At 44.9% G+C, this 72,089-nt stretch overlaps 1 protein-coding gene across 1 annotated transcript in view; it reads right to left on the bottom strand.

Annotated features, from left to right (window-relative positions):
* HOPX (HOP homeobox) overlaps positions 1-303 on the bottom strand; it is a gene marked incomplete at both ends in the record, with an annotated part of 12,305 nt that extends 12,002 nt beyond the window's left edge. Inside the window, one exon of the mRNA XM_080697063.1 lies at positions 160-303. Coding sequence (XP_080553189.1) covers positions 160-303 — 144 coding nt within the window. The remainder of the gene's footprint in view (positions 1-159) is intronic.
* Between the last annotated feature and the right edge of the window lie 71,786 nt (positions 304-72,089).

Genomic DNA, 72,089 nt, shown 5'->3' with positions numbered 1-72,089 from the left:
GCAGGTCTTGGCGCCCAACAGCCCAGAGGGGATTCCGCGCACGGGAAAGCGAAAGGGCAGCAGCGGACCCGGCTCCCGCCCAGGGCGAGGAGGAGGCGCCCGTGCCAGGTGTAGGAGAAAGTGCGGAGCAGGAAGGCCAGGCGATCTGGCCGCGCTCACCTGCGTCTCCTCCTCCGAGAGGCCGGCCTCGGCCGCGATGAGGCACAGCGTGGTGGGGTCCGGGTGCTTGTTGACCTTGTTGAAGTTGTACTCCAGGATCTCCAGCTGGTCCTCCGTGGGGCCGCTCGCGCTCTCCGCCGACATGGTCCCGGCACCGCTGCGGGGAAGGGAGAGGGCGGTGAGCGAGGCGGGATGGGCGAGGCGCCGGGCTCGGCCGTCCTCCCCAGCGCCCAGCGGGTCCTCCCGGGTCCCCGCCTGGGATGCGCGGGGCCAGGCGACGCCCCGCCCGCCGGCCCCAAGGAGGAGGCAGGCTGAGCCGAGGAGCTGGGAAACGGCGCCTTACACGCCGCCTCCGCGAGGGGGCGCTGCCCGGGCTCCCGCGCCGCCTGCTGGAGTCCGCGGGGAGGCCTCCCCGCGGCGCCCCACGGCCCCCGGGTCCACCCGCTGGACACAGTCACCTCTCCAAGTTGGGGGGTGGAGACGGCGCCTAGAAGATCTGTTCATTTTACAGAGATGGGGATAGACTATAGACAGTGATTTCGGGCGGGGGAACAGGGGACTGAGCAATGGGAGATATGTCCACCTGCTGAGGCCGGTGTGGACCGCTGGGCACCCGGCGACCTCTTCCTCCGACCCTCCACCCGCGCTCATGTGAGCGGTGGTTCCAGGACCTGCAGTCCTCTGGCCAGTATCGCCCGGTAAAGGGTCAGGAGCCGCCCTCACTGCTGCCACCTCCCGCCATGACTTCCAAGATGGAACTGCGGGACACCCGATCGAGTAGGATCAAAGTCAAGTGTCTTTTAAAACCTCGGACTTGCCGGGTGTGGTGGCTCACTCACAGTTTCAAAGCCAGCCTCAGCTACCTAGTGAGGTTCTCAGCAACTTAGTGAGACTCTGTTCCCAAATAAAATAGAAAAATAAGTCTGGGAGTGTAGTCCAAAGGTAGAAAGCCTCTGGGTTCCATCCCCAGCACAAATAAATAAATAAATAAATAGGAAATAAAACCTCAGACTTAGCAGGGTGAGGTGGTGCACACCTGTAATCCCAGTACTTGGAAGGCTGAGACCAGAGGATCATGGGTTTGAGCCTCAGGAACATAGACTCATCAACCTCCCAAGATCCTGTTTCCAAAAACCAAAAAGTAACACATTTTGTTGTTGTTGTCTGAGGATTGGAGGTATAGCTCAAAGGTAGAATGTCCCTGGCTTCAACCCCCAGTTCCACCAAATACATACATACATACGTACATACGTACATACATCCTCAGACTCCCCTGTGTGAGTAGTGCAAATTTTCAATAAAGTCAGGAAAATAGGTCTGCCTCAAACTGTTTCATTTTTACTCTGCCAGCAGATTCCAGGCAACATGAGTGGCTGCAGCATCTTTTCTTACTGGATAATCTTTGAATTGTGGCAAATAAATCAGGAGGTGAAGCCTGCCTACTTCCCCTCTCCTTAATTTAAAATGTACAGAGGTCGAGAAAGCCTGCAAGATACTCTTGACTGTGGATATATGGTGCCTACCTGTCAGAACTGACTGATGCTGACAGTAAAAGACAAGCATAAATGTGGGAATCTTAACAAACAATTGCAAAATCACCCAGCACAACCCTGCGTGGGGCTTGATGTGGTTTGCGCCTGGGGGTGAGCCGCACTCCACTGACCCGCCTGCATAATGCACCCGGTGCCCTTACAACCCTTTCTACTGTGACCTGCATCTTCCACTCCCTAAATAAATGTCTCTACCTCTCTTCTAGGTCACTTGAAGGGACTTCAGGCAGGACAAGAAGCTGTTCTGCTCTGAGTCAGGCTCAAATCACTTGCCAGGTCACTGTGAAAGGCTGTGGCTTTCGAGAACTATGCTCGTCCACCTAAAAATCTGTAGCAGCAATTCTCGTCACAGCACAGAGGAAAGACAAGGACAGGCAGGTCAGAAACACCTCCTCTCCTGTTTGCAGCCAGCACCCCCTTTCTTTGACACACTACTTCAGAGCTGGAAGGAACCTTGGAAATGACCTCCGTCTGTCTTCTGTCACAGCCTAGGGAGGACACCCGACTTCCCCAGCGCTGGCCCGTTAGTGACGGCAACCTAGAACAGGAAGCCTGAGCTTGGTTTGAGTCTGGGGCTCAGCTCGCCCCTTCGCAGCAGACCAGCCTGTCCTCAGGTGGATAGAGAAACATCAAACAGGCAACAGTGTAAATGCAGGCAGAGGCTTGGCGTTCTAGGGCGTGGACTGTCCTAGTGGGACATCAGTCGGGACCTACGCTGCCCTTTGAAACCACCCACCACTGCTTGCTTTGTCTGAGAACACAGAGAGAGACTTCTGCCTCTAATCTTAATCCTTTCCGATAGAAAGGTTCCATTTAATTCCACATAACACTGGCTCCTCCACGGAAACCTTTTGCTGCTTCTTCACAGAATCCTCAGTTTTCAGAAGTACAGATTTCTACACTGGATTTGGATTTAAGATTGTTATGTACGTACATAATTCATTTCTTTCTATGACTGCTGTTTTATAACTTAAGAACTACTAATGTTCTTCTATGCCGCCAGGTGCATTTTGTTTTATTAAATTTCTATGGCTTCCGGATACAGGACTTTGTAGACATCCTGGTTGACTTTAAAGGACTCCTTGGGTTAGTTGGCAGATGGCCATTGGCCTTGGCTGGCTGCTAAGAAGGTGTGTGTGTGTGTGTGTGTGTGTGTGTGTGTGTGTGTGTGTGTTGGATATTCAACAGCACCTACTTCTCCAAGGTACACCAAACAAATTCACTTGGCTTCTGGAAATGAGCGCAAATGATCTCCACTGTTTGATGTATTTTATTTCTCTACAAAGCCTAGTCTCTGTTATTTCAGCCCTCTGTGGTTGACAATGTTTGCTGTTGCCTTGTTTCTTTTCTCTCTTACTGTATAAATCAAACTGCTCTGGTAACCTTGGCCTTATAAAGCTTTTCCAGTAAGGAAACAGTTGAGAAGTTTCTCTGACGGTAGTCTAAACAGTTTCAAGTAGAAAGAACTAAAAATATTTTAAAGGCACTTAAACTTTAATCATAGCACAGGTTTTATTTTTGTGGTTATGCGTATCTTATGAAACATTCAAAGAGTAATTTGTCCTGTGATTGTATTTTTCTTTTGTGGTTGGGGAAAGTCAATGCATAAATGTTTCCAAGAGGTCAAGTGAAAACTGCTGACTTATTCCCAAATTAATTCCAAAGCCAAGATGTGTCAATTTGACTGCTTTACTTCTGTTCCTAATCCCGGAGGCATTATTTTGAAAGAATCTACCTGTATAAACTAGCTCACAGAAAATGTTATAAACTGGTAACCTTTGGTTACCTTTTCTGATATCTTCTTTCCCTCTTCCAGCCATTTCAACATCATTTTAATGCCAGCAATATCAAACCAAGAGACAAATGTTATCAATAGCCCATTCCCCTCCCCTTCCCCCCTGCCCCCAAACAAAGTCCTGTGGTGAGCTGGCCAACAGGGGAGAACCAAGTGGATCTTTCTTTAGGACTGTCTCCCATTTGTCTTTAGCCTGTATCTCTTTACATTCACTGTGAACTTCCCACAAGCAATGGGCTCTTGAAACATTTTGTATTTTCCCAAGTGAGAAAAATGATGTGTGGCTCCTCCCTCAACAGAAGCAATGGGTCTTCAGAAGGGAAGAAGGGGGTCTTCCTGCTCACGGCTTACTGAACTGCTTGCCAAGACATGGGGTGGTTAGGAGAGAGATCACCCAAGATATCAGTGTCTCCCAGTAACAGTGGTAGAGCGCTTGCCTAGGATGAGCATGTCCCTGGGTTTGTACCCAGCACTTGAAAAAGAAAAAAATATATATATATTGACAGAAGGTTGGGGATAGTGACCTGCCTCTTCAGGCTAATACAAAGGCTGGAGATAGAGGCACGGGGGTTGTTCTTTTAGCGATAGAAACCCAGTGGTTGGCATCCTAGGCCAAGGGCAGCGGTAGTCCAACTAGCTGGGCTTCATCACCCACGGAAATGTCCACACCCACCATACAACAAACAGACTTCATGCATCAGGATCACAGTTTAGGAACCCAGCTTGGGAGAGACACAAAAAGTCATTTTGCAATTTAATCTTTAAACACAAATATTTAGAAATTATTATGTCTTACACCTGCTTCAGTGTTGTATGTCATCTCAACATCTGAGTAGATGGCAGGTTGAGGTAGTTTTAAAGGAATGAGCTTTGAGAAGAACATATTGGAATGAACAATCAGGCATGATGAGATTCGTCTTTCATATATATGGTTAGAAAGGAGGAAATGCCTGTAAGTTATTTTAGTCAGAGAGATGCTATGTTTTCAAAAATTCAGAAATGAAATAACGCTTTCAAAAACCTTTCAGAAAAGTAAGGCCTTGCAGTGAGATCAGAGTTTTACAAAACACATCATCAGAAGAAAAACTCTTTCTATCCCATTACATACATTTCCGGTAATTGACTTAGAAGCTAAAAATTTCAGTGGAAAAGTTCCAAACCATAATAGCATTTGTGTGTGTGTGTGTGTGACTGAGGATTGAACCCAGGGGTGTTATTCCTCAAAGCCACACCCCAGCACTCTTTATTTATTTTTATTTTGAAATACGGTCTTACTAGGTTGCTGAGAGTATCACTACTTTGCTGAGGCTGTCCTTGAACCTGTGATCCTCCTGTTTCAGCCTTCCAAGTTCTGGGATTAGAAGCATGTGCCACCATGCCCAGCTAATACTTGGGTTTGATTATACCTCCTTAATAAACTTTCCAGTGAGGAAAATGCTGAAATTTAAGTCATCATTTATGCAGGTAATACAGTTAATAGAATTTAAAACTGAACATTAGACTTCCAAATACTTCATAAATACATAAGCATTATTACTGCCTTCAAAGGCAGCAAGATTCCAAATCTAAAGAGATTTGCGTCTGTGAGGTGCTGAGCATTGAATCTAGGGCCTTCACTGAGATACCCCCCAGTCCCCAATATAATATGAAGTGTGTGTGTGTGTGTGTGTGTGTGTGTGTGTGTGTGTGTGTGTGTGTATGTGTGTGTTAGTGGGTATTGAGCCCAAGGGCATTCTACTTCCCATCCCCCATGCCTATTTTATTTTTATTTATTTATTATTTATTTATTTATTTTTGCCGGTCTGGAGATGGAACCCACTGGCATTTGACCTTCAAACTACACCCCCTGCCCTATTTTTTATTCTTTATTTTGAAACAGGGTCTCACTAAGTTGCGGAGGGCTTCACTAAGTAGCTGAGGCTGTCCATGAACCGTGATCCTCTGGTCTCAGCCTCCCAAATGCTGGGATTACAAGCGTGCACCACCACACCGGCTTATTTTTATTTTGAAACAGGGTCTCACTAGGTTAATGGGTCTCATTACTCACTGAGGTTTTCTCAAATCAGCAATCCTCCTGTCTCAGCCTCTCAAGTGTTGGGATTACAAGCATGTGCCACCACACCTGGCTGAAAAAATATTTTTGAGTGTTTTGTGGAAGCCACGTGCAGTGGCTGTAATCTCAGTTACTCAGGAGGTCAAGGCAGGTGTATCAGAAGTTCAAAACCAGCCTCAGCAATTCAATGAGATCCTGACTCAAAATAATAACTAAACTGGGAACAATGACACATGGCTGTAATCCCAGTCCTTGGGAGGTTGAGGCAGAAGGATTGCAGGTTTGAGACCAGTACATGGTTTTTAGCAAGGCATTGTTTCAAAATAAAAAATAAAAAGGTTTGCGGGTATAGCTCAGGGGTAGAACACCCCTGGATTCAATCCTCAATACCACATAGACAGATTCACACACAGAATAAATGAATAATGAAGGGCTGGGTTGTGGCTCAGTGAGAGTGCTTACCTAGCATGTGTGAGGCCCTGGGTTCAGTCCCCAGTACTAAAAAAGTTTTAAATGCTATATTGATTCCATCTTTGCATATGAAAAAATGGAGAAAAATACAACCAAATGCTCATTGGTTATATATAAATTGTGTGACTATGAATGACCTAAAATTTTTCTTTATATTTTTCTGCTTTTTCAAACTTCATATAATAAACACATTACTTTGAAAAATTAAGAATATTTTCCCTTGATCAGACCAGTGGTCCACCTTGCCGTGTTTTATTATTGGTACCAAATTACATACCCAGGTAAAGTATGGGAGTTGTGTCCTAATCCAATTAGGAATGCAGAAATTTTAATATTCCACTCAAACATCATCAGTATCAAAGGGATATTGTTGCACATGCCAATGATAAAGATAAATTAAATACTAGTTTTATGAACCCCACCTGATTTAAGAATTAAAGCACTACCAAGATTCTAGAAGCTACCTGTATTTCTTTTCCAGTCCCACCCCTTTTCTATCTCCAGAGGCAACCACAATTCTAAATTTTATATTAATCATTCTTTGCTTTGTGATTAATTCTAACACATGTGTATAGATAAAAAAAAAATGGTTCTTACAAGTTTTGTTATTGAGCCGGGTGTGGTGGCGCACACTTGTAATCCCAGTACTTGTGAGGCTGAGACAGGAGGATCTGGGTTCACGGACAGCTTCAGCTACTTAGTGAGGCCCTTTGCAACTCAGTGAGACCCTCTTTCAAAATAAAGAATAAAAAATAGGGCTGGGGCATAGCTCGGAGGTAGAATGTCCCTGGGTTCCAACCCCAGTAGTACCAAAAAGAAAAAAGTTTTGTTATTGGATTATATAAAAATAGTATCGTACTTTTTTCTTTTTCTTGCCTAATTGATTTAGCTAACATTTCTAGTACTATTATTATTTTTTGTATGTGTGTGTGGTACTAGGGATTGAATTCAGTGGCATTCCACCTCTGAGCTATACTTTCAGCTCTTTATTATTTTTTTGTTTTGAAACAGGGTCTCACTAGGGCGCTGAGAGTCTTGTTATGTTGCTGAGGCTGTCCTTGAACCTGTGATCCTCCTGATTTAGACTCCCAAGTACTGGGTTTATAGATGTGCATCACCAATAGACATCCTTGTCTTCTTTCTGATCATAGAGGAAATACTTTGAGTTTTTCCCCATTCAGTATGACGTTGGTAATGGGTTCATCATTTATAGCCTTTATTATATGGAGGTAAAGTCCTTCTATACCTAACTTGTCCAGAGATTTAATCACAAAGCGGTTTTGAAATTTTAAAAATGTTTTTCCCGCATCTGTTGAGATGATCATGGTATTTTTATCCTTGACTTTGTTTAAGAGATGTAAAACATTTATTAATTTGTATATGTTGAACTATCCTTGTATCCTGGGATTGAAACCAACTTAATCATATTGCATGGTCTTTTTAATGTGCTGTTAAATTCAACTTTGAAATATTTTGTTGAGGATTAGGATTAATTTATACAATTAATATGTGTTAATGATCATAATAAAAGAGTATAATATACATAATTTTGGGGGGAGTTGCTAGCTTCAACTCAGCATTTTTCTGTGATCTACTCATATTTCTTCATGTATAAAAGTTCATGCATGCTCACTGTTGATTCCATTTTATGAACATACTACAACTGATCAAAGTCTTTTCATATCAAAGGATACTTGGGTTATTCCCAGTGTTTTGCTGTTTTTACATTGTGTCCCTGAGCATTCTTTTATCTGCAGTGCTGGGGATTGAACTCAGAGCCTCACACATACTAGGCAAGTCCTCTACCACTGAGCTACATTGCTAATCGTTTTTTATCTTATTTCAAGTCAGGGTCTTGCTAAATTATCAAGGCTGATCTTGAAACTTCAATTTTCCTGCCTCACTGAACAGTCTTGTGCAAACCTTCTGAATCCCCCCAGGAGGCGTTCTCTAGGGTAAAAACTAGGGATAGAACTGCTGGATTACCTGGCTGTGGGGCTATTTTACTTTACAACATAATATCAACTCATTTTCCAATGTTACTGAACAGAACCATCCTCTTACCAGCAGTATATAGTATTTCTTTTCTCCCACATCTACGTCAATACTTGTATCTTCAATTTTCTTAGTTTTTTAAAAAGTTGTGTGTTCTTTCCAATCCACAAATAGTATCTAGACCTTCTTGAAGCTATTTATGTTTTAGGTTTGCATGGCCACTTGGGGTTAAAAGGTTCCATATGTTTACTATTTACTGTGTAAAAATATTTCCTGTTTCAGCCCACAAGGGGATTTGAGGTATTTTTGAGAGTTAGGACTTTGTCTCCAGGCTAGCTTAGTTATTTTCATTGGTCACCAGGAACAATTACAAAAAATGTATGGAAAACTAATTACTAAAGCCTTCCATCTGTATCATGCTAAAAGTGGCACTGCTTTTGTTTCAACAGAGTCAAGGGGAGTCAGGACTTAACAAATGTGTTAGCCTATCAGTTTTCTCCAAAGTAATTATCAAAGTCTCCAATAACAAAACACTGCAATGGGTTGAAAATGACCAAATAAAGACGTGAACAGAAAATATGAAAGAAGGGCACTATTAGGCTGTGGGCTTAGAAATAGAATATACATGTGTACGCCGTGTGCTCGAATGTTTGGTCTACCTAATCCTGATCCCGGTGTGCTAAGCTCCAGCTCAAAAGCAGGTTGATATTAGTCATTTCAGGTTCTCTCACAATCCTCTCTTAGAAACCAGAATGGAATGTTTTGCATTCAAGAAAGGTTAACTTACTCATGTCAAAGGAAGACTGAGAATTCTGCCTCTTATTCTGGCTATGGCAGTAAAGGTGGTTTAGGATTTCACAAGCACCGACATTGATGTCCACATATATTCTCCTTGGGCTTTATTGACATCAGATATTTTAAGCGATCACTGCACCGCCCATGTGGTCATCTTTGAGTCTAACTTGTTCACTTTGGTGAGGAGTAGGGGGGATGCAGGTCTTTCCCAGTGTGGGCCAGGCTCTTGCTGACCCACTGCGGCCTCTCCAGCCACCTTTTCTCAACATCTGGGGTAACATCCTCACAGGCCTCCTTGCTTCTTAAAAAAACCCTCGTGTTTATTTGACCTTAGAGAATGGAGGTAACGGATCTCCTCTTTCAGGTTCTGGTTTGATTTCATTTTACAGATGAGGACATGGAAGTCCAGATAACTTGCAGAGATGGTTCAAGTTTGTCCTGCAGCTGTCTCAGCTCTTAACTTTTGACCAGAGTAATAGTAACGGGTACAGGCAGAACCACTTAGAATTCACAATGATATGCAAGCATGCTGTTCTACCTGGACCTGCTGCATTGGCTGCGGGTCCAGGGAGACTGAAATGCCTACTATGTTTGAATCAATGGCCAATTCATGGGTTGCTGTGACCATCCTATCCCAAATACTTATTATTCCTGCAAGTTTTTTTTCAAGCAAAGATTACTTTTGGATGTTTTAGCCTTGCTGTGGAATTGCATACTTCTTACTGGTTAACCCATGTCTCTTTTTGCTACACTCCAGCCCTTCTTATTTTTAATTTTAAAACAGGATCTTGCTAGGTTGTTGAGGCTATCCTGGAACCTGTCATCCTCAAGTCTCAATATTCCAAGTACTGGGATTACAGGTGTGCACCACTATGCCTAGCAAGCCATGGCTTTTTTTTTTTTTTTTTAAAAATGATACTGGGGATGGAAGCCAGGGGCATTCTACCTCTGAGCTACACCCCAGCCCTATTTTTTATTCTTTATTTTGAAACAGGGTCTCACTAAGTTGCAAAGGGCCTCACTAAGTAGCTGAGGCTGACCGGGAACCTGGATCTTCCTGTCTCAGCCTCCCAAATGCTGGGATCACAAGCGTGCGCCACCATGCCTGGCTGCAAGCCATGTCTTAAAAAACATGCGCTTCCTTTTAAAAATTTTCAGTTTTACATTTCTGATGCTTTTACATGTACCTTGCATCAGTGCTAATTCACTTGCCAATTTTCTAGGTCCTCCTCTTGCCTCAGAAGCCTCTAGGTTTTAAGAAACATAGAATTAAAGACAAAGTGAGCCGGGCATGGTGGTGCACACTTGTAATCCCAGGACTTGGGAGGCTGAGACAGGAGGCTCACAGGTTCAGGGCCAGCCTCAGCAACTTGTGAGGCCCTCTGCAACTGAGACCCTGTTTCAAAATAAAGAATAAAATAGGGCTGGGGATATAGCTCAGAAGTAGAATGCCCCTGGGTTCAATTCCCAGTTACACACACACACACACACACACACACACACACACACACACATCCCAAAGTGAAATGGGAATTAGTATAGTAAAAAGATCAAATATTTAGAAGTCCCAATTACTACCCATTTAGGTCACTTCACCATCTATTTCTCTCCGGTGACAGGTTAGGATCAGGTACACATCTGCCCAGCCCACAGCTGTTTGTAAAGTTCACATGATGCCACTTACAGGGACACGTTTCTAAACTGCAAAGCGCTTGCCTAGGGAAGGGATCATTGTCTAAACGATTGTGAGCCAAGTGTTGAGAGAGGCATCTGCTGGTTGGGAAACTGGTGCGAACAGTTTCTGTTTCTCCTTTTCTGAGTTACAAACTCTCTCTTATTTTTTTGTAAAGCACAAAGGTTGAGATTAGAACCTTCCTTAAAAAATCAAATGCTGAGTATGTTGCTTCATTATAAGTTTGCCTGAATGGAACTTCTCAGTACTGGCGAGGAGTCGGAAAGGCAGGGACGTCACATCCCGGCGTGCCTGCTCTGCACTGCACACTGGTTATGCTTTGTGGTTGGTATTTTTCACTAAAATAAGGATTTCTTTGCTCAGTACTCTCTGCTACTACTCTCTAATTTCTCTCTCTCTCTCTCTCTCTCTCTCTCTCTCTCTTTCTCTCTCTTATCTAGTATATATATATGAGGGCAGGGTTATGGGGGATTGAAACCAGGGACATTCTACCTCTGAGCTATGCTCCCAGACCTATTTTATTATTTTTATTTTGAAACAGGGTTACACCAAGTTGCTGAGGGCCTTGATAAGTTGCTGAGGCTGGCCTCAAACCTGTGATCCTCCTGTCTCAGCCTCCCAGATACTATGATTATAGGCATGTACCACCATGCGTGGCTTTTCTTATCTATTAATGAGGAGCCATTAATAGGACAGAAAGGAACGATAAGAAAGGTAATAGTGAGCAGAATCAAATATTCTGTGAATTGCCGGGCGTGGTGGTACAGGCTCATAATCCCCATGCTTGGGAAGCTGAGACAGGAGGATCGCACAGGTTTGAAGCCAGCCTTAGCTACTTATTGAGGCTTTCAGCAACTTAGCGAGACCCTGTTTCCAAGTAAAATATAAAAAAAGGTCTGGGAGTATAGCCCGGAGGTAGAAAGCCTCTGGATTCCACCCCTAGTACCACCAAAAAAAAAAAAAAAAAAAAAAAAGCAAATATTCTGTGAATTAATGGGTAGATTTTTCAAGGTCATCTTAGCTGTTGAGTATAATGACCATGTTGCAGTTGTTCTGAATGGTTCGTTCATGGGCCTATCCTCCTCACTAAATTTTATATGCTCCTGGAGGAGAGGTGTCCTCTCTTAGGAATTTAGATCTCCTCAGCACTCATTAGGAGCATCTGGCACTTAGTAGGTGCTCTTCAGGTGTCTGTTAAGCGGAACGTAATGAGTGGCACTTGACCTGACTTAGAATGTAACTTAGGAGAAGAATGCTCAGTAGTTTCGACCACAGGGACTAGCCAAAGCATATAATTGGAAAACAAAAAAACAACACAAATACTTTCGAGCTTTTGATAACTTTTCATCCTCAGTACCCCAAATAACATGGAATTGATTCCTTTTATTGAATCACATACAGAAATCTCACCCTTGTTCTTATAACAAAGCAATGGCATATTTATTGAGTAATTACTATGTGCCGGGTGCTGACCTAAGCGCCTTAGATGCATTTATTCACTGAGTTATCAGAGGAATAACAACACTTTGTCACAAGCACTCTCTTCGTTTATATACATGCAAAGAAATATAGGTGGAATCCTACATACCTTTCTTGAGGAGGTGTCTACAAGTTGCCCCAAATTGCAAACACAGAAAGTGACAGAGATTCAAACCTGGAGTCTGACTTCTGCATCTATTGCTATGCTGTAGTTCCTTTTTGTACCAAGCAGCTATGTAGACAGAACCATCCTTGTTGGGTGGTTGTGGTAAGAGGGACGGCAGGGCCGGGTGGTACCACCAGGGTTAGGAGAGAGGCGGTGCCCGGGGCGCGGCTGCTCTGGGAGCAGTACTTCCTGCCTGTGGCACGTTCTTCAACTTTGGAGACCACACGTGGCTCTGACCCAGCTCAGCGCATCGGCCAGTAATCCCAGTTAATACCACCAGCACCACCAGCTGGGCTGGCTTCCTTCCTCATGATTGATTGTCTTTCACTGTTGTAGACATAATTGAAAGATGGCATTAGTGAGTCATACAGCACACAAAGAGAAAGAGTTACAGCCTCCGACAGAATGGAATGGAAGGCTTAACTTCCACCAGATCGGCTGGAGCTTAGCGACTTGCTACTGCCTAGTTCCTAGATGTGCAGAGTTTCCTTGAATTGATTAGGGACCCTTCGGTAACTGTTACTGAAACGAGTCTCTCAGTGATCTAGACTTGCTATATCACCTTCAGAAAATAGGAAGATACTATGTGTCTTAGTACACTTTTCTGTTCCTGTGACCAAAATACCTGACGTGAACAACATAAAGGAGGAAAGGTTTATTTGGGCTCATAGTTTAAGAGGTGCAGTCCATAGCCGACCAACTCCAAGACACACTGGGGTCATGGCGTGGGCAGAGAACAGCAGCTCAACTCATGGCAGCGGGAAAGCTGAGAGTGCGACAGAAGCAACCAGGGTCAGATCCAGTTCCCAGGGCCACACGCCTGTGACCTGCTCCTGCAGCCACATCCCAGCTGCCTAAGTTACCACCCAGTAAGTCCACTCAAATCATTAATCCTCCAGTGGGTTTATCCACCAATGAGATGAGAGGCTTTGATTATTTCGCCTCTCAGTATTATTGCCTTGCCAACACATGAGCCTTTGGGGGTCATCTATGTCCAAACCACAACACTATGAAAACCTACTGGGGGGATGGATGAGGGGCTGAGAATGACTTGCAGCAGTGAACTGTCATTGGTTAACTCTGAGCATAAAGTTCTTTGCAGATACACTGAGTTTTTTTCATAACCCAATACTTGTTTTCATCTCAGATGTGAAAACATGGGAAAATGGTGAAAGACAGAAACCAGGCCTTGGGCTTCTTCTATGAACCTTCTGTGAAGGATGTGGAGTATTTAGCCTACCTTCTCAGAAATAAAGGGACAAATGAAAGGGGACAAACCCATTATTACAGTCTCCTGCAGGAGATCTCCATTTGTAAACAGACTCCTTTTTCAAAGACCCATTTCTGTGATGATTGCCAATAATTCCAAAAAATTTTCTCTAGAGAATATTATAAGTTGTAGATAGAATTCCAGGCTAACCCACAAAGGGGGGGGGGATAACTAAAACATTATATATTTGAAATCATAAAAGAAAATGATTGCTGGGTTTTGTGGCCCATGCCTATAATCCCAGTACTTGGGAGATTGAGACAGAAGGATCACAGGTTCGAGGCCAGCCTCAGCAGTTTAGTGAGAGATAGTCAGCAACTTTGGGATGACTTGCTTCAAAATAAAAATAAAAAGAGCTGGAGGTATAGGTTGGAAGTAGAGTGGCCCTGAGTTCAATTCCCAGTTTCACTAAAAAGAAAGAGAAAGAAAAAGAAAGGAAGGAAGGAAGGAAGGAAGGAAGGAAGGAAGAAAGAAAAGAAAATGATCCTGTTAAAATATCCTAGAAAATTTTAACAAGTTATTTGCTTATTTGGAAAACATATACTTAATAAAAAGCCATTTTAATTAAAACCTGGCTTAGAGAAATGAGACTGTGGTGCAGATATTGAAGGGTCTCTCAGGGAACTTTTGAGGGTCTCAGAGACAACTAGCACAACTCTGATGTATACCAAGTCTCCAGAACAGTCCCAGAAACATTGTTAGGTGCTGAATGAATACGTATTGAAGGTATGTTGACTGAATTTATTTTCACTTCAAGAAGTAAGATTTTGTCAGGTGTGGTCACGCGTACCTGTAATCCCAGTACTTGGGAGGCTGAGACAGGAGGGTCACGGGCTCAGGCCAACCTCAGTAACTTAGGCCCTCACCAAGTGGCACTGTCAAATGAGGACAGTCTAGCTGCTGGCCATAGCTCACGATGGCCGGGAGGAAGGAAAGCAGCATCTAAGGGCTTTGAGCATGTAGCTCTAGCTATATACTGAGGGTCTGCATCTCTGCGATGGGTAGATTGTATGTAGGGGACAACGCTTTAAATCCTTACTAATGGCCGGGCGTGGTGGCGCACGCTTGTAATCCCCACGCTTGGGAGGCAGAGACAGGAGGATCGTGCAGGTTCGAAGCCAGCCTCTGGCTTAAGAGACCCTGTTTCCAAATAAAAATATAAAAAATAGGTCTGAGAGTGTAGCCCAGAGGTAGAAGGGTTTTCAGGAAACCCAGTACCACCAAATAAATAAATCCTCATTAATGGATGAAAACATGAGACTGGAGTGGAGTAATGGAGAGTGCCAGGAGGAAGTCAGACCTGGGCCTCAATTTACCTCCTCTACATGACCTTGACTGTGCTATTAGCTTATTTAAACTCAGTCCTCTTGTCTGTAAATTGGGGCTCAAAACTCCCTTCCTTGACTCTTTACCCCAGTTGTGATCATGTGAGATGCTGCTCACAGAACAACTCAGAAAAGTATAAAATGGCATACACATCTGAAGAACTAACTGCCTTCCTTCCTTCCTTCCTTCCTTCCTTCCTTCCTTCCTTCCTACTGGGGATTCAGCCCAGGGGCATTCTACCTCTGATCTGCACCCTCCCCAACCCTATTTTATTTTTTATTTTGAAACAGAACTTTTTTTTTACTAAGTTGTGGAGGGCTTTACTAAGCTGCTGAGGCTGGCCACAGGCCTGTTTCAACTTCCCTCTGTATCAATCTCCTAAGTATAAGTACTAGGATTACAGGAGTGTGCCACCATGCCCGGCTTTTTTTTTTTTTTTTTTCTTTCTGGTATGGAGATGGAACCCAGAAGCATTCTACCTCTGAGTGATACCCCCTAACCCTATTTTTTATTCTTTATTTTGAAGCAGGGTCTCACTGCAAAGGGCCTCACTAAGTAGCTGAGGGTGTTTAAGACCACGATCCTCCTGTCTCAGCCTCCCAAATGCTAGGAGTACAAGCGTGTGCCACCATGCCCAGCTTCTTATTTTTTCCCCTTGGTATTGGGAATTGAAGCCAGGGATATTCTAATTTTAATTACACTCCCAGCCCTTTTTATTTTGAAATAAGATCTTGCTAAATTGCTGAAGGTCTCACAAAGTTGCCGAGGATTTTACTCTATTGCCCAGACTGACTTCAAACCTATGATCCTCCTGACTTAGCCTCCCAAGTACTGGGATTACAGGTTTGCACCACCACACCCAGCTGATTAATTCTGAATACAAAAGTCCAGGTGTTGCACCAGGTGTCCCTGTCAACATTTCTCTTCTATAATTCTGAAGAACCAAGTGGCCTGGGTTTTAGATTGCCACGTGCTTCCTCATCAACAGTGTATTGATGCCACTGACCTGTGAAGGGGCTGACGGAAGAGACCTGTTCTGAGCTCTGCCCTCGATGTGCCGAACACCCCGTGCCTAGTTCCTCCTTCAAAGGACAACTGGGGAGCCCATGAGACATTTTGAACTAATGTGCTTTTAATTTTTGGCCTGTCTGTTAAAAAGGCTATAAAAATGTCATCTAAGCTAGAAGACTTAAGAGTAAAAAGAATGTTCTTCATAAGTACACCACAGAACAGGCATACATTAGAAACATCTCTGACAAGCCCAGACACTTAGTTCCCTCTTATATAGATTGCACGTTAAAGTCCTCGCTTCAGTCTGGGATAGCAGAGATGCCCCCGGTGAACTTGGCATCTCTTCTCCTGTTACAGATAAGCAAACAGCAGGCCTGTTAGTCTCTTAGAGTACAGAATCGCATAGACTTACCACAGTGGTGAAGAGGAGGCTGTTTTTACTCTTCAGAAAGCATAACATTGCAGCTCAGTGGTTAAAGGTAAGAGGACATGTGATAGTTTCAAATTTCCTGACCTTTCATTTTGATTACAGTTTGAATCCATGTAGGGTAGAGATTTGTCTGGCAGGATGAATAATGTTTGGGCCTCTGCCTGCTGTGGGATTGTTCGTATGGTTGTGCTAATGCTTAGTAAGGGGAATATCCATTACTTCTCAAACAGAGTTCAGTCCTATGATCAAATATAAACAGAGGAACAAAAACAGTTTGTCCTAGAGATTTCTATTGGGGCCCAGCCATGCACTGAGGGCTTTTCAACCCAGGTAATACAAGAGGGGTAAAATTTGTGAAGTATTAGATAATCTAATCTTATCTTTAAAAATATCTGATGACCTAATACACTAAGAAATTAGACAGGCCTGGTGGCTCACACCTATAGTCCCAGCACCTGGGAAGCTGAGAAGGAGGATCACAGATTCAAGCCAGCCTCGGCAACCTAGTAAAGACCCTGTTTCAAAATAAAAAGGGCTGAGGATGTAGCTCAAAGGGACATCGCCCCTGGCTTCAACCCCCAATACCTACAATGCCAAAAAAAAAAGAAATTTGACAAATAGGTTTCTGCTCTGCGGGAAAATTCTTATTATTTCCTGAAGAAAATCACTAAAGCTAAAGAGAAATTTGCATGATTAGGCTTGGAAGAAAATAACAGAATAACCTTAGAATTTAGAATAACCTTCTAAATTGTTTGGGGAGAGAAAAATAGCTCAAATAAGTAAAAATGGCAGCTAATAAATATTCTCATTATGTTTCAGAAGATGTTATTCACTTTTGGTTGCCTTCTAACTTTCTAATCATGTTTTGTTTACAAGAGCATTTACTAGGTTAATTCAATCGATGGACTATGTAGTAGAGAGATGAATCTGTTACACAGAAGAGGAGTACTCAAAAATGAAAATACGGATGGAAAGAATCAGTCAGGCAGTCTAAGAAATATCTACTAAGGATAAGTCACACACAGATAATTGAGAATTAAGTAGACAAATGTCTTCTTACTCTGTCGCTAGCTGGTCACTTTAGAATATTAAAAAATTAGAATTTCTCTTTGAAAATGTTCTCATTCTTACTGCCTGCTTTTGTAAAGGGCTGTTTTTTTTTTTTTTGTTGTTGTTGTTGTTGTTTTTGGTTTTTTTTTTTTTTTTTGGTGGTACTGGGGTTCCTGGAAGCCCTTCTACCTCTGGGCTATACTCCCAGACCTATTTTCCTATTTTCATTTTTATTTAGAAACAGGGTCTCCTAAGCCAGCGCGTGCGGCTGGCTTCGAACCTGCGCGATCCTCCTGTCTCTGCCTCCCAAGCGCGGGGATTACAAGCGTGCGCCACCACGCCCGGCTGTAAAGGGCTGTTTGTAATTCGAAGGATGGAACACCATAACTTTTTTTTATTGAAAATCAATGCTGGGTTCTATAGCATTTTTGTTTAAGCCCAAAGTACATGGTAAGAAGAGTAGTTAGGGACCTGTGTGCACTGCGCACGCTGCCCGGCAGTGCGTAGGCTCCCGTGTGAGCCCTTCCTAGGGCCACTGGACTCTGCCTACCGCGAACCTGCTTAGCTTCCTCAGGTAGGGTGTGCCTTTTGAAAAGTCCAGAAAAGATTCTTTGAGAAATGGAATGATTACTTTGCACAATATATTTAATGAATTAATTTTTATGACCCAACCACCATTCTTATTTTATGACTACAGTTAAGTAACGGATAAAGTGACACATAGCTGCTAGCTTGTGAACTCCACATCATGCCAAAGTCCAACCACCCATGCGTGCCCGTTGCTAGGATAGTTCTATCAGTTACTGGGCCTGATTCTTCCCCCAATTAAACTGTGGTACTGAGGACTGAATGCAGGAGTGATCTCCATTGAGCTAGATCACCAGCCTTTGTTTTGTTTTTTCTTAATTTCGAGACTAAGTCGCAGAGGCTAGCCTTGAACTTGTGATCCTGCTTCACCCTCCTGAGTCCCTGAGACTGCAGTTGTGCACCATTACGCTTGGCTCAGTTCAGCTGTTTTGATGAACAGGTGTTCGGCAAATGAAACAAACAGAGGATGTGAAGCTTTAGCCTGCTCATCGACACCACAAAATGCTTGCAAAGGACAGACACCCTAGAGAGAGAGTACAGCTCAGAACATAGCTCTGAACTTACAGTAGATCACTTCTCTCAGCATTCGACACGCTGTACAAAGGCAGGGTGGAGCTTCAGAAAACCTGACTAGCTTACTCTCCACGTGACTTGGGACAGCTCACAACTGCTTTGGATATCCATGTCTTCATCTACCATTGCTATCACCCACCCAACCTGTCTCACCGCATCGGTGTAGGACTAGTGGGATAGACTATGTTTATGAATACTACAATAAATTACAAGGTATGAGTCCAGCTTCCCTGCTGACTTAGTATGTAATGTTAGGCAACTGAGAGACATCAGTTTTGAGATCACTAAAATGTCAAAACATTTTAGAAGCATCACCCAACCTCAGGAGTGATGTGATTTCTTAGAATGTTTCATTTGCTTTGTCCACATAGTCAGTATTCAATATAGAAACATAAAATGCTTCTAGAATTGATAGTACAAGTTTAAGAAGGGAAGTTAGCTAAAAATCTCTAAATTCCAGAAAACTATTGATGTTCCTCTCTCTTATTAAAGTATTAAAGATACCAGAGAGGCTCCTAAATGTTTAAAACAGTAGATCAGGACTTGCGATATGATATCTTCCCAAGGACAGTTCAATATTCCACATCATAAAAGGCAACACAGGCCGTCTATCCTATACTATATTCTTCCCCAGACTCCCCGACAACCAGATCTGGAGGGTGGTTCAGCATCTGTTTGAGGGCATCATTACGACATTATCTGAGAGAATCAGAGGCAGGGGAGATGTCCAACTCTAGGGGATAGAGTCTATTTACTTACCTATTTATTAAGTAAAAACTGTACAGAAATGACAGACTACTAATAACCAGTCAAAACTAACGCATTAGAAATATCAACAGCATATATGAGTTTTAGAAATACAGCGGAGAGAGAGATAAAAAGAAAGAGATACAAAACCTAAAAGGTGCCTTGTGTATAACTTGAATTAAGGACTATGTTATTAAGGACTATGTTAACATAAGTCTACAGACAGAAGCAACCAAAAACAATGAAAGACTACTTAACAATGAAAGGTTGACGGAGTGCCCCATCTACCAGAGCTTGCCTGTACAATTCTTTTCTTTCTTTCTTTTTTTAATGGTGGTACTTCTACCTCCTGGCTACACTCCCAGACCTATTTTTTATACTTTTAAAATTTGGAAACAGGGTCTCTTAAGCCAGCACGGCTGGCTTGGAACCTGCGCGATCCTCCGTCTCCGCCTCCCAAGCGCGGGGATTACAAGTGTGCGCCACCACGCCCGGCCTTGTACAATTCTTGATAGTGTTTTTTTGTTTTTGTTTTTTCCACAATGAGGGACTACTTCATAGCCTTCATTCCAGAGTTCACACCAATCATCAATTTTTGGGCCCCCGCTGTTTATGTTTGTTTGTTAATTTGTTTGTTTTGTGGTGCTGGGAATAGAACACCCAGGGACAGTGTACCTCCGAACTACACCCCTAGCACTATTTTTTAGTCTTTTTTTTTTTTTTTAAACAGGGTCTCACTGAGCTGCGAAGGTCCTCGCTAAGTAGCTGAGGCTGTCCTCCACAAACCACCATCCTCCGGTCTCCGTTTCCCAATGCTAGGATTAAAAGCTGCTGGGATTACAAGCGTGCACCACCACACCCGGCTTGTTTTGTTTTCTTTTTCTTTTTCTTTTGCTGGTACTGGGGTTCCTGGAAACCCCTCTACCTCCGGGCTAGGCTCCCAGACTCATCTTTATACTTTTTGTTTTATTTGGAAACAGGGTCTCTTAAACTAGCCGCGTCTGGCTTTGAACCTGCGCGATCCTCCTGTCTCTGCTTCCCAAGCACGGGGATTACAAGCATGCGCCACCACGCCCGGCTTGTTTTGTTTTCTTAAAGATCAAAGTAAGTAACTGGCCACTACCTTCATTCTTTTCAACATCAGGGTAAAATGGCTTGTTAGCCTTTCTTGTCCAGGCTGAATTGTAGGAGACTCTCCTTCTGCTCCCTGTAGATCTTTCTTGCTGTTCAGCCTTGTCCTGCTCTTCGAAGCTAGTTCCCAGGCCTCTCCTCCCTCTTCAGCTCTGGGTCTCTCAGCCAGGCCAGGGGGATCAAAGTGGGGGATGCTCCTGTTCCCTCCAGGGCTGATTTCCTGACCATCCCCAAGGGTGAAGAGCAAGGGCTGCTTAATAAACTGATGGATGTTTCCAGCATTAGTTAGTGACTGAGTTGAATTTTTTTATAAAATAGATTTTACACCGGGCTTGGTGGCGCACGCTTGTAATCCCCGCGCTTGGGAGGCAGAAACAGGAGTATCACGCAGGTTCTAAGCCAGCACTGGCTTAAGAGACCCTGTTTCAAAAAAAAAAAAAAAAATAGGTATGGGAGTGTAGCCCTGAGGTAGAAGGGCTTCCAGGAACCCCAGTACCACCAAAAAATAAATAAATAAATAATAATAATAATAATAATAATAATAATAATAAATAAAATAGATTTTACTCCTGGACACTAGTAAACTAGACATCTGGAAAGGGCGAGGGGATATAAGCACCAAGGGAGATTGTTGATGTAACTTTCCTTAAGGAGAATCCACACAGGAAGGAGATGGGAAGCCATCAACAAAGACCTGTGTAAGCAGATCTGTCAGCCCTTAAGAATTCCAGGAAATTCCCATCTTGTTCCATTTAGATCCAATAGTTAGAATAACTGTCATCAGCTTCCTGCCCCGTATACAATAAACTCAGGACCGATCAATGTCTGTCTCGGGTTTTTTCTTTCTCTGTCTGTTTTTAACATCTAAGGGTGGAGTAGTTCATTTGTAAACATCTGACAAGGTTTTCATGTTTGGTCACATTTTATCAAAACCACCCTGAGCAAATGATGAGAAATGATGTGGGGATGGGTAAAAATTAACTTCCCTATTTTTGTTTGTTTGTTTGTTTGTGTGTGGTACTGGGGATGGAACCCAGGGGCATTCTACCTCTGAGCTACACCCCAGCCCTATTTCTTACTCTTTATTTTGAAACAGAATCTCAAAGAGTTGCAAAGGACCTCACTAAGTAGCTGAGGCTGTCCACAAACCGCGATCTTCCTGTCTCATCCTCCCAAGTGCTGGGATGACAAGCGTGCACCACCACACCCGCCTAATTATTTTTAATAGAGCTTCTGTTGCTACCCAGCCATGGCCATGAGCTAATAAGAACCTAAAGCAAATATCAGAGTAACTTGACCTTGTAATGAAGAATTCCTTGAGCACTAACATTTATTCTGAACTTCTTCATGGTGAGCCAACATAAATAACCATTTCTCAGTCTGGGCAGTGTGGTACAGGCTTCCCACAGGGAACCGGAGCCACAGAGGGAGTAGATGAGTTGATACAGAGGCCCCGGAGAGGCTCAGCTGAATCTGAAAATCCCAGGCAAGCCAGTCGGCTCTCTTGTGCCTTCAAGGATTGTATTCATAGGTACATTATTACTCAAGCCAGGGATTGGCGTGCATTGTTCCAATCCCACTGAGACAATTAATCATTTGGGCTTTCTCCCTCTTTAAAATTCCATAATAGTGCCAGGCGTGGTGGCGCACGCTTGTAATCCCCACGCTTGGGAGGCGGAGACAGGAGAATCGCGCAGGTTCGAAGCCAGCCGTGCTGGCTTAAGAGACCCTGTTTCCAAATAAAAATATAAAAAATAGGTCTGGGAGTGTAGCCTGGAGGTAGAAGGGTTTCCAGAAACCCCAGTAGCACCAAAAAAAGAAAAAAAAATCCATAATAGCTAGGAAAAGAAGACATAGGCTCTTGACCAGTGATCTGGTGCTCTGCTCCCAGACTTGCCTACCTTCTGCAGGACTAACTGCTCTGGAGTTACATGGAAAGTTGTTTAGTGTGAAGCTGAAAGAGAGATATAGGCATTTTCCAAGCAACTAAAAAGGATAGCCTTATTTGCCCCTGCTCAGTCACATACTCACACCCTCAAATCCCACATGTGTTCAAAAACAACAGCACTGGAATGGCAAATCCATGTCAGGCCCACTGTGAGCCAGGGGCAGCCCAGGGAGAGGGCCAGGAGCATAGCAGACGAAGGCACCCATGACTCGAGGACTTGGAAACCTTCCATTTGCAAGCCAGGCATGGTGGTGCATGCTTGTAATCCCAGTACTTGGGAGGCTGAGACAGGAGGATTACAGGTCCAAAGCCAGCCTCGGCAACTCAGTGAGGCTCTCAGCAACTTAGTAAGACCCTGTTTCCAAGTAATAAATTAAAAAAAAAAATCGGGCTGGGATTTTTTTCAAATAATAATAATAATAATAATAATAATAATAATAATAATAATAAAATTAGGCTGGGGTGTAGCTTGGAGGTAGAATGCCTCTGGGTTTCATCCCTAGTGCAGAAGGAAATAAAGAAAGAAAGAAAGAAAGAAAGAAAGAAAGAAAGAAAGAAAGAAAGAAAGAAAGAAAAGAAACCTTCCATTTGCAGTGCTGGACTCAGCAGCATCCCCACCAGCATGCCCAGCAGGAAGGATGAGTGTGGCCCAGGAGGACCACAGACAGCCTCAGAATCCAAGGGTGTTGGATTTTTGTTGTTTGTTTGTTTAGTATTGGGGATTGAACCCAGGAGTACTCTGCCACTGAGTTACATCCCCAGACCTTTTCTTTTTTCTTTTCTTTCTTTCTTTCTTCCTTCCTTCCTTTCTTTCTTTCTTTCTTTCTTTCTTTCTTTCTCTTTCTTTTCTTTTTTCTTTTTTTGTGGTACTAGAGATGGAACCCATAGGCTTTCTACCTCTGGGTAACCTAGTACTTGGCAGACTGAAAGAGGAGGATTGCAGGTTGAAGACCAACCTCAGCAAGTAGTGAGACTCTCAGCGACCCAGCAAGACCTTGTTTCAAAACAGAAAATTTTAAAAGGGCTGGTGGTGTAGCTTGAAGGTAGAATACCCCTGGATTCAATCCCTAGTACTACAAACAAAACAAAACAAAACCAAAACCCAGATCCTAATCTAGGTAAGGTCATAACACAGACTTTGGAAAAAAGTTCAAGTTACTCTTTGAATTAAGCTATTTCACCCTGAGAGAATCTAGAAATAAAGGTGAAGAATAAATGTTTAAAGAAAAGTCATCCAAGGAAGAAATTTTATTACTTACACAAAACTATTTTATCAGTGCTATAAACCTCTCACTTGTTCTAATTTTTCTTGTTGTTGTTTTATTTTATTTTATTTTACTTTTTGGTGGTACTGGGGTTCCTGGAAACCCTTCTACCTCCGGGCTACACTCCCAGACCTATTTTATATTTTTGAAACAGGGTCTCTTACGCCAGCGCGGCTGGCTTCGAACCTGCGCGATCCTCCTGTCTCCGCCTCCCAAGCGCGGGGATTACAAGCGTGCGCCACCACGCCCGACACAGCAAATGAATTTTTAGATTTAAGCAGTTATACAAGTATGAGATATTTTGTTTGTTTGTTTGTTTGTTTGTTTGTTTTGTGGGTTTGGGGATGGAACCCAGGGGCTTTCAACTTCCAAGCTACACACCCTGCCCTATTTTTTTTTTTTTTTTTTCGGTACTGGGGTTCCTGGAAGCCCTTCTACCTCCAGGCTACACTCCCAGACCTATTTTTTACATTTTTATTTGGAAACAGGGTCTCCTAAGCCAGCGTGCGCGGCTGGCTTCGAACCTGCGCGATCCTCCTGTCTCCGCCTCCCAAGCGCGGGGATTACAAGCGTGCGCCACCACGCCCGGCCTCTTGTTGTTGTTTTAACTGAACGGCAGGAAGCAGCGTTTGGCTTTTTGAACAGCAGCCCTAAGCCAGCGTTGGCCGCTGCCCTGATGCTCCCAGCCTGGTCTTTCCTTGGAGCGGCATCTGTCTCCAGCTGCCTGAGCTCAGAGTGGAGCTCGGTCCCACTGCTGCCCTGGCCACTGTGCCCTCTGGCTGCCCAGCTGCCCTGGGTTCCTCTGCTTCTTTCCCAGAAGGGAGGTTATTAACCATAGCCCACCACGCCCCTCTGCAGTGAGGGATGCACCAGATATGTGGCCACGTGTGGTCCTGAGCTGAACAATCTCAGTTTTTCCAATGGGGTGAAAGGGCTGAGGCCCAGAGCCACAAAGGACCAGGATGGGGTACTTTCAGATACATTCTCCAAAAAAAGAAATCTGTCAGGGCTCGTGGTCTATTGACAGCTGCTTACAAGATGGAATTCTACTGAAAACCTACGACCGGGGTAATTTTCCCAGCAAGTTAGAATTCTGACCAGTAGGGATTATATATTTTAGCTCAAACGAATTCTCCTGATTGCCCCATTTTAAAATTCAGATGGTAATTATATGTATATAACAGTTCAAAGAACTCCCAGATCTGTTATCTTGCTGGAACCTATTTAACATCCCAGGGAGGGACATAACTCATTAAGCAATTATTGCCTATTAACATCATAACTTTAATTAGTTTTCCAAAGATGGGCAAGCAAGGCCCTGAGAGTGAGAGCTGGAAACGGCACATTTGGATAAAAAGGGAGATGAGAAATCATCCAAAGCTCAGCCAGCTGGCCAGGTCCGGGCCGCTGGGCACGAGTCTCACACCCACGCCGGCACCTGCATCCACACAGGCGCCGAGGAGGAGGCAAGGGATGCCAGGAAGGGCAGAAGTCAGTGACAAACGCCACTCACTCACATCTTTGCCCAGGGCTGCCCTGGGAATCCCAATGGAAATCCCAGTGGATACACCCATCCCAGTGCTGAGAGCTCGTGCCATTTCCTGAAGGAACGACTTGGCGGTCCCCCAGAGCACGGTGCCCAGAGCTTCCTCCCAGATGCTTTTCAATAATTATAATCCTCTTGCTTATACTGATATTATGCAAGGGGGGAAAAAAGAAGCTTTAGTTCTGAAGCTTTTCTTCTCGCCCTTCCCTTTCATGCCCTAGCATTACCCTCAAATGACGCACCTCTGAAGCTCTGGGTAATTCCTGCAGCTTGCTGCTCCAGAGCACTTGTGGGTTCCAAGGATTCTCCTGCAAGGGGCTGGATACCCTGTCCTTGCTAGAGCTGCAAGTGTGGTTTTGAAGACCCAGAGCAGTCCTCCTTTTCCTCTGAGTTCCAGTCATTGCACTCCCTGGGCCTTCCAACCTCCCCCTACCCAGTGTCTGTGTGCCCAGGCTGTTCCAGCATCTATCTGGGCCTTACCACCCTCATCTGTAAAGTCCATAGTTTGGTTTCCCTGGTTCTCATCCCCAGCTGCACATCACCTGCAGAGCTTGAAAAATCAAGGCCAGAGCTGGGTGTGATGGCACATACCTGGAATCCCAGATACGAAAGATACTGAGGCAGGAGGATGACAAGTTTGAGGACAGCCTTGTCAACTTAACAAGACCCTGTCTCAAAATAAAATATAAAGAGTGGGGAGTGTGGGTCAGTGGTAGAGCCATTACTTAGCATGTGTGAGGCCTTGGGTTCCATTCCTAGTAACTCAAAATAAAACCAAGGCCAGAGTGTCCCACCAGAAAGGTTCTGACTTAATTGCTCAGGGACAGAGCCCAGTCACTGATTTTTTTTTTAAAGTCCACCAGGTCCAACAACATCTAGTTGGATGATCTTCAGAGATTCTCCCAATCCTAAAGAGTCCATGGTCCTGACTGTCTTGCCCTTGCACTTCTTTATTTTGAAACAGGGTCTCATTAAACTCATGACCTGAATGGATGAACTGCGGAGTTAATGGCAAGGTCTCTTCTTTAATATCTCCCGTGCATTTTATGTCTAGGTTGTCTAAAATCTTCTGTGATCTGTCCCTCCCATCTGCCCCCTTCACAGTTCTTGTGTTTTGTCCTCTACCAGTCCTGGTTACACTTAACCCCACATAATCAAATACGCTGCAGGGTGCTGCCTGCTTCCTGGGAACTTCTGGCATCCCTCTTCTTTTTAAGATCTTCTTATCTAAGCCATGTGGTATGCATGCCTTCTTATTCCAAGACTCTCCTACTTAAGAGGTTACCCTGAATACCTGGATACCACTGAGTGAAAAAAAAAAAAACCACGCAGACCTCTGTTTCCTTAAAATCTCAGAACTCCATTCCTTTTCATCTTAAACAAGATTAATGTTTTACTTCTTATAAATGCTTATAAGGAGAACAACAAGAAGTAACAATAAGTAATAACAAAACCAAGTCACCTCTCCTCAGGACAAAGACACGTCCTTCCCCTACATCAAGCACAATTTAAAATAATATATAACATTATGGCAGAAAAGACCCTAGACGGACAGTAGCAATTATCTGCTTCTAAATGACAAAACTGCATGTGTCTGGCTCAGTTACACAAGTCTTTTGCTCTGGCATCAGAGCAAAAAGAAAACATCTCATCTCACCAGCTGGCCAAAAGGCCAACGAGGACTCCCTTGGCTTTGAATTCAGCTCAGCGCCATGCGCGTTTGTTGGCAAGGGTCTGATCTCATACCCGGGGGCATCCCTGCCTCCCTGCTTGGGGGTGAGCGGCGCTTTGTAGTCTCCCTTTCACCTCCGCTGTTTTCCAACTAAAGAGCAAACACGGTAACGATAGCATTTTGACCTAGTTTCTACACCAGTTCCTTCTCTGCATTAAAGACAAACCTCTGAAAGTTACTTACGTGGATGTGGCCAAGGTGAACCCTGGGTTCGGATGCTGCATTGGCTGGTGCCAGGCTGCTTAAATAGCCAGGCCGGCTGACGTAGGCTGCTGAGAGCACGTTTGTTTATGCCTGTGGTGCACGCTCCAGCGAGGACCTGAAAAACCTGCAGCGTGGGCAGGAGGGGAACGACTGAAAGTCTGCCGTGGCTACATCCCCGCTGGTTATTCAGGTTTGATATTCAGCCTGGGACTTCTGGGAGTCTACTGAAACGTTCCCGTCACTACCTTCTCGTCCCGGTCCTCTTTCTTAGCTTACTATGACTCTTCACCAAGACGGGGTGGAAGATATGGCTAAGAGAAGAGGGGGGAAGCGAAACGGACCCTTTCCCCGACTTCCTTGTTTGGAATGGGCTTCCAGTTAAATGTTGCTGCATCTCAGAGCGTAGGTCCAGTGCAGTTGATTTCACAGCTCGACGGGCCAGATGCCAAGCTAAGTGCCTGGACGATTGCCCAATTAATGAGAAGTTGGTTTCTTTGGGACACCGCATGTACAAATCAGGAACAATGAAAGGGAGAGCCGGGCTAGTAGGAGACAATTTTAAGTCTCTTTCATATGCTATTTTCATCCTCCCTCATTTGTAGTTTCTTCCTACTTTCTCCTCCCCTTCCTTTGCTAATGAAATTCCTATCTAAGAGTTGAAAGGTTCCCCACAGGAGCTCAAATAGAATAGGCAGCGTGAGAGCAAGCCTGTGGGAAGACGTACACATGTGGGAGAGTGAGTTTAGGGGCTCGTGGGGCCTTCAGTGGAAACGTGTCCAGCCGAGGGCGTGTGTGTGGGTGTCAGTACCCAGCTGGGCCATGTTTGTCTTTATTTTATTAGCTAGATATGGCACTTTATAGTCAATTGCAGCACGCCGAGCACAATGAAGTGGGTATGATTTGGGGACCAAGGGAAGGTAGGCAGGCTTTGGTGAGATCATCTGCGGAAGTGTGTGTGTATATTTGCAGCGCAAACTGGTAAGTGCGCGCCAATGCACACACCCTGTGTTTTCTCACTTTATTCTCTGCGGAGCAGTTACCAGCAGGAGTCATATGTGGAAGAAGCGTAGCAATTGTTGAGAGTATTTCTTTCCCTCTTGGAAAGAGTGGACTGATTATAACAGGTGTTTGGAAAAGTAGAGTTGGGGCTTCAGCTACACCAGCCTGGTTACCAGGGGAATTCTTTTGTTTTCTGGCTATTCTTTTTTCTTTTTCTTTTTCTTTTCTTCTTCTTTTTCTCCTTTTTTTTTTTTTTTTTTTTTTTTTTTTTTGGTACTGGGGATTGAGCCCAGGAGCATTCTACCTCCAAGCTATACCCCCAGCCCTTTGTATTTTTTTTTTAAATCATTTTGAAACAAAGTCTCACTGAGGTCCTGAGGCTGGCTTCCAACCTATGATCCTTCTGTCTTAGCTTCTCAAGTACTGGGATTACAGATGTGTGCCACTCACTGTACCTGGCCATTTCCTAACTATTCATTACCTGCTTCCAAATCTTCTGTGGCAAATCTGGACTCTCACCTCCCAAGTGTCTTGAGCACAGGCTCTACGTCCTGTTCATTTTTTTTTTTTTTTTTGACGCCCACAGCGCCTGGCACGTGTTGTCATGTTAATGACGACAGTGCTCCAGAATTTAGAGAGCATGTGCTGGGCTCCGTGTAGAACATTTCACAGCGTTTCTTTGCTTACCCTCACGACACTATTGAACTAGTTTCTTTCTCATCATCATCTTGCAGATGAAGAAACTGATACCCAGAAGGATTAAATAATGTTCCCAAGGCCACGGTGAGCCGTGGAGGTGGAATTTTGAATGTGATCTATCTGATTTCAGAGTCCGGGCTTACCTTAGGACTGATTTAACCACTACTTAGACAGTCACATGAGAATGTTGTCCCTTGTCCTTCCTTGGTTGCTGGCTGCTCGTCTGTCCTCCACAATGTCATTTTCATGATGACATTGATTTTGTCTGCTTTGCCAGCTCTTGTAGCCCCAGCTCCCAGCACATTGCTTGGCACATAGTAGGTCCTCAACATGGGCATTGGTGAAGTCACATAGGAGGTTGTGACAACTGGACCTCGGGAGTGGCTAATTTCTTCCCACTAAAAGGTAGAGATCACCAACACGCAGGAAACTGATTTTGGAATAGGAAGCTTGGAGAATCAAACAATGGTACAAAGAGAGAGAAGCCATCCCTTTGGGGACAGAAAACTACCGACTCGAGAAAGTTCACGGTGAATGACAGAAACTCCCCAGAGCCAAAATCTGACCTTCAGGGAAGCAGATGAGGTAGCGGCAATAGCCAGAGAGTAGACACGCACCTGCCCCAGACGCGGCCCCCAAGCTCTGCAGGTGGCACCAGAGGCTGAGAACTCTCTGGAAGTTCTAACTCGCCCAGGGCCCTTCCTGGCCTATCCCGCTGGGCCTGGAGCAGTGTGGGAAGCAGAGAGGAGTGGCCATGACACAGAGCCTAGGCTGAGAAGAGGATGCCGAGTGCTGGCCAGTGATGGAGACGTTTCCTGCTGACAGAGGAGTCCTCCAATAGAAGTCATAATGTAATCGCACTCTGAGTTCTCTGTTGTTTGTGTAGACACAGTAATGATGCAGCCATCCTCCTGGCGAAGTATATACGCTTTATTCAAAGCGTGGGTTTCCTGTTTCACCTAACCCACCTGTGGTTGGCATGGAGCCCTAAGTCAGTTGATGCTGGCAGTTAGACATGGTGGCCCGTGAGAAGCACCCATTCCAGGAGGTGTCCGGGGAAGGCTGTTTCATCTGGGTTAGCCTGTGTTGGGTTCAGTTTTTGACTTAGGACCAGAGATCTACCTGTTATCCCAGTACTTGGGAGGCTGAGACAGGAGGATCACAGGTTTGAGACTAGACTCTGTAACTTAGTGAGACTCTGTTTCAAAATTTAAAAAATATTTTTAAAAAAGGCTGGGGGTGTAGCTCAAAGGTAGAATGTTGCTGGGTTCCATCCCTAATAAACAAACAAACAAACAACAACAACAAACCCGAAGTTCCTTGAAATTCCTTGCCCAGGGCACCACCTGGGGCTGGGGGGTGAATGAGGAAGAAGAAGCTAATGCTTCACTTCTTGGGCTTTGCTGTGTGGCCTGGTGACATTCTCGAGAGGGGCGGGGGTGATGTGCCTGACAGGCCAGCCTGGCCATGGATGAAGAGAAGATGCTGCGGGTTAGGGCCATCAGCCTGTCACCCCTTAACACAAGGTGAGGAGAGTTCCCACGCCCACTACTGAAATGTCAGGGATGGGCCTGGTGCCTTCAGAGAGCAGCGGGTGGGGAGCCAGGGAAAAGGGAAGCAAAATCCTTTGGAAACAGCTTGCCTGGCCAGGGATCAAGCCTGGTGGCTCTGGTCCCACAGTCCACACGCCCAATGCTGAGTGGCAGCCTTTGCAAAACCTGCCACGGTGCCACTGAGCCCCAGGCAGGAGAGCAAGAACAGGGTCACCCCTGCAGCATGGGGTGCCTCCATCCTGCCTTGTTAAAGACACTTGACAGCTGAGAATGGTTTCACTTGGCAACAGAGGAAGAAAAATTAATACTGGGCGTGGTGGCGCACGCTTGTAATCCCAGCATTTGGGAGGCGGAAACAGGAGGATCGCGGTTCATAGACAGCCTCAGCTACTCAGTGAGGCCCTTTGCAACTCAGTGAGACCCTGTTTTAAAACAAAGAATAAAAAATAGGACTGGGGGTGTAGCTGGGAGGTAGAATGCTCCTGGGTTCCAACCACAGTATCACACACACACACACACACACGAAAGAAAAAAAAGAAGAAGAAGAAAAATAAAGAAGAAAAAGGACTGAGCTAACAACATTTTACAGTTGGAAAACAAAGCCAAAACATTAAAAGTATATCTACAAGCCAGGCATGGTGGTGTATGCTTGTAATCTCAGCATTTGGGAGGCTGAGACAGAAGGATCACAGTTCAAGGACAGCCTCAGCTACTTAGTGAGGCCCTTTGCAACTCAGTGAGACCCTGTTTCAAAATAAAGAATAAAGCTAGGCGTGGTGGCGTACGCTTGTAATCCCTGCGCTTGGGAGGCGAAGACAGGGGGATCGCGCAGGTTCGAAGCCAGCCCTGCTGGCTTAAGAGACCCTGTTTCCAAATAAAAAGTAAAAAATAGGTCTGGGAGTGTAGCTCAGAGGTATAAGGGTTTCCAGAAACCCCAGTACCACCAAAAGAAAGAAAGAAAGAAAGAAAGAAAGAAAGAAAGAAAGAAAGAAAGAACGAACTAGGACTAGGGCGGGGGTGTAGCTCGGAGGTAGAATGCCCCTGGGTTCTATCCCGAGTACCACCAAAATAAAGTATATATACATATATATGTACATGTATAAAATGTATATATTTGCATATATATTAAAAGCATATGTTATGTATATACACACACATACATGTTTGAGAAAGAAAGAGAAAGAAAGGGTTGAAAGTGATCTGAGCTTAAGCTGTAGAGCAACAGGAGAGTGAGGCGGTTCTGGTGGGATGCACAGGCCTTTTTCTTCCTCCCCGTTCTCTCTACCCCAGAGGCGTCAAGGTGGACACAGAGTGTCACTCCAAGAAGCTCTCGTCTGCATGGGAGCAAGTCCAGCCAGATGCGCTCTTTGAGTCTCTACTCTGCTCTCCTGTCCTCCCAGAGGAGCACACTGGGGGCAGGCGAATGTGGAGGAGGCCCCAGAGCTGCCACAGGGGAGGGTGGCGCCCCACTCCTGGTGGAGGGAGAGGAAAACGCAGCTCCAGGCCCAGCTCCACCACCCTTCCCAGGCCTCCCTTCCATACCCCAGGCGAGTAGCCACCCCCAGCCCTCCCTGTTCTCTCTTACAGTCTGGCCCTCCATGGGATGCCCCAGAGCACCCAGGGTCTGGCACTAGGAAGTAACACCTGGCATTGTGTGTGGGCACGTGTGTAGGGAGCAGCCAGCCACATCCCTCACCCATGGGTCTGGTCAGTGCCTGGTCTCTCCACTGCGCTCAAGGGGAGACACCTTGAAAGAGAAGATCGCGAGGGTGGGGACAAGGAGAAGGAAGGAATGAACTAATTAACTATAGCTCATCCTTGGAAAATATCTAAAGTTTCTGATTTCTGCTTTGGGCATAAATAGGCGGTCAGAATTTATGAACTAATTCGGTACAACTCTGTTTTATACATTTCAGTCAAAACCTACCTCTTGAGTGGTCTTCTGCAACGAGACCTTGGCAGTGCTGCATGTGGTAATTTATGGTTTCTTCTAGAATGTCTTCTGATGTGGCATAATACATAAAGGGTGGCGCACAGTCATCCGTCCAGCTCTTACCTCTCTGGAGAGTCAGCTCCTGGACCCGTCTTTCTGGTGGGGTCTGAGTAATCTGCATGAGGACCTGGTGTCCCGTGTGCCTCTTGCCAAGCCGGCATACCTGACTTTGCCCTCTGACTCAGAGGGACAAGGACTGCCTTCTTCATGGGCCTGCCATTAGGTGCCTCATCTGTCCCCAAGCCCTATCTTGGACTGAGAACAATTTAAAGTGGTGGTGGGGTTCAGAAGAAAGGCTTAGAGACTGTTTGTACCTAGGTCAGACCTAGCCAGGACCACCTTTCTGGTTTTCCCAGGATTTTCCTATTTTAGCACTGCTTATCCTATATCCCAGGAAATCCCTCCTGTCCCAGGTTGGTCATTCTCTTCTAGTTCTCTCTCCCTAGCCAGTAATTTAACCCCTGTGAGCCTGGGTCTCATCAAATGTAAAACGAAGATAATGATAATGCCTCTACATAGTTGTTTGAGGACTCTATCGGGATGAATTCAACAAGTGTTCAAGAAGAAATTAGAGGGAAAAAAGCACATCTGTCTTTGTTGGAAGGAGTAGATGTTTCGGATCCCCAGGGTGCCTTGACTTTTTAAGGGCAGGTGTGAGGGCAGCGCTTGGGGATTCCGGAACACTCTTGAGAAAGCCCCCAGGCCCGGGCTGATGCAGAGGGTGGATTAAAGACTCTCCAGCCTGCAATGATCTGATGAAGTGTGAAGGGCAGAAGCAGCTGCCTGCCTGCAGAAGTCTCTTTTAGCAGCTACCATTTGAGAGTCACAAATAAGGGATTATGGAGCGCTTTCTTTTCCCTTCTCTGTTGCTCTTCAGCTATTATTCACAGAGATTCTTAACTAATAGCCGTGTTCTGAATGACTGTTTTCCAGTAACTACTGTTTCATGGCTGGAAAAGGAAGGGAAGTCAATGTTTTCTAAGGACTCCCTTGCAAGGCATTTGCCCCACAAGGGTGAATTTCACAGGCGTCTTAATTCCTGGCAATAAATGCAGGGGGCTGTCCTGGAGACCAGAAGCAGCAGGCAAGAACTCCATTAACAAAAGAGAGGCGAGGGATTATTTATTCAAATGGCCTGATAGAAGGAGGTCTAATCAAAGACACCATAGAAAACAAGCCGCAGGGCAGAAAGGGAGGATTTGGAACAAGGGGTGTCAAAGGAATCCAGGCTTCTTTGGAACAGAAGGAAATGACAGGGAGAATGGTCTTTCATAATTGAGCCAAGCTGAGTCAGAACTATATACCAAAGGCTGGGATTATTCAATGTGCCAACACCTTTACCATCCTGGCCCTCCCACCCCATCACACATGAAGTAAGAATCATTAGAATTAAAAGAGTTCTTCAAAATTGGAAAATTCAACCTGTAAGACTCTGGCACTAGAGATAATGAGCTTGTTGGAGTTCATGACTGCAGATGACACGATTTTGCATAATTAGATACCTTTGGAAAAGGAGGGAAAAGGGGGGACTCTCCAATCTATGTAAATTTACTGGTTTACCTGGTTTACATAAACATTAGTGTGATTAGTGACTTCCACTCCTAAGGTACTTCCTGGACATTTACATTCTAAATTAAGCATGGGGCAGGATGCCAAGGGGAGCTGTTTTTAGTGGCTCAGTGAAGTACCCACCAAACTCTAGGGAAATCAAGATGTTTCTGGGTTACCGAATCATCTTTTTGCCTGTGCTCCTCACCCTTCCCTAAAGAAAATCCTGAAACTGTTGGTTGAAGTGGAGAAATTTGATTATCAGAGTAATGGAGGAGGGCATGCCCATTAATCACACTGACTGATGAACAACAGCCATTCTTTTCCTCTCCTGCTTTCTGTGGGTCGGGAATTCAGAGAGGGCTCAGTAGGGAAATTTTGGGTTGGACCCCTCAAGGGGTCATAGTAAGACAGTGGCTGGGGCCACCACAGCTGGCTGGGCATCTTTCTTCACAGTCTCGGGTCTGTCCCGGCTCCAGCTCCTTCACAATGTGGGGGCCCATTTGGACGTTCCTGCTCTGGCAGCTGACAGACTGTTTCAAAGCTGGCATTTTTTCTCCTTCCCTTTTTTTTTTTTTTTGCCCCCCCCCACTTTCCTTCTTGTTAACAAATAACTGTTCTTATCAGTTTACTGAACAAGGGAATGAAGAAATGGTGCCCAGGAATCTGAAAAAAAAAAAAAAATCAACTCAAGGACAATGTCGACAAGAATTGTGTCTTTCTGATAAGCACACCTGTGTGACCCTGACTAGCTGGCTCTTTTCTCTCTTCTCTTTCTCCCCTCCTCTTTCTCCCTCTCTCCCCTTTTTCTTCCTTCCTTCTTGCTTCTTTCCTTTTCTCTCTTTCTTTTCCTTTTCTTTTCTTTTTTTCTTTTTTTTGGTAGTACTGGGGGTTGATGAACTAGCTCTTAAAAGGGACATTCTTTCCTCTGTTAGGGAAACAATTTTTTTTTTCCTTTTTAATTTTCTTGAATGTGTGCACTGATTTTTCCAGTTTACTAGCAAGTCAATAAAATTTATTTCCCCTCTTTCCAAAGGTTTGTCTTAATTATTTGACTTAGCAAATTTGGGCAAGTACTGACATTTTGGTTACAACAATATGGTGAGGTTAAGGTGGGCCAATGGTCCAGAGCAAATGTCCCACCCCAGGCAGCAGCCACATCAAATGGTATGACTTGATAAGAAACGTAGCTTCACTTCTACAGCATTTTGTTGTTCGAAAGTGAGTTGTAGTCCACCTAGATTCAAAGGGAAGGAAATTAGACGTTGCCTCTTAGCAGAGAAATGGCAAGGTTCCTGTGGACCCGTGTGTACGTATGTGTGTGTGATTCTGGGGTTTGAATCCAGGGCCTTGTCCATGCTGGGCAAGCACGCTACCACTGACCCATACTCTCAGCCCTTCAGAAATGACAGGGTTCTAGAAAGACAATGTGGGGTGGGTTCTATTGTGGCCATCTCTAGAAAATACAGTATGCCATCAGCCAGAAATAACTGACAATCATAACTTTTGGGGGAAATAAATGTATTTGTATTTTTTTTCAGTACTGAGGACTGAACTCAGGGGCATTCTATCCCCAACCTACATCCCCAGCCTATTTTTTATTCTTCATTTTAAAACAGGGTCTCATTAAATTACAGAGGGCCTCACTAAGTAGCTGAGGGTGGCCGCGAGCCTGCGATCCTCCTGTCTCAGCCTCCCAAGTGCTGGGATGACAAGCGTGTGCCACCACGCCTGACTGAAGTATTTGTATTTTAAGAAAAAAATATATTAATCCTAATAAGTCTCTGAATGAGTAGATAAGTACGGAGGAACTTGTGTCCATGCCCTCAGTCCCTTCTTCTCCAGGTGAGCTCTGGATCTTAGGCAGGATGCCAGGAGTAATGTGCCACACCAGTTTCCTGGGGCAGCCTAGTGCAGCGCCACATACTAGAGGGCTGCAGGGAGAGAGCACAGCTCTCTCACAGCTCGGGGACTTGAGGCTGCGTTGAAGGTGTCCAGGGTGGATTTTCCCTGGTGCTGTGAGCGCTCTGTCCCTGGCCAGGCCTCTCCCTGGGCTTCATTGGATGTCTTCAGTGATCCTGGGTCACAAATGTGTCACCCAGTCTCTGCCTCCATCTGCACGTGGCAGGCTCCCTGTGTGTGTGTGTTTTGTGTCCAATTTTTCCCTTTTGATAGGGACGTCAAGCCAGCACAGTGGGTTAGGGGCCCCACCGACTCCAATGTGACTTCATCTTAACTAAACATGTTTGCAATGATAGCATTCCCAAATAGACCACATTCAGAGGGTCAGGACTTCAACATGTAGATTGTGTGTGGGTGTGTGTCATTGTGTGTGGGTGTGTGTCACAATTTGACTCACAACCTATCGAGGAGATAGAAAGGACGTAGGCAGATAGGGAAGAGGCCTTGGTAGAAAAAAACTTAATTTTCCGAGGGGCAAGGGGCCAAGGTTCAGAGATAAGAAGGACCAAAGCTTCACAAAACCATCTATTTACTAATCAACAAACCCAAGAGACATCACTGGAGCAAGTCTGACACTTCTACTGAAAGGAGACTCTTCAAAGGACTTGCAAATACCCTATGCAAATTCTGAGAGCTGCTTCCCAGAATTCCCAGGATCCCAAACTCACCACAACCAACAGAGGACACGCAGACGTCTATAACCCCCCTAGAGCAGCCACCAAGAGGGGATTTCCCTCTCTGGGAACCCCTCCCCTTTGGGGAGCTTTTCTCTCTCTCGCAGGTCACGTTAGCTTTGAGAGAAGACAGAGTGCAATTGAGGGCACGTGCCTCGGGCTACACTCGGGTAGTGACCTGAAGGCCTCTGCTGGACATCAAGGCCGACCAGGGCCCCAGGGGTGACCTGCATCTCTTTTCTAGCAGATCGCGTGGACTCTGGAAGAAAGCAGCTTGCAACTGAAAACATTCAGCTTGGGCTACTCTCAAGTATTGTCGTGAAGGCAGCTGCTGGACTCCAGAGTTCTGACAGCCCCTTTGGGGTGTTCGGCCACTTTTCCCTATTCCCTGCTGCTTCAAATAAACCTTTTACTCCCCTTCCTGGGGTCTGCGGGTGTCATTCTTCGCTTGCCGCAGACAAGAATCCGGTAAGGAAATGCCGAGTTTCTTCTCAAGAAACTCCGTTTCATCTTTGATGAAACGCCGGGTTTCTTCTCAAGAAAGCCCCGTTTCATCTTGGAGGCTCAGAAGAAACCCCTGTTTCACTATCTCTTAGTTTCTGAGAGTATGCATGAAGGAGCAGGGCCCAGTATTAGGTAAAAATTTCAAATTTTATATCTGCTTTCACCTTTCTACAGCCCTTGATGCGCTCTCTAGTCTCCTAAATGCCTTTTTTAAACTTTAAATAAACGTTTTATTTTCCTTTTCTCTTAGTACTGAGGATTGAACCCAGAGGCATCTGACCTCTGAGCTGTATTCCCAGCCCTATTTTATTTTTATTTTGAAACAGGGTCTTGTTAAATGGATAACAGTATTGCATCTGATCGCTGAGCTGTACTCCCAGTCCTATTTTATTTTTATTTTGAAACAAGGTCTTGTTAGATTGATAAGAGCCTCATTACTTGCTAAGGCTATCCTTAAACCTGAGACCTTCCTGTCTCAGCCTCCCAAGTACTGGAATTACAGGCCTGTGCCACTGCACCCAGCTTTAAATATAAATGTCATTTGTATTAAAATGTGACTGTCAAGTACTGGTCATGGAGACTCATTCCCACCCACATTTACTATAATCCTAATGTCTTTCATTAAATAGCTTCAAGTCACTTAGGATTTTTCAAGACTTTAATCCTCCTTATAAACTGGGCCTCACTTACGCAACAACCTGGTTCACTAAAGAGGCTTAAGAAGCAGTTTGTTGAATTGGGAGATTTGAGATTGCTCTTTTCCTCTTTTCTCTCTCTCTCTCTCTCTCTCTCTCTCTCTCTCTCTCTCTCTCTCATATGCAGACATTTAAATTTTTATTTTCTGTGGGTGTTTAAAGTGAAAAGAAAAAAAGCCAGGCACATCCGGCTGCCTCACCAGGGGAGCCACAAATCTTTGGTTTTTCCGCCCTGGCACTTATCTTACACTTGATGTTGTTTCAAAGTACCCTTCTACTCCTACACAGTTCTCTCTGCGATGTGAGCATTCTTGCCATTTTTAGTAAAGTAAATGAAAGCCCAAAATAGCACTGGGCCCCTGCAAGGCCCATCACAAATGGGGAGCAGACCCCAGCAACGGCTGTTTCCTGGGCTGAAGCTCTGTCCTTTGCAGGCCAGGGACCTGCTCTCTGGGCCACGTCCTCTCCTCCTCTGCCCCAAAGCCAGGTGCTCTGGGAAATTTCCTCTTTGCCTCACAGTCAAGGGAAAATACAGCGGAGGGATTTGCAGATGCCAACACTTGGGGATGCTGCCCAGTAGACACCCTCTGCGACTGGGCTTATCATCAGAGTCGTAAAATGCCCCGTAGAAGCCCGGCATGGTGGCACAGGCTTGTAATCCCAGTGCTTGGGAGGCTGAGACAGGAGGATCACACAGGTTCGAAGCCAGCCTCAGGTAGTTAGTAAGGCTCTCAGCAATTTAGTGAGACCCTGTTTCCAAATAAAGTATAAAATAGGTCTGAGAGTATAGCCTGGAGGTAGTAAAGCCCCTGGGTTCCACCCTTAGTAACACACACACACACACACACACACAAGCCCGCAGAGTCCCAGAAATCTCTGGGGTAAGAATCTACGAGTCCATTTTTGTATCTACAGGGTGCTGAAAACTGGAAAATTAGGTCACAAGAGCAATAAGAGAAATGATGTAGTTATTCCTTCTAGTCCTAAGATACTGCGATCTTGACAACACATTCTATTAGAAACAAGCTTACCCGAATCCTTCAGCTTAGTCTTAGTAAATATTTGTAGCAAACCTTAAGGACTTTTCTTAATTCTATGAAGGTGCTGCGGGAAAGGACCCAAGACAACTTCCATGGCTGCCTCTCCAGGAAGGCTGGGAGACAACCCGACCTGTAGAACTTGCAAAGTTCTTGCTTTCTTCTGATGAGCTCTCAGTGGTGCGCGCCACCTAGACCGCACGGCGGGACATCACTGGTATGGGAACGATCCTGTTAAAGCCCCCTTCCAGGCCAGCATGGTGCCATTAGGCATGCCATTACAGCAAAGACCACAAGCCACACACCCTCCTCTCCTGATGCCAAGCACGCCCTTTCTCCTCTTTTCTCTTTAGTCATTCACGTCAAAGCCAGTTGGGTTTTCACTGGGCAGAGGCACATCTGAAGAGCGCCGTTTCCTATGGACTACATGGTGCCCACGCAGAGCAGCAATGAGTGAGCCTCTCTCTGAACAAGAATGTAAATTGAATGTCACAGTGAAATGCCATCTCGATCCTCACACTTAAGTTGTAAGCATAAGGGCTTAAAAACGTAGCTCTGTTTTCATGATCAGTGCCAGGAAACTCATCCGATTTCTCACTTTCTCTTAGCTGCTAGGAATCCCAGAGTCAAATTCAGAGCTAGCTTTCGCTAAGTGTTCTTAGTTTAGGTTTCTAGGTATAAAACCGTCTTACTCAAGTCATGCTTTCATAATAGAATTTCATAGACCAGGTAACTTAAACAGCAAACACTTGTTTTTCTCAGTCTGGAGGCTGGGAAGTCTAAGATCCAGGTGCCAGAATATGCTGTTGTCTAGGGAGGGCTGCTTCCTGGTTCATGGGCAGCTGTCTTTATTTGTTCTCCCATGTTAAAAAGAGAGCTAGCAAGCTCTTTCGAATCTCTGTTATAAGGGCACTAATCCCTTTCATGAGATCTCTACCCTCGTAACGTCTTCACCTCCTCGTCTCCTCATACCATTGCACTGGAGTTAGGATGTCAACATAGCAATTTTGCAATACATTCTGTGTATCAACAACCTCTTCCTGCCCAACTCTTATTTTTTATTTTTTTATTTTACAGTACTGGGGATAGAACTCAGGGGCATTCTACCTCTGAGCTACACCTCCAGCCCTATTTTTTATTCTTTATTTTGAAACAGGGTCTCAATGAGTTGCAAAGAAACTCACTAAGTAGCTGAGGCTGTCCGCGAACTTGGATCCTCCTGTCTCAGCCTCCCAAATCCTGGGATTAAAAGCGTGCGCCACCACGCTCAGATCCGACTCTTATTATTTATCCATATCTTAATGATTTTATTTTAAGGCTTTTTTTGTACTACTAGCTGCCTCAGTTTTTTTTAAAATAACGTAAGCATGGGACTTCCAATAAAATATATCTAAAACATGAATATAATATTCAACTCTGAAAATATCCTTAAACATCATAGCTTGTTTGGTTCACAAACTGATCAGAGAACACTGATAAATGATAACCAGTTCTGGTATTTAGCTGAGACATACCTGTACTGACACTTTGGAAATTAAGATAAAAAAAAAATGTTCCTGTATGAGTAATTGAAAGCCATCACCCTGAGCCTCCTGAGTCCCTTCCACTAAGTCTGCCCCTCCCCTGGGACTACTCCAGGTCCCCTCCCCAGGACCCCGCCACCTAAAGGGACCTGAAGGGCCAGTTCTGGGCTATGAGTGGTAGCCAATCTCACATGGGGGTGCTGTGCTATTCTGTTGTTAAATGTTCTCATGTTCTCCTTTACAGGGAGGCTTTCTGCTTTTCTTGCCTCTTATTAGTGCAAATGCTAGCTTTGCTCATTAATACAAGTTCTGGGTAGGGGTGAAAGACACAGGCTGTATGTAGCTGGACCACTTGCATTGGCCCTGGTCCAGCTTGCCAGTCCCCACGCCCTCAGCCCGCTCCAGGCCTTCTGCCGGCCTCATTTCTTTGCCTATGAATGGAGAGAAGAGCAATCTCCACCTCACTGGGATTGTTGTGAGGAATACACAGAGGACCCTCCATATCCGTAGGTTCTGTGCCTGCAAATTCAGCCAACTACAAATCGAAGATATTGTCTTACCCAGGCATGGTGGTGCACACTTGTAATTCCAGCATTTGGGAAGCTGAGACAGGAGGATAGTGTTTCTCAGACAGCCTCAGCTACTTAGTGAGGCCCTTTGCAACTCAGTGAGATTCTGTTTCAAAATAAAGAATAAAAAATAGGGCTGGGAGTGTAGCTCAGAGGTAGAATGCCCCTGGGTTCCATCCCCAGACCCGCAAACAACAACAGAAGAAGAAGAAGAAGAAGAAGAAGAAGAAGAAGAAGAAGAGGAGGAGGAGGAGGAGGAGGAGGAGGAGGAGGAGGAGGAGGAGGAGGAGGAGGAGGAGGAAGAGGAAGAGGAAGAGGAAGAGGAAGAAGAAAGTGTGTCTGAGCTGGGTGTAGTGGTGCATACATATGACCTCAGTGTTTGGGAGGCTGAAACAGGAAGGTGAAAGGCTTGAGGCCAGTGCACTGTAATTTAGTGAGACCCTATTTGAAAAAACAAAAAAGAAGGGCTCAGGGGTAGAGTGTCCCTGGGTTAAGTCTCCATTACCACACACATACACACACATGCACTAACACACACAAATTTTTATTTGTACTGAACATGCACACACTTTTTTCTTATCGTTGTTCCCTAAACAATATAGTATAGCAGCTACTTATATAGCATTTACAAAATATTAAATATTGTAGTTTATCTAGAGACTATTTTATTTTATTTTTGTTTATTATTATTATTATTATTATTATTATTAATTACTATTATTATTATTATTTGTGTGTGGGTCTGGGGATGGAACCCAGGGGCATTTGACCTCTGAATTACAACCCCTTCCCTCTTTCTTATTTTTTATTTTGAAACAGGGTCTCACTGAGTTGCGAAGGGCCTCACTAAGTAGCTGAGGCTGTCTGCAAACCGCGATCCTCCTGTCTCAAGCCTCCCAAATGCTGGGATTACAAGCGTGCACAACCACGCCCGGCTTAGAGACAATTTAAAGTCTATAGGGATGTGCTCAGGTCCTATGCAAACAGTATGCCATTTTCTGTAAGGGACTTGAGTGTACACGGATTTGGGCCCCGGCCCCCCACAGGCAAGGAGGACGTGTTCAAAGCGGTTAGAGCAGGGCATGTAGCCAGCGCAGCATGCTGACCAGCAGCAGCAGCACCTACCATGGACAGAGACAGTTCTGAGTGTTTCAGGTTTGTACGGCCCCCGCAGGTGCCTCTCCAAATAAGTATTATCATCCCTGTTTATAGAGACCGAGTCTCAGAGAAATGAAGGAAGTGCCCACGGTGGCAGCACTAGCAGCAGGCAGAGCCGACTCCAGTTCCTGTCTCTGGCCGAGCCCACGCCTTCCGCCTCAGATTCTTCCCTGGTGGAGGCAGCACTCCATGGCGCTAGGAAAAGAAGATGGCCCGGCGTCGGTAGGCACCTTCAGTGAACATGCAGTGGGCCAAGATGCTTGGTGGGTACAGAGCTTAAGGAGGAAGGGCGCAGACAGAGCCTCCCAAAAGTCTTCCACCTCTGTCTGGAACATCCCCAACTTAGGTCCTGGCAGCCACCCCGGCCCCTCCCGTGCCCTGGCTCCCGGCTCCTCACCTGAATGCTGCTGGCGCATCGCCCCCATTCCACCGTGCCCTGGACCAGCCCTCCCTTCAGGTTCCCATTACCTCACGTGCAGAACACGTCAAAAGCCTCTCAGCTACGTTCTCCAGCACGCCTCCTCATCCCTCCGCAGCCTCCACCACACGATTTCCTATTCAAAACCCCAGTGACCACCATGGTCAACCCAATACAGTTCAATGTTTGTGGTTGTTGTCCTGGGGATTGAATATGGGGGCATCCACCTTCAAACTACAACCCCAGCCTTGTTTACTTTTTATTTTGTTTTGAAACCAGGTTTCATTAAGCTGCTGGAGGTGTCACTGTGTGGCTAAGGTTGTCCTTGACTCTGATCCTCCTGTGTCAGCCTCCAGGTACTTAGATTACAGGCGTGTATAAGTCCGTGTAACCCATGTTATTAGATCCGTGTTCAAGCTCATTTTGCTTAATTCTGATCTTCATTTCCAGACTGCTGTCTGGGGACTCTCCTCTAAGAATCCTATGATTTAGCCAGAAAGTTCACTTGCTGTTTCTTAAACATGTTATTTCCTCTCCTGCATCCGAGCTTTTACCCCTCCATTTCCCACGCCTAGCACCCATCCTCCAGTCTCCTAAATCCTACAGCGCCATCACAGCTCAGCGTGGCCCAGCCCTGCTCTGACGCCTTCCCTGCCCGCTCACAGAAGTGGAGCCTGTCCTTCTCTGGCTTGGCACTTAACTCTGCTGCCTTCTATGACCAGTAAGCCTTTCCTGTGTGTATGCTCTACGTTTCCAACTATACCCAGAACGTCTTGAAGCCAGAGAAGTAAAGAGACCAAGGGCTGGAGGGCTCTGGCCTGGGGGGATGGTGGGATAGGCTAGTGGTTATGTTCGTGGGCTATGAAATCAGACAAGCTGGGTTTCAAGCACAACTCCTCATTAATGAAGCATTGCATGCCAAGAAACAATAGCAATTAACAGATCAATTAATAGTAGTTATTGCTGTCAATTATTCGATTATTGAATAAGAATGGTTTATTTTTTATGTTTTATTTATTTATTTTTATTTTTTGGTGTTACTGGGGATGGAACTCAGGGGCCTTCTACCTCCGGGTTACACTTCCAGACCTATTTTTTTTATATTTTATTTAGAAACAGAGTCTCTTAAGCCAGCTGAGGCTGGCTTCGAACCTTCGTGATCCTCTTGTCTCAGCGTCCCAAGTGTGGGGATTACAAGTGTGTGCCACCACGCCTGGCTAAGAAGGGTTAATCATAGGTACTAAGCACCATAAAAATGACCTTGTTTAATTCACATGACTTTGCAGGAAGTAGCAGGACCATGCTCATCCTCCCCTACCCCTACCCCAAGGATTGAACCCAGGGGCATTCTACCTCCCAGCTATATCCCAAGCCCTTTTTATTTTAATTTATTTAATTTTGAAAATAGGGTTTTACTAAGTTAACATGAAACCTGTGATCCTCTTGTCTCTACCTCCCAAGTACTGGGATTATAGGCATGGACCACCACACCTGGCTCACACTCATTTTATTTATTTATTTGTTTATTTATTTATTTATTTATTTTGGTGGTACTGGGGGAGGAACCCAAAGGCTTTCTACCCCCAGGCTATACTCCCAGACCTATTTTATATTTTGTTTGGAAACAGGGTCTCACTGAATTGCTGAGAGCCTCACTAAGTAGCTGAGGCTGGCTTCGAACCTATGCGATTCTCCTATCTCAGCCTCCCAAGCGCAGGGATTACAAGCGTGCGCCACCACGCCCGGCTCTCACACTCATTTTAAATGTGAGAAAACTGATGTTCAGGCAAGTTTGGCGGCATGGCTGATAATTCAGCCCCAATTAAAGACTATTAGTTTCCACTAAACTTAATCCAAAAAATCCCTGAGAGCAGAGAAAATAGTTTATACTTCTTCATAATTCTGCCTGTGCCTCAGAGTGCTCAAAACACCTGGAACTTGACAGTGAGTTCTTTATGCTGCTGTGTGTTGAGATTGCAATTAGCTCCCACAATTTCCTTTGCAACCTCCCCCGCTTCAGGCTCTCAGTATTTAACAGGGCACATGGCCACTGACACAGAAGTCAGTCAACTCTTCCTATAAAGGGCTGAATTCAGTATGTATTTTGTGTTTTGCACATGATCGCATTACTGGTACCCAGCTCTGCCACGGTCATGCTAAAGCAGCCATGGGCAAGACACACAGGCAGGAGTGTGGCTGTGTCCCCCAGACCTTCATTATAAGAACAGGAGGCGGGCCAGATTTGCCCTGTGGACTATAGTTTTTGGATACTTGGCTTAAAGTGAAGAGGCCACTGGCTGCCAGGATAAAGATGCCCATGCTGGGCATGGCGGTGCACACCTGGAATCCCAGCAATTGGGAGGCTGAGACAGAAGAATCACAGATTGGAGACCAGTCTCAGCAATTTAGGGAGACTTTGTTTCAAATTTTGAAAAATAAATAAAAATATAAAAGGCTGGGGGTATAAGCTCAGAGATAAGAATGCCCCTGGGTTTAATCTCCAGTAACACACACACACACACACACACACACACACACACACACACACACACACACACATCCCTGATGGTTAATTTCATGTGGAAACTCAGCTGAACCACAGTAGGTCCAGATATCTAGCCAAATATTATTCTGGGTTTTTCTTTCTTTTCTTCTTTTCTTCTCCTTCTCCTTCTCCTTCTCCTTCTCCTTCTCCTTCTCCTTCTCCTTCCCCTTCCCCTTCCCCTTCTCCTCCTCCTCCTCCTCCTCTTCCTCCTCCTCCTCCTCCTCCTCCTCCTCCTCCTCCTTTGTGTGTGTGTGTGTGTGTGGAACTGGGGCTCCTGGAAACTCTTCTACCTCCGGGCTACACTCCCAGACCTACTATATATATATATATATATATATATATATATATATATATATATATATATATAATTAGAAACAGGGTCTCTTAAGACAGAAAGGCTGACTTCCAACCTGCATGATCCTCCTGTCTCCGCCTCCCAAGCATGGGGATTACAAGCGTGCGCCACCACGCCCAGCTATTCTAGGTTTTTCTGTGAGGGTGTTTTGCTTTTTGTTTTGTTTTGTTTTTGCAGTACTGGGGATTGAACCCAGAGGCCTTCTACCTCTAAGCTACACCCCCAGACCTATTTTTTTATCCTTTATTTTGAAACAGGGTCTCACTAGGTTGCAGAAGGCCTCACTAAGTAGCTAGTCTGGTCATGAACATGGGATCCTCCTATCTCAGCTTCACAAGTACTGGGATTACAAGCCCATGCCACCATGCCCCTGCTTGTGAGGGTGGTTTTTCAATCAGATTAATGTTGAAATCAATGGACTTTGAGTAAAACAAATTGCCCTCTCCAATGTGGGTGGACCTTATCCCATCAATGGAAAGCTTGAATTGACTAAAAAGATTGGTCTTCCGTGAACTAGAAAAACTCTCCAGCAAACTGCCCCAGACTTCATCAGCAACTGCAGCTCTTCCTGGTCCTACCACAGACTGCCTTTGGACAAGAGCCTGAACATCAGCTGTCCTGGGTCCTGTCCTTCCTGCAGTTTGGCGCTTGCCAGCTTCTATAATCCATTTTTTTTTTTTTAAACTAGGAGTTAAACCCAGGGGCATCCTACCTGGGGGCAAGCTATACTCCCAGGCCCTATTTTATTTTTTATCTTGAAACAGGACCGGGTTAAGTTGCTGAGGGCCTCGCTCAGTTGCTGAGGCTGGCCTTGAGCCTGTGACCCTCCCGTTCCAGGCTCCCAAGTATTAGGATTCCAGGCGTGCCATATCTCCAGCCACTTTCTACGCTTCCACACCCCCGTGCGTTCTGCTTCTCTGCAGAGTCCTGAGTCATGCAGTTCTGTTTCCAGCTGCACTTGTGGCAAATGTGCTCATGTGGCTAGGTTGGGCCAGTGGAATGCAAGCAGCGTGCTGAGTGGCAGCTTCAGGGGCCTGTGCCCTTTGGTGCCGTCCTTCCATCACTCTCTTGCATCTGGAAGGCAGATAAGGCTGAGGGGCCTCTGTGATAGGGCAGCGAAGCAGAAAGCCAGGGCACCCTGGGGTAAGTGACCACACTGCCTCCTAACCAGCCCTGAGTTGCTCAGGTCAGAAATTCCATTCGATAGGAAAAGGCAGCCCAGTCTTGTTTACACCACATTTGATGTCCTTGCTGGCTGTGGGTTTGGAGGTTGTCAACATTAATCCTAACAGGCACAATTCCTATCATTCTGGTGCTGGAAATAGCAGCACTTCTGTTTGGTGGTCATGAGGAAATTAATTTCTAGTATCTTACAAAATTTCTATTAAGAGAGAATGACTCAATTTAAGTCTTTCCTGTGCCAGTATTGGGAATGGCTTAGGAAGATTTGAGAAAGCTCCGATTATTAATAGATATATTTCAGAAATAATTGTGTCAAAATGGCAGACCTGGAGAGAGAAAGTCTTGGCTTTGGTCAGGAAGCAAACAGCTATTGAAACTTAGATTGACTTAGCTAAAAGTAATTAGCAAGTCAATAGGAGAGGGGAGCTACATAATAATCTAGCTAGGATAGAACCTTCATGAAAGGAGACACCTTGCCACACCTTGCTGGGGGAGGAACCTTACAGGAAGGTTTCCTAGGTCAGAATTTCGTAAACAAGATGGAGGTCATGGGTATAAAAAGTCTGGTCCACGTGCTGTATCTTTGGGTGGTGAATTAGCTCGAACCACCCCCTGCCATGCCATTTGCATGGGGCTGTAACTATCTTCTGTATTTCTATCTTTTTAATAAACTTCTTTAAATCTTCAGCAAGCGTCCAGGCTAATGTGTTTTCGCCATTAGCTCAGGACAAGAACCCACGGTTTTTCTGTTTTTGGTTGTTTTGGGTTTTGTTGTGGTTTGAGGGAAATTGTGTCCGGGACCCTAACAGGGGTCCCTGGGAATAGCCATAACCATAACACTCCCACACCATAACATATTTCACCGTAACATTTCCTACACTGGGAAAGCTCTTTCTTTGGAGTGAGCAGGAGGAAATGAAATAGAAGAGAGTAACATTAATAGGGTGGAAGCAGAGCAGGAACAAACTTGGGAGTCTGGCTGACACCACCGATAGCATGAGGATGGTGGGTAGGGGTCACTTCTGGACGGTCTCCAGGGAATCACAGAGCCTGCATCAGGAATGGATGTTTCTAGCTGTGTAGGGCTTAAGCCTCACCTCAAGGCAGAAACATGTTCTGGAGCTGGCTGTGGGTTTAGAGGTTGAGGTTCAGCAATATGCATTAAAGTATGGCCTTGATCTATCCCTTGTGTGAATATATCTTAGAGGTAAAGAAAAGGATATAAAGAAAAAGCAGTCAACCAGAGAATCAAATCAGTGGTACAACACTCTCTTCCCACTCCTTCTTGCATGCTGGAGGGACGTGTCCTTTCACGGAGCTGAGAATCCCAGCTATTCATGTTTTGAGCCCAAGGCATAAATATGAGACCTGTTTTTTTCTTCTATCCCTCCACCCCCATGGATCTGCAAAGTCTGCTGAGTGTTGGATGAGAAGCTCCTTCACGGGCTCTGCTCTTATCAGCCTGTGATGCCTGGAACTGCTGTAGCCATTGTGTGATAGTGGGAGGGAAACAGCTGTTACATCAAGGAAGGAAGAGCCAGGCAATTGAACAAATACACAAAGAATCTTTAGAAACCCACCTGGATGGTTTTTTAAAACCTATCTTCTTGATGACATTACTGACCCAAACTTCTAAAGTTGTGCTACATCCAGACTTATCCTATAGAAAACAATAAGTGTCCTTATTGTTTAACTACTTTTGATTAGATACACTGTTCTTTAGAGCCAAAAGCATCCTTACTGATGCAGTGGCCAGAAGGATTTGAGCATTCTAGGCTATAATGCCCTGTCTTTATTAGCCACCTCAGTCAAAACAAATACATTTCACCTTTGCTGGCATGGTACTGTCCCCTCTTCTGACCGGAGACAGGCAAAGGAAATATACTATATTCATTTGGGAGTGTGGGGTACTGGGGATTAAACCCAGAGGCATTCTACGTCTGAGATACACCCTCAGCCTCTTTTTAAATTTAAAAACAGTCTCATTGTGTTGCCAAGGGCCTCACTAAGTTGCTGAGGCTGGCCTGGAACCTACAGTCATCCTGTCTTTGCCTTCCAAGTACTGGGATTACAGGCACACACCCACAGGTCTGGCTGTATATCCTCAATGGAAGATTATGCAGCTAGGTAATCTGAATGTAAAACCTGGCTTTATCTCTATGACTTGGGAAAATTACGTAACTTTTCTGTACCTCAACTTCCTCATCCATTAGATGGAAAAATAATCATCCTATTTCATAGAATTGTACTGAGGATTAACTGGGACAAAGCATATAAAATACAGTAAGAACAATGTCTGCGTATATGATAGTCATTAATAATACACATTAACGATATTATCATCCTCCCCGGCAGCCTAGCCTTCTCCAAGTTTCCAAGGCAATCTGCCATCATGTTTTCCTTTGCCAAGTACTTGTGGAAATAACTAGAATATGGGGAAAACATGCCCAACCCAGGCCTCTTGCTAGCATACCTACAAGAAAGCACGTCCCATCAGGAAGCAAGTTTGACTTATAGGGTGTAACAAATGTTTTGCCTGGACATACCATACAGAAGTCCCTTCCTATCTATGGGGTATATGTCCAAAACCCCAGTGGATGGCAGAAACTGCAGAAAGTATTTTACCCAAGGATACTGTGTTTTGTTTTTTTGTTTTTAAGCTGAGCATGGTGGTGCATGCCTGTAATACTAGTACTTGGGAGGCTAAGAAAGAGGATGGCAGGTTTGAGGACAGCCTCAGCAACTTAGTGAGGCTGGCAGTAATTTAGAAAGATCCTGTTTCCAAATAAAAAATAAAATAGGGCTGGGGTATAGCCTGGAAATAGTAGTCCCCTGGGTTCCACCCAGTACCACACATTAAAAAAAATACTGTGTTTTTCCCAGATACACATACCTAAAAAAAAGTTTAATTTATAAATTAAGTGCTAATATGAGATTGATAGCAGCCAAGTGTGTAATCCCGGTACTTGGGAGGCTGAGACCAGAGGAGCCCATGTTCATGGTCAGTCCCAGCAACTAGCAAGGCCCTCAGCAACGTAATGAGACCCTGTTTCAAAATAAAATAGGGCTGTGGATATAGCTCAGAGGTGGACTTGCCCCTCAGTTCAGTCCCTAGTACCACACACAAAAAAGAGAAATTAATAACACAAACTCATCATCAATCTTAGCAATATCATCACGATTTTTCTCATTTCTGATTAATTAAAGAAATTTCATCTTTATACTCTAAGGATTTTTCTCATTTCTGATTAATTAAAGAGTTTTCATCTTTCAACTCTAAGGAAGCACTTTACAGCTTCTCTTTGGCAAATCTGAATTGCCAGCATCTCTACTCTTGTTCCTTAGAGCCATTATTAAGTAAAATTCTTGATTTTACAAGCACCATGATACACTACCAATGTCAATTTGACGACCAAGAAGGTTATAAAGTGACTAGTGGGTGGGTAGCGCATAGTGTGTGGATACTCTGGACAAGGGTGATTTACATCCTGGGCAGGATGAAGCAGGATGGCTCCAGATTTCTTCCCGCTATTCAGAATGGCCTACCGTTAAAAACTTATGAATTGCTTATTTCTGGAATGTTCCATTTAATATTTTTGGACCATGCTTGACTGCCGGCAACTGAAAATGGAGGAGAATAAAACTATGGATAAGTGCGTGGATGGGTGGGGCTGTCACATAAAAACCAAACTCCTCCACACTCCTCAAATCTCACTTTGGGATGTCTTTCACCCCCGTGCTTGGAGACTGAAGATGTAACTATTCCTCCAAGCTGGGTTTCCACGGATCTCTGAGGTGTGCCCTCCAACTAACCAGACCTTAACCCTGAGTGCCTCACACATCTGTACGCTACAGGACACCAGAGGCTGCTCCCATGGGTCCTCCACACCACTAGATTTTCAACTGTGTTACCTGGCACTAGTGTCCCCCTTCAGCCTTTTCTCTGAGCCAAGAGTCTCTTCTTCTTTGAGACCCCCTTCCCCTCATCCTGCATTGCGCATGCCCTGTCGCCCCCCCCCCCCCGACTCTGCAGCAGGTCTTTCAGTGTTTACACCTGCTGCCACCTGTCAATCTAGGCCACTTTCAGCCAATATACCTGTAGGTCTCAGTTGTAGCCACCGTTGGCAGCTTCCAAAATACTTTGGCCTAAGTTATTTAATCCTTACCAAAAATCTTCTGTAGTACGTGTTTTTATTCCAAACCAGAGTTCTTGGGTTGTTTTTTTTTTTTTTTTTTTTTTTTTTTTTTTTCCTTTTCTTGTAGGGCAGAAGGTGAAACGACGACAAAATTCACTTTTTTTTTTTTTTTTTTTTGCGTGTAAGCACCTTATCAACTATTACCTAGTAAACATCCTGGTGAAGAAAAACCAAAGAGCCAGCAGAAATTAACCAAAGTCCACCTGAAACTTAGCTTTGAAAGAAAACAACTACCTGAGAATTCTCTGGATGGAAGAGTCTGGTCCTCATTTCTAACTGGCAGACCAGGAGAAATAGGGAAAAGGCTCTAGAAATCAGCTGGCTTGCAGGGTGTGGTGGCACACACCTGCGATGCCAGCACTTGGGAGGCTGAGACAGGAGGAGTGCAGGTTCCAGCCCAGCCTCAGCAATTTAGTCAAACTCTCAGCAATCTAGTGAGACTGTCTTTCAAAATAAATAAATAAATAAAATAAACAAACAAACAAATAAACAAACAAACAAATACATACATGCTGTGGATGTAGCTTGGAGATAGAATGCCCCAGGCTAAAATCCCACTGCCCATCCTCCCCAAGCTGGCTTAAAGAAGAACTTTGTGAGCCAGATGTGAAGGCACATATCTGTAATCTCAGTATTTGGGAGGCTAGGACAGGGGGCTTGGGGGTTCAGAGCAAGCCTTAATAACTTACTAAGAACTTGTTTCAAAATAAAAATAAAATAAGGCTGAGGGTGTAGCTCAGAGGTAGGATGTCCCTCACTTCAATCCCCAGTACCACAGAAAAAAAGGACTTCTAGTATAACATCTTTTATTTTTTTTATTTTTATTTTTTGGCAGGTCTGGGGATGGAACCCAGGGGCATTCGACCTCCGAGCTACACCCCCTGCCCTATTTTTTATTCTTTATTTTGAAACCGAGTCTCACTGAGTTGCAGAGGGCCTCACTAAGTAGCTGAGGCTGTCCGTGAACCGCGATCCTCCGGTCTCAGCCTCCCGAATGCTGGGATTACAAGCGCGCATCACCACGCCCAGCTTTTTTTCTTTTTTAATTTTAAATAAAAAATTTAACTGATACATAAAAACACAAAAATGGCATACATTAATGGGAACCATGTCGTGTTTCCAGACCTATATATACTGCAGAATTTTAAGTCAGCTTAAGCATGTTTATCTCTTCAAACATTTTCCATTTCTAGATGGTGAAAACTATCTGCCAGCTTTTTGAAATGTACAGTGCATTCTTACCAGTGGCCATCATCCTGCACAACCACACACTTCACCTTTCTCAGAGACTTCTTGTTCCAACTATCACTCTGTAGCCATCGACTATTATACCATAGTCATTGATCCACATTTCCTCATCATTCCCCTTCCTGGAATGAAACCTTTTGCCATTTGTACCAGGCCAATGAAGCACAATACTCGGCTCTCTTCCATCTCTCCAGCATTGACATTGGCAATGACGAGGCTAGAAACTGCGGTGCTCTACCTACCGGTCATGTTTGGGTGTGAATACAACATTCAGCCCGAGGAGCCGGCCTGCAGCTCAGGTGTCCCTGCAGGTCTGAGGGGCTCTGCTCCTAAGAGGCAGGAAGGGAGGCGGAGGGCTGGTACCAGAGAGCTCAGCACCTCAGTGTCAGCTGGAGCGTCCAGGCTGATGGAGAAATACCTTTCATTTCTCAGATTTTATTCAGTGCCACGCTGGGAGGCCTGGAGAGAGGTCAGGGGCTCAGTGACTGTACCAGCCAGAACAAGTGACAAGTACTGTCCTCTCCTTTCTTTTCTGCCTTCCAGGAAGATTTAACAAGGACAAAACCAAACCCAACCCTTTGCTTTCTACTTGCAAGCACACCCTGTTCTCTACAAGAAGGCAGCAGCCGCAGAGCAACATGTATTCATAAAGCCTCTATTCAGCTCCTCTGGCTTGTTCTTGGCTCAGGGTCCAGCTCACTGGTTCCCACAGAGCGCAGATCAGCAGGGGATGTGGGGCTTGCAGTAGAGCAGAGATGTGCTCTGGCTTTCCTGTGGATTCCAGAATGCAATGGGAAACCACAGAGTTTCCGGATGGGCAGCACGGAGCACAGTCGTAACTTTATTCTGAATTTCCCCCTGGGTTGGACTCACCTTCTCCGGGCTGGCCGTGCCTCCCCTGCCTGTGCGCGTCCTATCTGGGAAGGGGCTGGCGGGGGCACCGTGGCCTCCTCCACCGCCGCTCCGGCAGGCTCTGTCGGCGCCTCTGTGGAGGGAGATTCCTGCTTCCAAGTGAGGCAAATGAGCCTCTGCTGGCTGCTCAGGGCAGAAACTTTGGGATCCTTCTTGACTCCTCTTTCTTTTGTCCCAGTAGGAGATACATGTTAAAAGATTTACTGCAGGGAACTGGTTCATGTAATGGCAGCCACAGTCCAGAGGGTAGGTTGTCAGGATGGGCAGGCAGAAACTCTTGGGCGCGATCGGAAGTTGCTGTCCACAGGCGGAATTTCTTCTTCCTCCGGGAACTCTGGATCTGCTCTGTAGGCCTTTCAGCTGATTAAAGCAGGCCCTCCCTGGCATCTGGGATAATCCCTTGGCTAATAACCAGCTGAGTTGGGACTCTTTTTTTTTTTTCTTTCTTCTTCTCAGTACTGGGGATTGAATCCCAGGGGCATTACAAGTCCAAGGCTATTTATTTATTTACTTTTTTTTTTTTTTTTGTGGTACTGGGGGTGGAACCCAGAGGCTTTCTTCCTCCGGGCTATACTCCCAGACCCATTTTATATTTTATTTGGAAACGAGGTCTCACTAAGTTGCTGAGAGCCTCACTAAGTAGCTGAGGCTGGCTTCGAACGTACGTGATCCCCCTGTCTCAGCCTCCCAAGCGCGGGGATTACAAGTGTGCGCCACCACGCCTGGTGGTTTATTTATTTACTTTTGAGACAGGGTCTCACTAAATTCCTCAGACTGGCCTTGAACTTGCAATTCCCCTGCCTCAGCCTCCTGAATAGCTGGGAGCACAAGCCTGGTGTATTAGAGACTTTGACCACATACAGATTAGCGTCTGATTGCTTAATTGAAGACTGTGGTGTAGCCAGTTGATACCTAAAACCCAGCTCACACAAGTCAGCCTTGACCCTGTCCTTCATAGCTCGAAATCTCCATCATCCCCCTAAATTACCATCTTAACATCTTTGCCAGCTTCCTTGTTTCTTCTTTTGTCCTCCCCCGACTTTTATTTATTTAATTTTTGTATTGGCAATTGGGCCCAGGGGCATTCTCCCTCTGAGCTACTATGCCCCAGCCTCTTTCATTTTGAAACAGTGCCTCACTGAGTGGTGGAGGCTGTCTTCAAACCTGCAATCCTCCTGTCTCAGCCTCCCAAGGACTGGGGTCACAGGTGTGAGCCACCACATCAGTCCCCCACCTGTTTTCAACTGAGCAGGTACACTGCCTGACTCTCCGGTAGAGAGCGCGAGGAATTGCCCTTTGCTCAAAGGCCTTGTGATGGGCAGAATATTGCCCCATGCAGGGAAAGCCATGAGCTAATTTAACCCCTGGAGCCTGAGGATCTGTTACCTCACCTGGCAAAAGGGACTTTGCTGATGTGCTTAGGGGACCTGGAGATGAAAGGAGTACCTGGAACGTCAGGGTGGCCTGATCTGATCACAAGAATCCTTAAAAGTAGAAGAGGAAGATAGGAGAGTGGGTCAGAGCCGAGAGGGACTAGACCCTCCAGCACTGGGGTTGAGAATGGAAGAAGAGGAGCCACCAGCAAGAGCAAGGAAAAGGGGGCCTCAGCCCCTGCCGTGTGACACCCAGTGAGTGGGAAGCAGACCTGCCCCCAGCTGCCGGTAAGGAGACCAGCCCTGGCCACGGCTTCACTGCAGCCTGGTGACACCTCGCTGGACTACACGGAAGGATAAGATGACCCGTTTGTGTTCTCTAACAAATTTGTGGTGAATTCTTATGGCAGTGACAGAAATGGATATAACCTTCCAGTGATTCCCATGGTCTTTTTTTTTTTTTTTTTTGTGGTACTGGGGTTCCTGGAAGCCCTTCTACCTCTGGGCTACACTCCCAGACCTATTTGATATTTTCTTATTTTGAAATAGGGTCTCTTAAGCCAGCAAGGCTGGCTCCAAACCACCGCAATCCTCCTGTCTCTGCCTCCCAAGCGCGGGGATTACAAGCGTGCGCAACCACACCAGATTCCCATGCTCCTTGAGCAAAGGCCAAGCTGCTCAGAGCCCGGCCCTTCCTACCCGCCCCCTCTCCCCTCACCTGCCTCCCCTCCCCTGCTTCATCTCCAGGGCCTAGGCTGGAAGGCAATGGCCTTCAGATGCTAAAAAAAAAAAAAAAAAAAAAAAAAAAACTCAGCCATCAAGAGAAATAACATTCTAATGTAATACAAAATTAATGCAAAAAATCCATGTATATAAAACATAAAAATTTGGAAGAAAGACAAGAGCTAACCTGGCACTGGCTCAACTGCCTTCCTCCGCCTTCCTCTAATCCCAGCCTCAACCCCACTGTTCTCAAACTTCCAGTCTGCTTCGCCTCCTACACCTGCAAGGCCTCCTCCCTCGCTGCCTCTTCGCTCAAGTCATCTTCTTGATGAGCCTTTCCTGACCATTGATTGATTGATTGACTGATTGATTGATTGAGGCACTGGAGATTGAACCCAGGGGCATTCTACCTCTGAGCAACACCCCCAGCCCTATTTTTTATTCTTTATTTGGGAACAGAGTCGCACTAAGTTGCGGAAGGTCTCACAAGTTGCTGAGGCTGGCCGTGAACCTGTAATCCTCCCATCTCAGGCTCCTAAGTACTGAGATTACAAGCGTGCACCTGGACTCCCTGACTCCTTTCTTACTTTATATTTTCCCTAAGCACTCAACATATTTAACATATGATTTCCTTTATTCACTACTGTATCATCAGAACATAGCAGGCTGAGGTGTGTAGCTGGGCTCGATAAGTATTTGTGCTGGGAATTAAGGATGGGAGAAGGGGGTACAGGAGCAGAAGGGATGGGAGGGGGGGAAAGCAGGCCTCTGTGTATTACATGCAGGCAAGGACTTTTCCTTTGGTATACTGAAGCTGAAAATCCCTGAAGAGGCGCAGTAAATTTTAGTCTGTCTGTTTAAGAAAACATCAGCTTGTAAGCAGGGTTATTTTTTCTTCTCCCCAGTGGGAAAAGCCACTGAGAACCAGTATGTCTATTAGATTAATTAGCAGATTTGGACCAGCTTTGTGCTTTCTTTTCTAGGAAGTTAGCTAAATGCTGTTTCCACTGAAACTCTGGGAAAAGTTTAAATCTCTTGAGTTTTGTCCAACTCCTTTAAGTTAAAGTCTTTGCAGCCCCGTGTTGGTAATGTCTAGAAGCTGGGCGTGGTGATGTTAGGCTGCCGAGAGTCTTGCTAAGTTACTAAGGTTGGTCTTGAACCTGTGATCATTCTGTCTCAGGCTTCCAAGTCTAGAATAAGAGGCATGTGCCACCACACCTGGCTTCCCTCATAAAAAAAATCCTTTCCTTCCTTCCTTCCCTCCTTCCTTTGCCCTTTCCTTCCTCCCTCCCTTCCTTCCTTTTTTTTTTTTTTTGGTACTGAGAATAGAACGTAGGGGCATCCTACCTCTGAACTACACTTCAGCCCTTTTAATTTTTTTTTTTAAACAAGGTCTCTCTAAGTTGCTGAGGGCCTCACTAAGTAGCTGAAGCTGACCTGGACCCTCCAATCCTCCTGCCTCAGCCTCCCAAGTACTGGGATTACAAGCATGTGCTACCATATCTGGCTTTTATGAGGAAATTCTAATAAAACTACTATAAAAAGTCAGTGATCGCTTATAGAAAAATAGATTTTACTGCCATGTTAACAAAAAATATTATAATAGATCTGTTCAGGGTTGATTGGAATGGGGAGACCTAAGTTCCAGCACCCTCCATTGCTGGGCCAGCATGCGCGTGTTCTCGGGGCTGACTGGACACAGGAGCTGGGGTTTAAATAGAGTGAAGTTGCCTGGGTGGTGCTGGCTTCGTTCTGGGGACCGTGGGCCATGCTGGCGTGTACGGATGATGGAACAGAGGAACGAGAAGAGAGAAGAGAGAGGTAAAGAGGTAAGCAAGAGGAAGAGAGAAATGAAGCCAGCCAAGAGAGCCCCTTAGAAGAACCCAAGAGAACAGCCTCCACTCCCAGCAGCTCTTCCGGTTCCTGTCCCTGAGTTTCTTGGCTGGGTGTCCATGAATTCCTGCAGGATCTCTCCACAGCCTTATTTTGTGTGGGCTGGAGGAGTTCTCTGTTCCGTGTGTTCAGAGGGCTGGCTAGACTATTCCTGAGAGTAGTTTTTGAAAAAGCAGGAAGATGTCTGAGCATATTTGGAAAACTGCAGCCAGAATCCTGCAGTTTTCCTTTGGTATGAAAGAGTGGGTCTTAAAGTCTCTGATTATAAGAAAGAAAGATGAATTTCAACTAAGGGCAGTGGGCATCTTGGATTGGATTCTGGAACAGAAAATTATATTGGTGGAAAACTGAAATCTGAATTCTGGAATTTGGCGAATAGCAATAATAGTAATATTAATGTCCCAATTTTGACAAATATGCTGTGCTGATGAAGGATGGTAACATTAGGAGAAACTGGGTGGAAGATGCATGAGCCTCTCTGTACCATCTTTGCAACTTTTCTTTAGACCTCAAGTTACTCCAGAAGAAAAAGTAGATTTAAAAAATAGGTGTCGCTGGGCGTGGTGGCGCACGCTTGTAATCCCCGCGCTTGTGAGGCTGAGACAGGAGGATCGCACAGGTTCGAAGCCAGCCTCAGCTACTTAGTGAGGCTCCCAGCAACTTAGTGAGACCCTGTTTCCAAATAAAATATAAAAAATAGGTCTGGGAGTATAGCTCAGAGGTAGAAAAGCCCCTGTAACACCCCCAGTAAACACACACACACACACACACACACACACACACACACACACACCACACACACACAAATAGGTATCAATTTCTAGACAGAAAAGGAAGTAAAATGCTAAAATAGAAATAGCAACTCTAAGAGGAAAACTGGGGTCTAACGTGGAAAACCCTGGGTTCAAGTTGGTGCTTGGCTCCTTCCTGGCTGTGTGGCGTTGGTTAGAAAATGTCAGCGCTCTGATTCTGTTTCCTGGTGAATTAATGGTGACAATGACGCTGACAGCGGTGCCGTGGCTTGATGAGCCCGGGTGTGCTGTCGTCGGGAGAGGAGCCTCTCAGCCTCTCCAGCCTGGGCATGTGCACTGTGTACGGATGAGCTCAACCCTCAGCCCGTGACTGATACCGACCTTTTGTAACTGGACAAAGGAATAAAAAGATCACCATCACAAATAGCACAATCATAGCCACTTTGCAGATGCGTATTATACCCATAGGAAATGACAAATCAGTGCACACACATTTTGTGGGTCATTTTTTCAAGTAACCTTATCTTGTGGGCATTTTTAATATCTGTAATTTTTGTAAATGTTTTAACTGCAAGGGCCACATACACACATGTGCACGCACATGCACACATATACTGTACATACACATATATGTATTTGCCAGTATCACACAGTGGTCAAGACCATAGCTGTAGAGGCACGTTCTGGGCTTGGATCTTAGCCCCATTGCTCAGTGTTTTAATACAGGTTGAGCGTTCTTTATCTGAAAATCTGATAACCAAAAATGTTTTGAAATCCAAAACATTTTGAGTGCCAATATGATGCCGTAAATGGAAAACTTCACACCATGAAGCTTAGTTTCATGTACAAAATTATTAAGATACTGTATAAAATTACCTAGGTATGAAACAAAAATGGGTTTTGTGTTCAGATTTGGGTTGCACCCCCAATATATCTCACTATATATGTGCAAATATTAAATATTCCAAAATCTGAAAAGAATCCTCGACCTGAAGCACTTCTGGTCCCAGGCATTTTGCTATGGGGTACTCAGCCTGTATGTGACGTTCACCCTCTCCTCTGCCTCATATTTCTCACGCAGGGAAGACAATAGAACTTGCTTCAAAAGACAGCTGATGACAATCATGGTGGTGCTCACTGGTGATCCCAGTACTTGGGAGGCTGAGACAGGAGGATGGCAGGTTCGTAGCCAGCCTCAGCAACTGGTGGGGCTCTCTGCAACTTAGTGAGACCCTGTTTCCAAGTCAGAACTAAAATGGAGCTGAAGGTATAATTTGGAGGTAGCATGCCCCTGGGTTTAATTCCCAGTAACAACGACAACAAGAAGAAGACAGCTGAGATAACTGAGGATTCATACTGAGGATAGAATAGTGTCTGGCAGCAAGCACTCAAGAGAATACTGGCTCGTATTATTACAAAGTTTTTAATGGTTTGTAACAATTCAAAAATTAGAGAAATATAAAAATCCTCCATAACTCTGCCCACATTACCCAAGACACTCACTGCAACAGTTTGGTGTATATTTCTCTTGTTCTCTACCTTTTATTTTTATTTTCATTTTTATTTTTATACATTAACTAGTATACTATCTTTCTCTTGATTTTTACACAGAAACAAGCAAGCAAAGAAAAAGGGGGATGTATTATACATACCCCTTCTAACTTGTTTTTATGGCAGTATTTTTAGATTTAAATTTTTTAACAGTTGCATGAAATTTCATTGTATATACGGTGACGGCTTCTATAATGAAGGACATTGGTTCATTTGCAGTTTTTCACTAATAAAAAAACATTGTCAAAAATATAAACCATATATGTCATTATTAACTTATGGAAATATTTATTTGGAGTGTAAGTGAAAACAATGGGTCAAAATATATAATTTTTTTTTTTTTTTTTTTTTTTTGGTGGTACTGGGGTTTCTGGAAGCCCTTCTACCTCCGGGCTACACTCCCAGACCTATTTTATACTTTTTTTTTTTTTAATGTGGAAACAGGGTCTCTTAAGCCAGCACGGCTGGCTTCGAACCTACACGATCCTCCTGTCTCCGCCTCCCAAGTGTGGGGATTAAAAGCGTGCAACACCACACCCGGCTGATATAAATATTTAAAAATTTAATGGATATTTAGAGTTCTCTGTGAAAGGTAATAAATTTTTATTGACCCCAGATATTAATCAATTAAAAGTTTTTTTTTTTTAGTTTTGCTTGTATAATGGACTAACAGTACTTCGTTTAAACTACCTTCTTTCCTTCCTTCCCTCCCACTTCCTCCCTTTCTTTCTTCCTTCCTTCATGGAGACGGGTCTCACTGTTTCCTAATCTAACCCCAAACTCTTAGGCTCAAGTGATCTGCCTGTCTCAGCTTCTTGAGTAGCTGGTACTACAGGCTCATGCCACTGCATCTGGTTTTATGTATTTAATTACAAGCAAAGAAGATTATGTTTTGTATTTCTTTTTCTATTTATCCTTACCTATCATTTTTCCCATTGGGTTGTTTATGTTTTTTCTCATTGACTTTGTGTTTTTTATATACTATAGCTAGTAGGTACTCAAAGATATTGTAAAAATATTTCACTCCAACTTCTTTTTTTTTTTTTTGGTGGTACTGGGGGTGGAACCCAGAGGCTTTCTACCTCCGGGCTATACTCCCAGACCCATTTTATATTTTATTTGGAAACAGGGTCTCACTAAGTTGCTGAGAGCCTCACTAAGTAGCTGAGGCTGGCTTTGAACCTGTGCGATCCTCCTGTCTCAGCCTCCCAAGCTCGGGGATTACAAGCGTGCGCCACCACACCCGGCTCACTCCAACTTCTAAGCTTTTTCTTTATCTTGTTTATAATATGTTTTGAAATGGAATAGACACTTCCATATTTATGCAGTTAAATCCAGCAATCCTTCATGTGATCTTGGAATAAAGAGTCTTCTCATTCCAATATGATACTAGCTTTTCTTCTATGGTTTTTTTGTTTATAGAGTTTAAATATTTAAACCATGTGGAATTACTTTTGCCTATGGTATAAAGTGAAATTTAAGCACCCCCCCCCCAGACTAAACCTCATCTTTAATCTCCACATACAATTTTGTAACCACATACCAGCTGGCAACCCTCAGCTGTCACCCACCCTGAGGACCCCCACATTGTTGATGGGTTTGCGTGCGTGTGATGGCACGTCTGAGCACGCACAGGTGAGACCACGTGCCTAAACTCATGCCTCTCCAGGATTTATCTCCCCTTCGGGTCTCTGCTTTTCTGTTTCTTGTCTGAGAAGGGTCCTTTTTGGATACTGACCCTGGGAACCTCTATCTCCTGGATGGGATGTCAGTCCAAACAGGGACTCTAATCACCTCTCGTTGACCATCAACATCTTAACTGGACACAGAATACCCAAGTCACACAAAAGATACTGTTGAGCCAGGCATCATGGCGTAGGTCTGCAATCTCAGTACTTGGGAGGCTAAGACAGGAGGACCGCAGGTTCGAGGATAGCCTCAACAAGTAGTGAGGCTCTCATCAACCTAGCAAGACTCTATTTCAAAATAAAAATTAAAAAAAAAAATAAGGATGGGTGTGTAGCTCAGAGGTAGAATGCCCCTGAATTCAATCCCCAATAGCACACACACACACACACACACACACACACACACACACACACAGAATCATATGCTGGTAGAGGTTGGGGAGGCTTTTTGACTAAGCGAATAAAACATTTTGCCAGGTGTGGTTGCACATGCTTGTAATCCCAGCATTCAGGAGGCTGAGACAGGAGGATTACAATTCATGGACAGCCTCAGCTACTTAGTGAGGCCCTTTGCAACTCAGTGAGACCCTATTTCAAAATAAAGAAGAAAAAATAGAGCATGTAGAATGTCTCTGGGTTCCATCCTCAGTACCACAAAAAAAAAAGAAAGAAAGAAAAGAAAAAGAAAAGAAAGTAAAAGAAAAAGAATAGAAAAATTTAATGATCTCTTGAAACACACTGCCCAGTTACTCACCCAAAGGGTCTGGTTACAATTATATAGTACCTGGTTACAACTAAGAATGCCAGTTTCTTCAAACCCTTGCCAGTGTTGATATCATTAATGTTTTTGTTCTTTTTTTTTTTGAGAAAAGGAACTTTTAACAACTGTATCTCAAGCTGGGCATGGTGATACATTCCTGTAATGCTGTACTTGGGAGACTGAGACAGGAGGATCACAGGCTTGACGACAGACTCGGCAAGTAGTGAGACTCTCATCAACCTCGTGAAACCCTGTTCCCAAATAAAAAATAAAATCATGCTGGATAGAATGCTTCTGCATTCAATCCCCAGTTCCACATAGACACACACACACACACAAAATCTTATCTTTAATTACTTGTGAGAAAAAACCATTGTTTTGTCTATTTGTTCCATGATTGCATTTGTACAATTTTCTATCCTCTGTTGGTTTGTCATTTGGGATCTTTGTATTTTTCTTGTCCATTTGTATGGACTTTTCTTGTATTGAAAATAGCAAACCTTAAGCCTGGTGTGGTGGTACAAGCTTTTCTTGTATTGAAAATAGCAAACCTTAAGCCTGGTGTGGTGGTACAAGCTTGTGATCCCAGCATTCGGGAGGGTGAGACAGGAGGAGCATGGTTTGCAGACAGCCTCTGCTACTTAGTGAGGCCCTTCACAACTCAGTGAGACCCTGTTTCAAAAATAAAAAGACTGAAAAATAGGGCTGAGGGTGTAGCTCAGAGGTACAATGCCCCTGAGTTTCATCCCCAGTACTGGAAAAAAAAAAAAAAAAGCAGAAGGAAAGAAAGAACTGTGGGGAGCCATTAAGGCTTTCCCCTAGATGAATGTTTCTGACTCAGCTGACTGTCCTTTGCCCAGAGTCAACAAGGTTTGGGGTTATGGAAAGTTCAAAAAGGTCTGAGAGAAGATCAGGTGGTGATGACACCAGGGTATTGATTGATCTACCTGTAATATATGTGCTTTGGATTTGGTCTTTATTGTATCCCGGTGGTGATGGCACGAAAATGTTGATTGACCTGTAGCTGTGTATACATATCTCTGGAAAAACAAACCTGACGTCAGCGCAATAGAGATGAGATTGACCCAGAAGTAGGCGTCGGCCAGTAGGTCGTCGGTGCAATAGAGAATACTGACCCAGGCATAGTCGTCGACCCGCAGGAAATATTGACCCAAGAATAGGGGTCGGCCAGTAGAGATAGTAGGCTGGAGGCTCCCCCACGTTAGAATGAAAAATTCTTCATCCTCACACCTCTCCTCAGAACCCGTACTTTTGCCAGCTGGCTCCGGCAAAGAACAAAATAGCAAACCTTAAGCCAGGCATAGTGACCCAAGGCTGTAATCCCGGTTAAGGCATGAGTGTCACAGTTTGGGTACTACCTGGGCAATTTAGCAAGCCCCTGTCTCAAAATAAACAATAAAAAGATCTGGGGGTGCAGCTCAGTGATAGAACACTCCTAGTTTCATTCCCCAGTAACATACACACACGCACATGCACACACACACACGCTTGCATGTGCTTACACGCACACATAAATGGTAAGCCTTTATTTCATATTTGCCAAACATTTTCCTCAATCTATTATTTTATGTACTTATTTTTATTATTGGCTTGTAGGTCACAGGAAAGTTTGGTAAACATGACCTTGTAGCCTATATGAACAAGGACAGAATATTTCCCCAAAATTTCTGTTCATTCCTAGTCCCATTTTCTCTTCTCCAGGAAGCTCAGGGGCTGTGCCCAGCCTTGAGACTTTAGGGAGACTTCAGTGCCACGGTCCATCGAGGCGACACCCTCATTCTCCCCTGCTGTCAGGTGTAGCTCTTTACCCCTCCTCAGGTCTGTTGCCCGACAGCGTCACATCTGGGACTGCCCTGGCCACACAGACGACACTGGTCTGGCAGAAGCTTGGGCCTGGGGAACTCTGAGACTGACCCTGCTTCTCAGCACATCTTTTCTCCTCTCTCCACTGCGCTCGGCTGAGCTCCGGGGTCTCTGGGGGCCTACCCAGCCTCCCTCCAGTCCTCAGTTCTTCATGTATCTTCCCAGGACGTGGCGGGTCCCCCAGATGTGCCAGGCTGGGATGTGGGAAGGCTGCTGGGAACAACAGCCCAGATGGGGCAGAGGCAACCGTTGCACAGGGCGGCTGCAGCAAAGCCCTCCACTGATTTCTTGGGGGGCTCTGAGGCCCAGACCTTTGTTTTCCCACAGAAAAAAAAAATCATATGTCTCCAGGGATGGACATAGACCTAACAAGTCCACCCTGGGAAGGGACGGCCAGAAGCTTAAGGGGATGAATGTTCAGTCCTCAAGATGAGGACCTGGGCCACTTCTAGAAGCCTCAGCCACCAGGGCCTCCTTGCCTTTGAAGGGTCTTTGTGTCCCCCGCCACCAGCCCACTAACTCCTTTTACTCCTCAGGCTACAGAATCTTTTTTTTTTTTTTTTGGTACTGGAGATGGAACCCATGGGCATTCTACCTCCAAGCTACATCCCAGCCCTATATTTTATTCTTTATTTTGAAACAGGGTCTCACTGAGTTGCAAAGGGCCTCACTAAATAGCTGAGGCTATCTGAGAACCGTGACCCTCCCATCTCAGCCTCCCTCCCATCTCAGCCTCCCGAATGCTGGGATTACAAGCATGCGCCACCACACCCAGCTACAACAGATCTTTATTCTGGAAGGGTTGCCTTGCATTTTTTTAGATGCTATCTAATTCATTGTATTTGCCCTGATGCCTGGGATTTTAAAATTCTCAAACAAGTCCCTTTGTTATCCACATTCTGCTATGTCATCCTTTCCCTGAAACAACAGAGCAAAATGACCAGCTGCCTAAATGTGGGGAGTGAAATGATAACAGGAAATACCAGAGCAAAGGTCCAATTACCCAATGGCCCTGCCAGTCCCGGCCATGATGCCACGATGCGCACCATGCACAAGGTCCGTGTGATGCAAATTACCCAGTGATGTGCCAGAGTCCTTTGCCTGGTGAGGATACAGCAGAGAAAGGGAATCTCAGTGGGATGTGAAATCATACACTGCTATAGGAGACATTTTAGAATCGCCAGGGGATGGGGTGGGAGGGGATTGGTAAAGTCTTGATATTTAGCCAAAGAGAGCATGGGTCTGTGTGTACACAGAGAACACCTTGTAAGAGTCTGGTCTTTCCAGTGGTCCAGAGAACAGGATGGTTCTTGACAAGAAGTGGGAAAGGAGGAGGGGAAGGGAATAAATCAGGGCTGTATAGGAAAAATGGCCAAGTGCATGGAGTCCCCTCAAGTGGCGTCTTGTCCATAGAGGTGTTGGGGTGGGGGAGGGTCAACTGATGAGAGCGAAGGGGGGATAGATTTGACAAGACAAGAACTTGTGGGCAGGGGTGGGGGTGCTAGGGATGGAGCCCAGGGTGTTCTACCTCGAGCTAAACCCCCAACCCTATTTTATTTTTTATTTTGAAACAGGGTCTCGCCTAAGTTACTGAAGCTGGTCTCAAACCTGTGATCCTTTTCTCTCAGTCTCCCAAGTACTGGGATTACAGGAATGCACCACCACACCTAGCCAAGACCAGAGAACTTTAAATCAGCTCTGTCCTAGTCCAGGTTGCTGTACTCAAATATCATAGATAGGTGGCTTTCACAACAGAATTTATTATTTTACAGTTCTGGAGGCTGGAAGTCCAAGGTCAAGGTGCCCTCAGGTTTGGTGTCTGGTGAGGTCCTGTGTCCTGCTACACTGATACTGTCTTCTGGTGCTAAAGCTCATCCTCACCGGATGGAAGGGATGTGAGCACACTCTGGGGTCTCTCTTGTAAGGGCACTCACTAGTCTCATGTGCCAAGGCTCCCAAAGGTCCCACCTCTTAGCACCATCACATTGGAGGTTAAGATTAGATTTCAACGTGAATTATGGGTGACACACACATGTAGTCCACTTTAAGCTCCTGGAAGAATAGGTCATTGGGAGTCTGAGGACTATATTTGCTCCTGGTCACTTCCTGTCTCTCTCTGCTTCTGGGCTGCCAGGAGTTGAAAAGCTTTCCTCTGCTCCCATGATGTTTCTTGGAGCCAGCCAACCATGGACTAAACCTCTGACACTAAGAGCCAAATCAACCTTTCCTCCCTAAGTTGTCCTTGCCAGGTATTTTTGTCATAGCTAAAAGAAAAAATAAAACCACAACTAACTAATATAACCAGGGAAGGCCAAGAACTGGATTTGAAAATGAAAACACAGGGTTTCTGCCTTCAAGGAGCTTACATTATTACTATGCTATAGGTAATGCAGAGAACAACAGGAGACGTTGGTTCTACCTGAGTAGGTGGAGGAAATGCTTAAATTGAGCCTTTCAGGGCGACTCGGAGTTCTCCTGGTAGATAAGGTCCAGGTCAAGGGAAACCCTTTCAAACAAAAGTGAGTGGCCACACTATAGCAGGGGGACTGCAGGTGGTGTGGCCAGAGCACACAGCTCAGGCACAGAAGTAGCTGGAGATGGGGCTGAGCAGTGGCAAGGATCAGATCACAAAGAGCTACCAACACCCAGGTAAGGAATGCAGACCTGACTGCAGCAGTGGCAGCCAGAACTGTACAGTTCAACAGTTAGAACCTTCACCCTGGCACCTTCGAAGGATAAAGCCGAGAAGTAAGCGCTGAGACAGGAAAATCAGTTTTTAGGTTAGTCAATCAGACCTGGGGACAGAATATACAAGCTTAAAATGAACCCATGGGAGAGATGGTCAAGAATGGGACACGGGTATTTAAGAGATAAACTGTATGAGACTCAGTGAGATTGGAGAAGGCCGGGAGGAAGGAATTTGGCTAACTGTCATATTCTGTCTGGGTGGATGATGATACTGCTATTTAGGAGAGAAAGTATAGACAAAAGGAAGGTGTGGACAGAGTAGGAGAGGGAAGCAATGAAGGGAATGAGTATAATTGTGATCATTTGGAGACTGAAGGTCTATAGAATGTGTAAGCAGCACCCATGGGATGTATAATCTGGCACTTAAAGTTTTGAGCATGAGATGTAGACTCTGGATCATGAGTAGTAGTAATGAAAGAATTCCTAAGCCTGGAATCACGCAGGGGACTGCATAAAGTGAAGACAGCGGGGATATGGATGGTAGCATGAGGAACATCAGTCTCCAAGGCTGTGCAATGAGAAGACGGCCCCATGAAGAGGACAGAGCGGCAGAGAAAAGCCAGCAGAAAGGCCGGAGGAAACCACGAGGGTGGGAGGCGCTTCCTGTCCTCCTGGCGCATCTACACACACCAGGCTGAGCCTGCATAACTCGAAAACCGGAAATGCCAAGTGCTCCAAAATCTGAAGCTTTTTGAGTGCCAATATGACACCACAAGCAGAAAATTCTATAGTGTGAAACTTGGTTTCATGCATAAAATTACCAAAAGTATTGCATAAAATTATCTTCAGGCAGTTGAGAGTGGTGGTGCATGGCCGTAATCCCAGTATTTGAGAGGCTGAGGAGAACTGCAGGTTCAGAGCCAGCCTTGGTAAGTTACCAAGTTCAGGATCTTGTTTCAAAATAAAAAATATAAAGAGCTGGGGGGAGTGTTATAGCTTGGAGCTAGAATATCCCTGGGTTCAATCTCCAGCACCAAATAACAATAATTACAATAACAGCAAAATAAAAAATATAAATAAGAGTCTTGGGTTATAGCTCAGAGATAGAATGCCTTTGCATTCAATTCCCACTAACAAAACAACCACAAATCACCTTTAGGCTATATGTATATTTTGTATATAAAACACAAATGAATTTTTTTGTGTGTGGTACTGGAGATGGAACCTAGGGGCTTTTCTACCTCCAGGCTATACTCCCAGACCTATTTTATACTTTATTTGGAAACAGGGTCTCACTAAGTTGCTGAGAGCCTCACTAAGTAGCTGAGGCTGGCTTCGAACCTGTGCGATCCTCCTGTCTCAGCCTCCCAAGCGCAGGGATTATAAGTGTGCGCCACCACGCCCAGGTCCACAAATGAATTTTGTGTGTGGACTTGAGTCCCAACCTCAAGATACCTCTTTGGATATGCAAATATTTAGAAATCGGGGAGGGGAAGGGGAAAAAAACAAGAGAAATCCAGAACATTCCTCAACAATGTACACAGAAAAGGGTGCAGCACGTAGTTGTAGCAAGAATGAATAAACAAAGCAAGAGTCTGCTATCGTAAAGATAAGCAGGCTTCTCCAGAAGGTACACGCTGAAACGCTGTGGGAGGCGGGTGACGAAAGAGGAAGCCAAGTGTCCACAGGCCGCTCTGCACTCGGGACAGGGAGTGCACTCACTGGCTCAGGCCCTCCACGCCTCCTTCCTTCTCTTGTCATTCCTCCTGCCTCTAAAACCTCCCACTTCCCTCTATGCTCCTCCTTTCTACTTGCCAAATTCAAAGACTCCCCAAAAAGCCTCCTCCAGAGACAGCTCTCTAGGTAATTGCAATTAAGTGTGACTTTTCCCTCCTCTGGCTTCCCATACCATTCACTCCATCATCTGTTTTTTTTTTTTTTTTTTTTTTTTTTTTTGGTGGAACCAAGGTTCCTAGAAACCCTTCTACCTGCGGGCTACACTACCAGACCTATTTTATACTTTTTTATTTGGAAACAGGATCTCTTAAGCCAGCACAGCTGGCTTCGAACCTGCGCCATCCTCCTGTCACCACCTCCCAAGCGCGGGGATTACAAGCGTGTGCCACCACGCCCGGCTCACCCCATCATCTTAGTATGGTATTTTTCTTAGTATCCCTGCATCCATATACTACCCATTTATTAGAGAATATGTTCCTTGAGAGAAGAAATGCCTTCTTGCTCAACATTTAATTTCCTACAGTGCCCAGCAAAGAGCCTTAAGCTGGTACTGGTGAACATCAGATAAGTAGCATTGACTTGAAATCACGTTTATAGGACTAATATCAGTATTGTCCTAATTTATCATCTAATGTTTCATTTCACTTCTTTTGTTGTTGTTGTTGTTGTTGTTGTTGTTGTTGTTGTTGTTACTGAGGATTGAACCTGGGAGTACTTTACCATTGTGCTACATCACCAGGCCTTTTAATTGTTTTTGTGGGGTTTTTGGTTTTTTTAGACAGGGTCTCACAAAAGTGCAGAGGCTGACTTCCAACTTGCAGTCTTCCTACCTCTGCCTCCCAAGCAGATAGAATTTCAGGCATGCGCCACCATCCCAACCATTTAGTATTACATTTTTTCCTTTTAAAAAAAATGTTTGAGCTGGGCGCGCGGTGGCGCACGCTTGTAATACCCACACTTGGGAGGCGGAGACAGGAGGATCGCACCAGCCAGCGCTGGTTTAAGAGACCCTGTTTCCAAATAAAAATATAAAATCGGTTTGGGAGTGTAGCCCAGAGGTAGAAGGGCTTCCAGGAAACCCAGTACCACCAAAAAAAGAAAAAAAATGTTTGAACTGATACACAAACATAAAATGTGTGCATACTAATGGAGCATCATGTTAGATATATTTATAACTGTATAATGTTTAAATCATGCTAAAACACACACATACACACACACACACACACACACACAAACACACACAAACACGGGATTGAAACCAGGAGCATTCTTCCTCTAAGCTAGACTCTCAGTCCTATTTTATTTTTATTTCAAAACAGGATTTCACTGCATTGCTGAGGCTGTCCTTGAACCTGCAATCTTCCTGTCTCAGACTCCCAAGTACTAGGATGATAGACGTGTGCCCCACCGCACCTGGCTCAGGCTAAACATCTTTATTTCCTCAAACGTTTATCATTTACTTGTGGTTAAAAAAAACCTCTTTCTTCTAGCGTTCTGAATTGTTCAACACATAGTTTTCTATAGTCACCATACTGTGCAGTAGTACCCCAAGGTTTCTTTCTTCTATCTAACGGTAACTCAGTTCCTACTGATCAGTCTTTCCCCACCCCGTTCCCTATTTCTCATCTTTTGCTGTAGTAGGTGGGTGGTGGGAAACGCATTCCTTAGAAGAGGAAATTCAGAAGACAAAGCAAGGGGAGGCCCTTCGCTCGGCCGGCCGTGGTCAGGAGCACTCCACAGCTTGAATTGCATCAGCGCCCAAGCACGTGGCCTCTGGGTGTTACCAGTGAGCAACCCCTTTGACCAGCCTGGCCTGATGCTTTTCAACCTTGTCACCCATCACCGTCAGAAGGAGTGTGGCGCAGGGCACGTCAAACCGGAAAGATGGTTACATCAATTCAAGTTGAAAAGACGTCCACTTGCTATGAGCCAGGCACTCTGCTAGGTCTGGGGAAAGCGAGATGAATGAGACAGATGTGGCCTGGGCACTTCTGAAATATAATTCCAATAAAAGTAACTGCCCACGAAGACAGAGTACTTTGCCAGGCCCTGGGCTAAGCATCTCAATCCTCACTACACTTCCTACCATCCCTCTTATTTATAGATAGGAAAATAAACCCTTAAAGAGGTTCCAAGCCGGGCATGGTGGCACACGCTTGTAATCCCAGTACTTGGGAGGCTGAGACGGGAGGATCGCTGTTTGTGGCCAGCCTCAGCTCCTCAGTGAGGCCCTCCGCAACTTAGTGAGACCCTGTTTCAAATTAAAGAATTAAAAATAGGGCTGGGGGTGTACCTCCAAGGTAGCATGCCCCTGGGTTCCATCCCTAGTACCAAAATTTTTTTAAAAAAGAGGTTCAAGATTTCACTTTGGAGAAGCAGGTGATGTAACTAGGGTTCAAGCCAAGGGTTGTACAACTTCAGCTCTTTCTTAGAGGCACTACCTGTCTTCTCCCCAGCCTTCCTTTCTGCTTAAAATAGATTCTCGTCCCTTTCCTTTTTGAGTCAGGGAGGGTGGTTGTGGGTGAAGGTGTGTACAACAATTTCACCCTCTCTTCCTCCAGAGATCCCATAGGTGGGTAGAGCGATCTCTCCTTGGACGTCTCCAACATTCCTTCACTCGCAGTACTCACAGACCGAAATAACCCGTGGGCAGAGGTGGTGTCTGTTGGCGGGCGCATCCCAAAGGCTTCCCTCCCACTGTCCTCCCCATACTCTATGCGCTCTATCTTCTCTTGTGTAAATTGCAGGTCATCTCTCACATGCTCTGTGGGACAGGTAATTCATAAGTAAATAGAATATGCCTTGAACCTACTGGGTGTTCAATGTGGCACATGAATGTAGAATAATGGATGCTTAATATGAGGAGACTTAGAGAATGTCGAGGTTCTCATTTTGTTTCACAGAGAGGCTCGGTGGGCAGGTTGGGCTCCTCGCCTCAACTCCCTCAGATTGCAGTGGTGTGTCCTGATAGTCCCAGCTACCCAGGAGGCTGAGGCAGGAGGACTGCAAGTTCCAGCCCAGTCTAGGCAACTTAGGGAGACCTGCCTCAGTGTAGTTAGTGACTATGCTTGACTAGCATGGGCAAGGCCTTGAATTCAATCACCAGTAACACACACACACACACACACACACACACACACACACACACACACACATACACACACATACACACACATACACACACACATACACACACATAAACACACACATACACACACATACACACACACACATAAACACACACATACACACACACACATACACACACATACACACACACACACAATTTTGTTTTTTGTTTTTTTTGGTGGTGGTACTGGTGTTCCTGGAAACCCTTTAACCTCCAGGATATACTCCCAGACCTATTTTATATTTTTATTTGGAAACAGGGCCTCTTAAGCCAGCACGGCTGGCTTCGAACCTGCGCGATCCTCCTGTCTCCGCCTCCCAAGCACAGGGATTACAAGCGTGCGCTACCACGCCCGACACACACACACTTTAGATAAAAATTAAAAGAAGAAGCCCTCCACTCTGATGTCTTTTTGCATATACTACATGTTGGAAGATTTCCTCTGGAGAATGGATTCTCTGGCTAATACAAGTTCAATTTCTTAAAAATTAAAAATAATTAAATTCAAAATAATAAAAATTTAAGAAACAATTTGCTTAAGAGAAAAGAAGAGATTCAACTTCTCATGGGGACCCTTGTGCATTGCTGGTAGAATGTAAAGTGGTTTTGCCTCAGTAGCAAATGATATGGCTGGTCTTCAAGTAATCAAACAGAATTATCATATGATCCAGCAATTCCACTTCCAGGTATATTGAAATAAGGGACTAAAACCAATTTGCATTCACAGTAGCATTATTCATAATAGTCTAAGAGGGGAAGTAAGGTAGGGTCCAGAAACAGATAAATTGCTAACCAAAATAACAAAATGTGGTGTGTGTGTGTGTGTATGTGTGTGTGTGTGTGTGTGTGTGTGTGTGTGTACATGTAAACAATGGAATATTATTCAGCCTTAAGAAGAAGAAAATTCTGGCTGGGTATGAAACAGACAACTTCCTGATAACTTATTTTTCTGCATCTTGTATTTCCTCATGCTGAGAGTACAGGCAGAAGGGCTAAGTCTGCATATGTATATTTTCTTTACTTTGTGTATTTGTAGCCTCTTCTCTTATTAAGGCTTCCCCTTGAGTTCTCTAAAGATGGAGATTTGAAACAAGAAAGTTTCTTCTATCTTCCTCCAAACAGGCTTGGGATAAAACCTATTTTTCTGCCAATTTGACTCT

The sequence above is a fragment of the Muscardinus avellanarius genome, assembly GCF_963383645.1.
Source record: "Muscardinus avellanarius genome assembly, chromosome: 6".
Classification (NCBI taxonomy): Eukaryota; Metazoa; Chordata; class Mammalia; order Rodentia; family Gliridae; genus Muscardinus; species Muscardinus avellanarius.
The sequence above is the reverse complement of the archived record's forward strand: the minus strand, read 5'-3'. Positions and strand labels throughout refer to the sequence as shown.